Raw genomic sequence first — 60,948 nt, forward strand, 5'->3', positions numbered from 1 at the left:
TTACCATATCAGCTGTCAAAGAACAAACTAACCATTGAATCATCTGTATTTCACTGAGCCTCGTTACCAGCCGTGAAATGATGTCTTATGAAACAAATTGTTCGACACTTTCCGTCTTAGCTTGATTTTCGTTAATAAGAGGATCCCTATAAACGAAGAATTCCATAAAACCGGGCAGTGACGTCCGTGGTAAGCCTGTGCGGACTTCACACGCTAATCTACTACGACAGGTATCATGCACACATACCTTTATTTCTATTTGCTCGACTTTTTATGGCATAATATGATTCGATGTTTTTAATGTATCTATTAGAAATATTGTTATTGATCTTTTATACTAAACATACTACTTTTCTGCAACATGTGCGTGCGATTTCGATTCACAATCTATATTCTGGTAAAAACGTTCTCTGTTTACAGAATATAAATATGACCGCGGAATAGTGTGTGTGTATTTGTTGATCAGCAAGTTTATTTAGCGACCACATATTACGATAGCATGTGTTTTTTTCTATAGCTTAAAAAAAAAGATTATTAATACGCGGTTTACCGGATAAGTTATCATAGTTAAAAAAATGCTCATGATTCATTCTGAGGACAAACTCCTTATCGAAAACATAATAACAATACATAACGTCTAAGAGAATAAAAAATAAACTAAGTAATCCAAAAGACAATTAAAAAACATGAATAATGACTATGCAAATCATATATAAAGAAATATACCGACACTATCATTCGTTTGATATTAACGACATCCTCGACGCATTATATATGAGCCTTTATCATATAAACAATTGGGCTTTATGCATGTGTGTTATGTGTCGTCCCATTTTATCCTTTGTGGTCCGCAAAGGCTATTCATCGACGAAATGTTCCGCCTTATGTTAAAAAGAGACTTCCTTTAAATGAGCCTGGTTTTTCCAAAAATTAAAAAACACTTATCAAGTGGTGGCAGTATCCCTTGCTCAGAAACAGTATCACGCCAGAATGTCACAATCCAGGTACAATGCACATCATAATACAGAGTAAACGCGTTATTATTTGCATATGATATGAAGGTATGTAAACGCAACGATCTACATTTTGAGTGTGCTTGTCAGGACTGCACAAAGCAGTACTTGCAAGTTTTTGAGTAATAGGCAGCTGAGCGGCAGTCATACAAGTTCCACAATTCAATACAATTCACATAAGAGCAATACAAACAAGCATGTGCACGTTTATACGTGCATGCGACGTAACGTGTTTCGCATACACAGTTTTCAACGCTACTTGTGTATTCAGTAACGTATGCAGTAAGTCTTCCAGGTTAATTTCAATGATAAACTTTACTTGGGTATTTTCGGACGGAAAAAATAGCAAATGGTTGACAAAACTAACTTTATTTCAATTTATATTAAACAAGATTAGATCACAGTCTTAGTGTGGAACTACAAAGATAATTAATCACAATATCATTCAACAACCATCCATATACCTAACAAAGAATCAATATAAGGACTGTCGAAGATTTTGAAATGGATTGTCGGGTAATTATCACAGCTTAAATAGAAAACAAAACACAACTGTCATTAAACGCAAACGTAACACCACATGTGCATGCACTAATCGTTTTATTAATTACGAGTACAAACATTATTACAATAGTGTAATATTGTAGCGCATATACGGAATATAAAACAACCAACATTTACCTGTCAGAGTAACCTCGTTTGGCAAAAAGATGATCACATTGTTACATAATCACCACACATCTTAATATGGCAACCATAACGAGCATTAATGAGCAAGATAGGACTTCGTTTAACAGTGAAGAACCAATATGTTTATGTCAGCATCGTACATATCCTAAGGATTTTCTTATTGCAAAAATGTAACCTACAATTAATGTTGTTGACATTAACAAATCTAACATAAACAGCCTAACATACAGATCTTATGTAAGCATAGTATTTATTGAATGATTCTTAATTAAACGTAACACTAACAATTACGCGAACAAACAAAATACATGATCTATGAACAACTACCTAAGAAATCTACAAATGCTGCTAACAAAGATACTAAAGCTGCGTTAAACATCAAACTACAAATCGCAATTTAACGTCACAGTTTCTGTTGCATCGTCGCATCTCAGTTTAAGGAATTGTGATTAGAGACCATACGTAACATTTTTTCTTCCAAAGTTCGGGTATAACATAGTCGAGAGGAGTATTGTCTGAAAATATTTCCATACTTCCATACACAAATATTATATATATATACAAAACACTCAATATTCATATAGGAAAAGTATGGACATTTAAATAAACTACTGTATGTGTCCAAGCGTGTACTTTTTCTATTATAACAGCCTCATAATTAAGCAACAACATAATATATTCTGCTTTCCGGAAGTAAAAAGATGATGCAGTTGCGTAATTGTTTAACATGCTGTGCATACTAGTAAGCTATTAAAATTTAATTTAAAACTGGTGACATAGGTTTACACTAACATTTAAAGTGTTTTGGTCTGCACAGGCTTATCAGCGACAACAGTTTCTGCCTTAAATTGATTGTCGCTAATTATAGATTTCCCTTAAATGAAAAATTCTATAAAAGCGGAAAGTGTCGTCCTTCATAAGCATGTGAAACGACACTATACGCTCATTCATTAAACTCCATTTTTCCAGAGTATGTAATATGTATTAAGTATAAGTGTTTTATCAAGTATCGCATGATGGCGACCGTGTTAGGTTGGTGGCAACACATTTACAATGCTATTCCTTAGTACTCGTGGATGCCGGCTCCGAGTCGTGAGCAATTATTTTCATCAGAGACAAACATGTTCCAGTTAAATGAGCTTCTGTAACGACTCGCATTATGACGCCGTGTTATAATCGTCACGAGTCCCATAGTGCAACTACGGATGTGACAGGGTTCAAGAAACAATGTGTCTGGATGGTCGCCTCCCTATCAGACGCTGTCCTCTGCAATCATGTTCGATGGGAATGATACATTTCTATGCAGCAGTCCCAGCGTTATTTTATTCAAGGTTTCTGAAGTTTGTCGACCGTCGACCGATTCCGATATCTGTCTCCCAAGTCTGGTCGGAAGTTTGGCCGCCTGGTTGCCGGTCGTCAGATCCTGAAGTTTCAAGTTGCATGTTGAGTTGAGAGCATGAGGATGCTGCGTGGAACCGCTCCGCTGCATACCTTTCTGAGAGGGAGCGTGATGCGCATTGAAAGCTTTGTCAAACAGATTTTCCTCGGGGCTAGCACAGTTCTCTATTAGTGGAATGTTGGGATTGTAGTTCGGGAACACCGGGGAGAGGTCACGTGAGCTGTTAGTGAATCCATTGGTCCAATACAGTGGAATAATGATAGGCGCGCCAAAGGTCTCGCCCGCTGGATTGAGGTCTCCATTTGGCGTGATTTTACCGGAAAGGCGGGTGTTAGAGATGCGCCTCTGTCGGTGAGATTCGTCCTCACCCTCAAGAAAATAGGTCAGCATTTCGCCTTTACCCTGTGCGAATATCATCAAATGTATCATAAAGTGCAGAATTGATCGTCAAATGTACCATCTATAACAAACAACGAGTTAATGAAAGAAGCAAGGGCGCGTATTGACTTTTCAATAAAAGATAAGTGACTCACTAAGTTTGGCGTGCTTCGTTATCACCTTTTGCAACCTCTTACGGAAACGACCCAAGCAATGTACACAAACATGTCTAACAGCTCTGGCTTTCGACGTAATAAATCTCAATACTATTAAATCTAACGCATGTTCAAACGTTCAAACAAACAAATAAATGAATATACGTTATTTGTTCTTTCCATATGAAAAGATATCGACAGACACGTTATTCATGCCCAAACGCTTCATGTGCGGGGTGTTCTTACCTTGGCGTTGACGAGGCCTCGCTCAGTGAGTTGGTAGCCTCCCAGCTTCCTTAGCAGACACGTGATAGTCTCACTGCAGTGGATCTTCAGGGCTGAAAACAGATGCCGACCGCAAATGAACTGCTGTTTTAGGGCGGGTGAAATGTGTATCTATCGTTGGAACAATAACCTTTACGCATTAGGTGGTTGCAAATTGTATAATATAAAGAAATGAAACTCCAGTTGCTCCAGCATTATTGCATTACTATTATACACACGTTCGTGGTCCTTTATTTATGGCAAGTGACCGATTGCCAAAACAGTACAACATTGATTATAACGTACATTGGTAGTTCAGTATTTAATTTACTCATTTTAGATTTGCATAGTATGAAACTTTTAAATCATAACTTTTATTAAAACAAGATTGAGTAACAGTAACGTTATATCATATCATATCATATTGAAAAAACTTCTTTTTACAGAAAAAATATAATAATTATGTGACGCTTTGTCAGTTCATACATTAATTTATCAAGATAATTTTCAGATGAACTATCAATCCAACAGGCGAAAATGTAATTTCGAGTTTAGTCTTCTTGTTTAATTTCCTATACTCTTCCTGTTTATGATGCGCGGTACCCATGGATATGCTCTTTTTCCGTCTGGTATTTCAATCTACATTAATATATTCACATTATGTTAATATTGTTACACCAGACAGCTAGAGGGATCTTATTTTTTATTTAAAAAACAGGACTCCTGTCATGTACAGGCATCATAGATATATAAGAAAGATTGAAGTCTCTTGTTTATTCGATTATTTTACGGATCTGAAAAAAATAACAAAAATAACTCCCGGGTTGTGTCTATATTTGTTTCATCGAATTACGCAACACATTCGAAAATATATTCTGGTCACGGAACCATTAATAATTTTGCGTAGTTGTATAAATAGATAAGTAAATACATAAACATATAAATAAATAATTAAAAATAAATAAATAAGTAAATAGATTATATATATTGAAGATATAACGAGTGAAGTTGCTACTCACGAACACCCGTGGACTCCATGCGGGACGCTGTGTTCACCGTGTCACCGAACAGCGTGTAGCGCGGCATCTTCAAACCCACCACTCCGGCCACGCAAGGACCTGCAGGGGAAAGGAGGTATTATACCTGAACAGGGGAAATGAGGTATTATAATTGAACAGGAAAAAGGAAGTCATATAATAAAACAGGAAAAACTGAGGTATTAACAGCGTGTAGAGCGGAATCTTCAGTTCCACCAAACCAGCCACGCAGAGACCTGAAGGGGAAGGCATGTATTATACTTAAAAGGAGAAATAAGTTAATGAAATGGAACAGAAAAAAGAGGTAGTATAATTGAACAGGAAAAAAGAGGCATTATACTTGAACAGGGGATGTGCGTTATTAAATTTAACGGGGGGAAAGAGGTATTATCATTGAACAATAGAAAGGAGGTATCATCAGGCGGCCCATCACACAGGGCATGCAAGGTACTCCAGGACAAACGAGGTCTTATAATTGAACAAAGAAAATGAGGTTTAATAATTGAACAGCTTGTATATCGGCATATTCATGCCCACAACACCGGCTACGAAAAATATTTGCACCATATGTTAACTTTAATATTTAATGTTGTTACAAAGCTTTAAGTACAACACTTTATTTTTTGTATGTTTTAACTATAAAATTATGTTATCTTTGTTCAATTGTATTTTTCATTCATTTTAAAAATATGACGAATAATTAAACGATATGGAACTCAGCCGAATCAAAGCACACACCCGAATGAAGACCGATCCGCAACTTGAGTGTGTCGTTAGGTCTGTGACGTATCTTGAAGCGTTTTATTTGCTGGAGCATGCGCAGGGACATAGACGCTATCTCGCCCGCATGCAGGTCGTCGTTTCTCAAGGGCAGACCACTCACGACGAAATACGCGTCACCAATTGTCTCAATCTTGTAGACGTCAAAGTTCTCTACGATGGCGTCGAAGCACGTGTATAGGTCGTTTAGCATGCATACAACCTGTGGGCAATCAGGAGCACCGTTTCATAAACGTCTAACGACACATTTGATCTGTATCCGTTTGAAATAGTTTAAGATTTAACGACTAAACCAGCGATAATGACTTGTGCTTCGCTTGAGTTGTTTATTACAAACTCATTACAGTTACAAATATATTATTTGAACTGTAACAAAATATGCCAAACGTTTTGCAATTGATACAAAATAAATGATAAATATATTTAATTATGCTATGGGTTTGTAATAAAAGCAATATAAAGATAAGTGTGTACTGTTGCTTTAGTTAATTATGTGACTAGTATATAAGAATGGTTTTTGAGTATAATTTAGTCACAGTGAGCTCTACTTTCTATTATTGACAATTTCTATCAGAGACCGACCGCCGCCCTACCATTCCAAGTGTGTAAATGGTGAATGAATCTGATTTCATCAATATCTCAAATATATTCTTTAAAGGCAAACATGCAATGTGTTATCTATCGAGTAGAACTTGAGGTTTCTTTCATTTTTCGCTGGAAAAACTAGATGAAGTATAAACATTCGACTTCTTTCTTTCTTCTGGGTTACAGAATGTCTCATCGCGTGATAGTCCAAATTATCGTCGTGAGTTGGCAGTAAATTTATAGCCGCGCGGGCCACTGCGCCAATAAAAAAGTAGTGCGTGTTGTTTGGTCGTTAAGAGGTATGCGGTATAATCAGACAATATGGTTTGATGGCTGCCTACGCAAAATGTGTGGTTATTTAAGATATGCATTCAGCCATTTAATATAAGCATACTATTGTTCAATAAACATTACTAAATATCTATCCGTTGTATGTTTTTTTTCGCATTTACAGTTAACCCTCTGAATACGCAATTATGAAGATAATTTTTTTTTATAAAAATTGAGCTTACGAATAATTTGGTCTATGCATTTCAATCAAATATAAAATGTAATGCTATTGTTTTAAAATGAAGTTCGCTTGTAGCGAAAACATAAAATGTAATTGTTATGTTGAAATAACAACTTTCTTTTTACGAAGAATAATGCAAGTGTTAATGTTGTATGTTCAAAAGTTTAAGATAAAACTTCCGGACAAGTGTTGTCTAACGGACGGACAAATATATGGCCCAATAGACCGATAGAAAGATAGGATGATTTAGATACAGTTCAGTTTAAGGTATTATAACTGCAATGCGATTTTTGTTTTTCTGTTCTTTCCTTTACTCACGTGACACATATTCGAACTAGGAATATAATTAGAAAAGATACACATTCTGACGATGTTTAATCAAAAATGAGCACACAATGAGACCTGTAGAGTGATGCAGGTTAAGGAAGCACAATGACCGACGATCGACGCCGTACGTAGACTTATCACAATATAAACCCTTGATAACGTCGTGCTCAGGAGAGCTATAAAAATGTTTGACCCATTCATGATTTTATTTTGATGCAATCATTACAGATAAACGTGTGTTGTTTTGGCTTCCATCGCAATATTTTATTATGTATTGTACTAAAGCACACAAAGAATTAACGTTTAATGTGAGGGACACACTAATAGTCTTTATTTTACTCTTCAGGAAATATAATACAACACATAAAATAAATTCGATCATGATAACTTTATAAAACTCGATTGAAATCAATATATTTATTCATTTATTTAGATATTTATTTATTTATTTATGTATTTATTTATATTTATATATATATATATATTCTTATGGACAAACATAAATTTGGATGCAACTATTAATTGTATTCGTGATGACCTCCATAGGCGTGCTCTCCGCTGACAGGGCGGTAAAGCCCACGATGTCCGAGAAGTAGATGGAGACGCTCTCGTACACTTCCGGCACCACTGGCTCACCTTTCTTCAGCCGCTCAGCAACGAACCTGATGATTGAAAAATAAATGTATTTGTGCTTTATGCATTGGAATTGTTCAGCCGCGGTCAATCGTTTTATTTTCCTTATTCATGTTAGTCTAAAAACTAAATTATTTATATTTTGACGCATTTACAAACATATTAAATTTAGTTATAAATAAAACTGAGAAAATTTGTTTAGACTACATGCATGAGGCCGTGCACACTTGATACATGTGTAATGTCAACACAACTGTACAATCAAAATCGTTAAAACGATGTAAAATACGATCAATGCAATTCATATCAAGTTGCAAAATCATAACAAAAAGTTTCTTCAAGAATATAACTAAGTGTTGTATTGTAGATTACCGGGTCCACAAATTCAATCATATGCAAAATCAGTCTAGTCAGGCGGCATTTTATCGATGTTCAAAAATATCACATGGAAATCTAATATTCTTTTTGGAAAATGCATCATGTAGAAATATAATGTAATAAACTAAAGGTCATCGTTTTTCTTAAGCGAGGCTAACATGTGCATGTGTATTACCAGTGATGAAACAAATAAGTAACTAAATTAAGGACAGAATATCAAACGACTATCAATATTGTCAAACACTTTTGTATTGTTTATCATTAAATGAATGGAGAGGGAAGTTACACATTTAACTCGGAGTTAAAGTGGACATGAGTTTTTGAGATTTTTTTCTCTTTATCTGCACTTTACTGGCTATACGCATACCATTTTCAGGTGATCCAGGTGGATTACGTTTGCAACATCTTGAGCAGCAGATTCTAGGTTACCTTGGCAAAACCCTGAGCAGCAGGTTCTATGTTACCTTGACAACATCAAGAGCAGCAGGTTCTCTGTTACCTTGGCAACATTCTGAGTAGCCTTTTCTATGTTACCTTGGCAACATACTAAGTAGCAAGTTCTCTGTTACCTTGGCAACATCCTAAGCAGCAGGTTCTCTGTCATCTTTTTCTCCTCGAACAGCAACTCTGTGCGGTCAGCGACCAGACTCTCCAGATTATTGGAGTATAGCTCCATCATCCACAGCATGTTGTCCAATATGTTAGACTTGCTGAAACCAGGCATATAATGTCAGACTTGCTGAAATAATGTACACGTGTTTTCCAATATGTTGGACGTTTGAGCAGAAGTAAAAAACGTGAGTTTTGATGATACGTTTATTAACACATGCTTAAAAGTTGCCGAAACTTAAAGACATAATTTAGTGATTGTGAAATCGTAAAATGTAATATACTTACAACATTTATAAAATAAAAAAAAAATAATAATAATAGTTATTGTTATTATAATGGCTATTGTTGTTATAACTTTCACAATACTAATAATAGTAAGTACAATATTCGTTCGTGGGTGAAATGTTTTTATTCTAAGTCAGTTACATTCCCTGTAACATCGGCTTCAGTTTCACGCGGATGTCCTTGAATGATGGTCTCATATCCGGATCCTCCGCCCAGCAGTCCCGGATGCAGCCGCTTATGTATGGCTCGCACGCCAGGCTTGCCATCTCCGGTCTAATCGAGGGACTCTCGCTCCGTAGTAGCTCAATCATTTCTAAATTAAACAAGGCAATCGTGCCTTTCTATTACATGTCATACGGTATTTGAAGATTTCAAGCATCAGGACTATTTCTAAGAAACAAGTTCAATAACAGCCGCCGTCTGTGTAAGGGTTAAGGTTAATTTGAATTAATTATCATCCATGGTTTAAACAAGCTTGGCTACCTTTGCTGGAATACTCGGTGTCTCCCCACGGTCCCTTCCGGCCTATCAGCGCGTACAGGATGAGCGAGAACGCGTACACATCAGCCTTCTGCGTGCCCACAGCCTCTCGGCTTGTGCTTCTGAGTACTTCCGGTGCGCGCCACAATAAAGCTGAGTTTGTATTAAAATAACTCTATTGGCATAATTATATTTGAAACGTTTCTAATGGCATTATAGTTTGCACGAAGGCCATAACAAAGCGATAAGATGGTCATATGAATTCAAAAGTTCGTATAAAAGAAATACAAATATTTTTATTTTGAATTTAAATCGAATTATCAATTTCGCCCCTTACCCAAGTTGTTTTGCCAAAACAGATCATGCTACTCAATCGCTGCATTTAACAAAAAAACACCTTTGTTTTTCCTCAAGTAGCTCTGGATATGAATGTTACAGATATGTGTGTATTTGATTTCGTTCAGTGGCCAAAGCTCCTCAATTTAATAGTGTCTGATCTGTTTAACTACTGTGGTCCTATCAAATGAACTGAATATAGTGGCTGTGTCTGGTCGGTTCAGATTGTTGAAGGTACGTCTTTAGTTATTGACGCATGCTGAATGAATGTACCGGTGTAGAAACTACGTACATTGCCCTTAAGACAATTCATTGACAAAAACCTGAGCTAAATTGTTTCAAAAGTTCATGGATGGAACTATACTTAAAATGTGTTTTGAAGATATGTTATATTCATATGAATGACATATCACAGATGGAATTTAGAGGTTTTTGATTCCCTCGCTTAGTCCGAATTGTTGGGCCGAAATCCTCCAAGCAATTGATGAATTTGTTGTGACGTAAGTTATTTTTTAAAATATAGGCGTGTATAATAATGTTATTCGAGCAAACAGCAGTAAAATACGTGCGCTCTAAAAATATGCAATCCTGATGATGGACTCCATGGTCAATACAACTCTAAATCTTCACTAAACAAAGAAGATTATAGTGACATTACCTAACTCTGCCGAAAAGTAATTGCAAAATTAAATAGTCTGAGTATTGCGAACCATGCGCAACGCAAGATTTACATGTCTTCTATCATTTTAAGCAATTTCCATTCGATGCCGTGTTCCTAGTAATGTTCACGACAAAGCATTTCTATCATTTGGTTAAAATCAGTTAATCATGTCCACAAAACGAACATTCATCCTTGTTTTATCATTAAGACAATTGAGAACTAATTATGTCAGATTTATCTGGTAATATGACGATGTTTTCAGGTATAAAAAAAACTTCTAGGTGTGATGTAACACCCCAAACAAAAGTAGCCCTGAATGTATTTACGCGTAAAGAGATACGACAGTTTGAAATTTGAACTCAAGGGGACGAAATACATAAAAATACCTCGTTCATACAAACTCAGAATAGGGTTGTTTTGATTAATTTTTAGATAAAACTTATTTGAGAGTATTCAAATATACTGGGGATGGCAAACCGCAACTCATTTAAGTTTTTCATGAGACATGAGATAAATCCACATCTTAAATCACATAACAATTAGAACTATATAGGCCCTAAACTAAAAATGCATGAGTGTAATGTATGCGAGCTGATATTTCAGAAAATTTTCGCAGAAACGACTGCTTAATGAGGTCGTTTATTAGCATCGTGACCTATTATAAGGTAATTGCATTTCCGAATTAATTGTGGGCGAAACATTTTTCCTATATCATGTAAGCAGTATGTAAATACGAATGAATAAATAACGTAACCATTTATTTTCTTAACCGGTGTAATGTCTAACCATACATCAGCAGGAGGTAAACCGTTGGGTAGCATGTTTTCACATAATTATGGCAAGTCACCAATCGCTTAACCGTTATTTAGCGATAATTAGGATGTTTCACATAATACAAATCTATTCGTATGCTAACAATTCGTGATAAGACAAAACTACCTACAAACTTGAAATATCTTTCTGTAATTGGTGACTCACTACAAATACGTATTTGATTCCTTAATGTGTTCGTATTATGTCGATCTTAAAAATGTAAAAATATATCATAACTACACACACGTCTGGGTAAGGTTGTTACACTTTCAATATCTTTAATATGGCCTTGTTAAATTGTATAGCGAGCTTAATGGAGCTTTCTGAATTATTTCAATATAATATACATTAGAAATTTAAACAAAGTCATCTAATCTAAGAGTGTGCATAAACAATTCAACAATAAGAAGTTACTACACACAGTAGTGTTGGAGAAATATATTTCCATAGTTTACCGGAATTTTATTTCTTTGATCTGAATCAGTGTTAATATGACGTAAGTTCGTTTATTTAATAAGATTCAATACGTTCATAGTAGTTTTGTGGGGAGGGCGACTTACTTTCGTAATAGTTCTGTGGGTCCGGGGAGCTGCTAGCGCGCCCGTCCCCTAGCCTGTGTATTCCGAAGTCCGTAACCATGAGAACCCAATGTGCGTCCACTAGGCAGTTGCTGGTCTTCAGGTTGCCATGGTAATGGATCTCGCTGTCGTGGATGAACGTCATACCCTGCACGCGGAAGAGGAATTATGTGTACACATACTAAATAACGTAACAATTATGAAATTTTATCTTGAACAAGGAAAATGCATTTGGTATTTTTATTTACTAAATAAATCAACAATAACGAAGTAATATATAAACAGGGAAGGAATCAAGTAAACGCAAACTTAATAACGTTAACATTATGAAGTTCAACAGAGTGAAGACATACATAATACACACATAAAAGCGCAATATTAACGACGTTAAACTTTGCACGCGGAAAATGCATACTTTATTGACGACAAAACAACTCAACAATAACGAAATTGTATCCTGCACACTGAGTATGAATACGGATTGCGCCACTAAATTACGCAACATATCCCTAAGTTCTACTTTTCACACAGTAAAAGCAAAACGTGTACGCACACTTAACAACGCAAAAATTACGAATTGCTACCCTATACACCGAGAAGGCATAAGGTATACGCAAACTAAATTACGCAACAACTAAGAAGTGCTACCATACACACATAGAAGGCATAAGGTGTACCCACACTATAAAACGCAAAAATGACAAATTGTTACCTTGTACACAGGGGAGGAATACGACAAAAGCCGAAAAAGCGCTTGATTTAGTTTTTTAATCAATTTAGAAATAACATATAATTATCATCTAATGTTGATCATCTTCAAACTTTTCTAAGAAACTTACTTTGATAAGGTCGGACACCAGAGAGGATACGAACATATCATCCAGACTGAAATCTTCATTATTCAGAATGTCCTGAAGAAGAAAAAGATTGGAAGTTGGCAATTGTAAGCATTGATTGCATGTTTCGTAAATAGTTCATGGACAGAGCATTTTTTTATATGTTTCACATTGCTTGTAATGCGTAAAAATCAAAGATCACAACCTATTTGCAAACGTCTCTTGACAGTTTTGTAAACTTATTTACATTATAAGTATGATAATAAGGACTCGCTTATTGCAGATTAGTTTATAAGAAAGAGTCGACTTATAGGCTTGCCACATAAGAAATAGCATACGTTCTATTATGTGAAACAGGTGAATGTATGCGGATTAAGCGCTAGTGTATGCGCCGGCAAATATCGTCGAATCCCTCGACTATCTTTCGTGAGAACAAGTCGCGAAGGAATTTATTTTATAACGCAGCTAGATTTATCACAGGAAATAGCTTAAACTGTTTGGGGAAATTGTTCACAAATTAAGCATAAAACTGTTTAATGACAAGATTAGATTTATATTGGTATTGACAAAATAAAATGCAATCTCATTTCCGAATAGACGTTTTTCGGAGTGTGCTATATAAATTGGGAAAAACACTAATTTGGGGCGTATAATGCTTATTAAATTTCACACTTCATGCATCATGGGTAGTCTCTTTCCTAAACCTGATATGTTGTTTGATTTTGAAAAAAAAATAGATTTTTGTTAAGAGGAAACTTCCTTTATACAAAATAATACTGATGCGTAATTCGGTGAAACAAAGACGAAACAAAAGACTCGAAGATTATTTGTTTATACTTTATGTAGTCGTTAACACAAAGCTTTTAAAGGGGCCTGTTCACGTTTGGGTAAATTGACAAAATTGAAAAAAGTTTACTCAGATTCGCAAATTTTCGTTTTAGTTATGATATTTGTGAGAAAACAGTAATACCGAACATTTACCATGCTCTAAAATAGCCATTATATGCATCTTTTGACGTTTTAAAAACCCGAAAATTATAAAGCGTTGCAACGCGAAACGAATTAATAATTCGGAGAGTTCTGTTGTTGTCGGTATATTTTGTGAAACTACGAGGATTGGTTACATGAAGTATAAAATACACATGTAATTGTATTCGGAAGAATGGTCGAGTGGTCTAGGTAGGAGACTTTTTACTCCCGGACTCTTGGGGTCAGTGGTTCGAGCATTGCTAATGTTTTTTTTTTCTTTTTAAATTTTATTCTTGATTTTTACTGGAGCTTTTTATATCCAATGTTAATATTTATCAATATAAAGCATTTAATGACAAACTTCAAAACATGCCAAAATCTGTGAAAAGGCCCCTTTAAGTGCATAAAAGTTCCGTTAATGCACGAATTGTGACAGCGTTCTTTGAAACGACGAAAAGCAATTAAAAAAATGCGAGATCGCATCACAAATATTTTTATACTTAGCAAAACTATTACTGCGAACGTTTCGAGATTACGTTATCCCCGCATCACATCATGTTGTCTGCTGACTTACTTGTAAGCTGCCTCTCTGACAGAACTGGGTCAGGATGTACACATGCGGGGACTCCACGCATGCGCCGATGAAGCGAGCCACGTTGTCATGGTTGAGCTCCTTGCGAAGCTGCAACTGCTTCTTGAGATCTCGGTCGATCTCAACGTGGGGCTTCGAGATGTGCTTTATGGACACCACGGTGCCTTTGTAGCAGCCGATGAGGCAGCGTTGGGCCCTGGCGCTGCTGAACGAGCTGTCTCGCTTGACTTCCTCACCAAGCAGCGTGGTTCGCTCCGACTCGTTATCGTAGGAAAATATGAACTTGAACGGATGGCTCTTGGACCGTTTCCTCTGCAACCATACCGAACGTTGTGTTATTGTATAGGCCTCATTATGAGAAAACTGTGATAAATGCATGTGCGTAAAGTGTCGTCTGCACTGATTAATATGGGCGACAATTTCCGCCCAATCGCGATTTTCGCTTAAAAGACACTTTATGTAAACGAAAAATGCCATTTGATCGGAAAGTTTCGTCGCTGATTAGCCTGGTAGAATACTTAACGCACGTGACTTAAGCCCTATTCTCATATAACAAAGCCCATGTTGTTTAAATATTATATTTGTACATACATTTATATGCATTATATATTATATTTATGAAACAAATATCATTTATAACGATTGGAAGAAATATTGCAGACATAATCAATGAACAATAGAATAGTATTGCATATAATAATCGATCGATCAATTATTCATTAGGCATAGGATGTTAAAATAATTTTAAACGAAACAAAACAACGAGGGCTTTCATTTCTAAGAATGAATACAGTTGCACATCGAAGGTTTACATATCACGCAACAATAAACATATTCGAACACGAACTTCTTATATGCAATCTGGACCAACATTTAACGCACACCCATATAGCCACGTTTTTCAATCTGGACCAACATTTAACGCACACCCATATAGCCACGTTTTTCAATCTGGACCAACATTTAACGCACACCCATATAGCCACGTTTTTCAATCTGGACCAACATTTAACGCACACCCATATAGCCACGTTTTTCAATCTGGACCAACATTTAACGCACACCCATATAGCCACGTTTTTCAATCTGGACCAACATTTAACGCACACCCATATAGCCACGTTTTTCAATCTGGACCAACATTTAACGCACACCCATATAGCCACGTTTATCAATCTGGACCAACATTTAACGCACACCCATATAGCCACGTTTTTCAATCTGGACCAACATTTAACGCACACCCATATAGCCACGTTTATCAATCTGGACCAACATTTAACGCACACCCATATAGCCACGTTTATCAATCTGGACCAACATTTAACGCACACCCATATAGCCACGTTTTTCAATCTGGACCAACATTTAACGCACACCCATATAGCCACGTTTTTCAATCTGGACCAACATTTAACGCACACCCATATAGCCACTTTTTTTTTAATCTGGACCAACATTTAACGCACACCCATATAGCCACGTTTTTCAATCTGGACCAACATTTAACGCACACCCATATAGCCACGTTTTTCAATCTGGACCAACATTTAACGCACACCCATATAGCCACGTTTTTCAATCTGGACCAACATTTAACGCACACCCATATAGCCACGTTTTTCAATCTGGACCAACATTTAACGCACACCCATATAGCCACGTTTTTCAATCTGGATCAACATTTAACGCACACCCATATAGCCACGTTTTTCAATCTGGACCAACATTTAACGCACACCCATATAGCCACGTTTTTCAATCTGGACCAACATTTAACGCACACCCATATAGCCACGTTTTTCAATCTGGACCAACATTTAACGCACACCCATATAGCCACGTTTATCAATCTGGACCAACATTTAACGCACACCCATATAGCCACGTTTTTCAATCTGGACCAACATTTAACGCACACCCATATAGCCACGTTTATCAATCTGGACCAACATTTAACGCACACCCATATAGCCACGTTTATCAATCTGGACCAACATTTAACGCACACCCATATAGCCACGTTTTTCAATCTGGACCAACATTTAACGCACACCCATATAGCCACGTTTTTCAATCTGGACCAACATTTAACGCACACCCATATAGCCACGTTTTTCAATCTGGACCAACATTTAACGCACACCCATATAGCCACGTTTTTCAATCTGGACCAACATTTAACGCACACCCATATAGCCACGTTTTTCAATCTGGACCAACATTTAACGCACACCCATATAGCCACGTTTTTCAATCTGGACCAACATTTAACGCACACCCATATAGCCACGTTTTTCAATCTGGACCAACATTTAACGCACACCCATATAGCCACGTTTTTCAATCTGGACCAACATTTAACGCACACCCATATAGCCACGTTTATCAATCTGGACCAACATTAACGCACACCCATATAGCCACGTTTATCAATCTGGACCAACATTTAACGCACACCCATATAGCCACGTTTATCAATCTGGACCAACATTTAACGCACACCCATATAGCCACGTTTTTCAATCTGGACCAACATTTAACGCACACCCATATAGCCACGTTTTTCAATCTGGACCAACATTTAACGCACACCCATATAGCCACGTTTTTCAATCTGGACCAACATTTAACGCACACCCATATAGCCACGTTTTTCAATCTGGACCAACATTTAACGCACACCCATATAGCCACGTTTTTCAATCTGGACCAACATTTAACGCACACCCATATAGCCACGTTTATCAATCTGGACCAACATTTAACGCACACCCATATAGCCACGTTTTTCAATCTGGACCAACATTTAACGCACACCCATATAGCCACGTTTTTCAATCTGGACCAACATTTAACGCACACCCATATAGCCACGTTTTTCAATCTGGACCAACATTTAACGCACACCCATATAGCCACGTTTATCAATCTGGACCAACATTTAACGCACACCCATATAGCCACGTTTATCAATCTGGACCAACATTTAACGCACACCCATATAGCCACGTTTATCAATCTGGACCAACATTTAACGCACACCCATATAGCCACGTTTATCAATCTGGACCAACATTTAACGCACACCCATATAGCCACGTTTATCAATCTGGACCAACATTTAACGCACACCCATATAGCCACGTTTATCAATCTGGACCAACATTTAACGCACACCCATATAGCCACGTTTATCAATCTGGACCAACATTTAACGCACACCCATATAGCCACGTTTATCAATCTGGACCAACATTTAACGCACACCCATATAGCCACGTTTATCAATCTGGACCAACATTTAACGCACACCCATATAGCCACGTTTATCAATCTGGACCAACATTTAACGCACACCCATATAGCCACGTTTTTCAATCTGGACCAACATTTAACGCACACCCATATAGCCACGTTTATCAATCTGGACCAACATTTAACGCACACCCATATAGCCACGTTTATCAATCTGGACCAACATTTAACGCACACCCATATAGCCACGTTTTTCAATCTGGACCAACATTTAACGCACACCCATATAGCCACGTTTTTCAATCTGGACCAACATTTAACGCACACCCATATAGCCACGTTTTTCAATCTGGACCAACATTTAACGCACACCCATATAGCCACGTTTTTCAATCTGGACCAACATTTAACGCACACCCATATAGCCACGTTTTTCAATCTGGACCAACATTTAACGCACACCCATATAGCCACGTTTTTCAATCTGGACCAACATTTAACGCACACCCATATAGCCACGTTTTTCAATCTGGACCAACATTTAACGCACACCCATATAGCCACGTTTTTCAATCTGGACCAACATTTAACGCACACCCATATAGCCACGTTTATCAATCTGGACCAACATTTAACGCACACCCATATAGCCACGTTTATCAATCTGGACCAACATTTAACGCACACCCATATAGCCACGTTTTTCAATCTGGACCAACATTTAACGCACACCCATATAGCCACGTTTTTCAATCTGGACCAACATTTAACGCACACCCATATAGCCACGTTTTTCAATCTGGACCAACATTTAACGCACACCCATATAGCCACGTTTTTCAATCTGGACCAACATTTAACGCACACCCATATAGCCACGTTTTTCAATCTGGACCAACATTTAACGCACACCCATATAGCCACGTTTATCAATCTGGACCAACATTTAACGCACACCCATATAGCCACGTTTTTCAATCTGGACCAACATTTAACGCACACCCATATAGCCACGTTTTTCAATCTGGACCAACATTTAACGCACACCCATATAGCCACGTTTTTCAATCTGGACCAACATTTAACGCACACCCATATAGCCACGTTTATCAATCTGGACCAACATTTAACGCACACCCATATAGCCACGTTTATCAATCTGGACCAACATTTAACGCACACCCATATAGCCACGTTTATCAATCTGGACCAACATTTAACGCACACCCATATAGCCACGTTTATCAATCTGGACCAACATTTAACGCACACCCATATAGCCACGTTTATCAATCTGGACCAACATTTAACGCACACCCATATAGCCACGTTTATCAATCTGGACCAACATTTAACGCACACCCATATAGCCACGTTTATCAATCTGGACCAACATTTAACGCACACCCATATAGCCACGTTTATCAATCTGGACCAACATTTAACGCACACCCATATAGCCACGTTTATCAATCTGGACCAACATTTAACGCACACCCATATAGCCACGTTTATCAATCTGGACCAACATTTAACGCACACCCATATAGCCACGTCCAGACTTAGGATAATCTTCATAGAATGTTTAATTAGATTTGTATGCTCACTTGTTATGTGGACTCATAGTGATCGCAGTTCCGTCTGTCTGTCTGTCTGTCCGTCTGTCTGTCCGTCACACTTTGCGTTTAGGTTTCGAAAAATGCTCATAACTTCTATGTCGCTTCAGATGTAACCTTCATATTTGGTGTGCATGTGTATATGGACAAGGCCTTTTCATACGCACGCACATTTTGACCCCTTTGACCTTGACCTTGAACGTAGGATCTGCGTTTAGATTTCGAAAAAGCGTTTTTTTGGGGGCATATGTCATCCTATGGTGACAGCTCTTGTTTTGCAGTTACCTTCTGATAAATAACATAATTTTTCCCTGAGCACGAACAAACACCAATAACTAACTCGACAGTGAATTTAATATTAAAGTATTCAATTTTACACTTCGATTTCAACCTTTCTTTTTTAATATAGCCGGACGGCACATGCTTATCTATGACGACATTTTACACTTTGCATTAAACCGCATTATTTTGTCAGATTGCGGCTCATATAATAGATTGTGGTCTATTAATTTTGGCAAGGAACCCTTGTATTTAAAATGCATATATGCGTTTGGACTTTTAATATGTTGATACTCGTATGTTATGAATGTTAATTTGTAAATCATTTGCAAATCAAATCTAAGTACAAATGGCAAAAGGGTCTTATTGAGGGTTCCGCATTGTTATATATATATATGATTTTCCTTCCCGTTTTTACAGTTAAAGCTTTTTTTACATACAAATCCGTCCCTTTCAGTTTATTTTAAACCATAGTTGAATTGTAACAGTACCTTCTGCATGTTAGGTGGTAAGAGGTTCTCATCCACGGAATGCACGAGCGGGGCGATGTCTTTGAAGTCAACCTTCCACAACAGACGGGCCAGCTTCTGCTCGTACATGAAGTGTCTGAAATAGGACATAAAGTGTTTAAAATAGTACAGGTAGTGTCTGATATAAGACAGGCAGTGTCTGAAATAGGACAGGTAGTGTCTGGAATAGTACAGTAAGCGTCTGAAGTAGGACAGGTAATGTCTGAAATAGGACAGGTAGCGTCTGAAGTAGGACAGGTAATGTCTGAAATAGGACAGGTATCGTCTGAAATAGGACAGGTAATGTCTGAAATAGGACAGGTATCGTCTGAAATAGGACAGGTAGTGTCTGAAATAGGACAGGTAGTGTCAGGAATAGTACAGGTAGCGTCTGAAGTAGGACAGGTAATGTCTGAAATAGGACAGGTAGTGTCTGAAATAGGACAGGTAGTGTCTGAAATAGGACAGGTATCGTCTGAAATAGGACAGGTAGTGTCTGAAATAGGACAGGTAATGTCTGAAATAGGACAGGTAGCGTCTGAAGTAGGACAGGTAATGTCTGAAATAGGACAGGTATCGTCTGAAATAGGACAGGTAGTGTCTGAAATAGGACAGGTTATGTCTGAAATAGGACAGGTAGTGTCTGAAGTAGGACAGGTAATGTCTGAAATAGGACAGGTATCGTCTGAAATAGGACAGGTAGTGTCTGAAATAGGACAGGTAATGTCTGAAATAGGACAGGTAGCGTCTGAAGTAGGACAGGAAATGTCTGAAATAGGACAGGTATCGTCTGAAATAGGACAGGTAGTGTCTGAAATAGGACAGGTAGTGTCTGATATAGGACAGACATTGTCTGAAATATGACAGGTGGTGTCTGAAATATGACAGGTAGTGTCTGGAATAGTACAAGTAGCTTCTAAAGTAAGACAGATAATGTCTGAAGTAGGATATGTATCATCTGACATAGGACAGGTAGTGTCTGAAATAGGACAGGTCGTGTCTGGAATAGTACAAGTAGCGTCTGATGTAGGAAATCTTGTGTCTGAAATAGTATATCTTGTGTCTGCAACAGGGACACAAAGAAATGATAAATGATATGAGATATGTACATATAGTTGCACAGGAAGTGTCTGAAATGAGCTGAACAAACACAGGGCGTTAACAAAGGAAATGATTGAATGGTTTTATTGTTGAAAATAAACTTTCCATAGCACGATATTGTTTTCACGTTAATAAAGCTATTTGAACCCGGTGATCTATGTCCAGAATTATTGCTAATAGAAAATTGATTTAAGTTATCAGCCGTTTATAGCCTCCTCGCGTGATCTCTCGGGACTCTAAATCTCAATTACCTCACACCAAAGTCGGCTGCTATCCCGACAATGACCGCAATTGCTATGACAACGGACAGAATCGTCCAAAGTGCTGAAACAGACAGAAAATCCACATGTGAACAGGGCTAGTTTAAATGGACTCGTTCACAGTTTGAGGCTGCTTTTTAAGTGTGTCAGTAAATACCTTAAATAGCTAGATGTTTAATAATACAATTAAAGACCTAAATAATTTTTCAAAGAATAGAATTTAACACAGAAAATAGTTTGTACCCAGCGGCACTTGAGCGATTGTCGTTTGGATAAAAACGCTAATTCGATACAATGTTATCAGATTTTATTCACAAAATATATCACGTTGATGATAAAAACTAGAATAAATGTTTAGAAGAAGTAGTACTAGAGAATAAACGAACGAAGAGTTTTATTTCATGACAAATGTGTCTGCTGGGCAGGAGAAATCTCGTTAATGTAAACAATGCATCAGATTCTGTACAGGTTCGTTCATACGACACACATAAACACAATTTAAGCTGTGCAACAAATAAGAGTAATCGTGTCGGTATCGGCGTAAGCATGGTCTTTATAAATTGAAGAAACAATATTTGATTTTGTAAACCTATTTATTTTAGCTCGATTGCATAAAAAGCCTTATGCTTATTTGCAACGCTCTCGGTTCCGTTTCCTGGGAATAGAATCGGTACTAGGTGTCTCTTGGGGAGATCTAAAGAACGCTCCCACTATGGGTATCGAACCCGTGACCTCCAGTTCGCTCGGCTAACACCATATCAACAACGTCACGTCGCTTTTATTATATTTGATTGATGGTATCATAAAAAGATTGTTCCTTAATTTTAAAGAATCCCGGAAATATTTAAATGTTAGTTTAAGATTGCGAGAACATAATGTCGATGCTTAAATTTTAAATACTCGCTTTAAAGTTTCAGATATTTATAGTATATTAGTGATCAACCTTCTGTATTTGTTTATGAAATAACACAACCATTCCGAATTATTCTATCGTTTCGCGTTTGAAACGGTTTATAATTTTCACAATTTAAAATTATCATAATTCATAAGCGAAGCTGTATCGCATAGAATTATTAAAAGCATACCGGTATTACATGTACATATACAGACAGGAAACTCAAACATTTTGCGTTGAAATCAATGGCACAAACTCACGTGACTTGTGTTCGCACTTCTCTCCGTGGAAGCCGCACTTTGGCTCGTCTCGAGGCGGACCGCCGTTCCTCCACTTAATATCCCGGAACAGGTTCAACTCCTACACGAAAGACAATGTGGTAATCACATCATATGACATGGCAGCAAAAAACAGCTTTAGCTCTTACACGAAAGACAAGGCGGCAATCACATTATATGACATGGCAGTGAAGGAATAGGTTCAACTCCTACAGATATGAGAGGATGAGGGTGACATCATATGGCATGGGTGTGAAAAAATAGAATTACGAGGTGGGAGCTACACAAACCTGATTAACCTTTCGCAAGAAAGAATGGACCAAATTTAATTCATAATGCTTGACATGAAACTCCAAAATACGAACAGTCGGAAAAAACCTTTTAAATTTACGCCTTGAAAATCTCTCCTTTACAGACCTGGTGAATTATTGATTATTGTTCAATTAAAGCGATTTATTCACTAATTACTTTTCCTGTGTGTTTATATCTTAATGAACGATCAGCTGATATCAATCGCATTTATATCAATAAAACATGTATCAACAACACGTATATCATGTGTAGATATAATTGGAACTACAAAATATTCAAATGTCTAAAAAGCCGGATTTGAATTATATGTTACCATAATTGTTTCATGTCGTGTCCAATCGAAATTACATGACCTTTTGATAATTCCTAGCGGAAATTATCTCAAGTCGCGCAAAAAAGGTGTCGATTGCTTCATTTTGTGTTATATCGAACTTACATTACCTTCCAATTATACGTTTCGGAAATGACCTTTAATCGCTCGATTACGGCGTAAGATGCAACGACTGACAAAACTGAGGCAAATGGAAACGGATACTACATTATAAGGTAATACAATGTAATACCAAACAATATCTGCATTTTCCGGGTAATGGCCACTGCGAAAGTAAACATGTTTAAGAGCAAACAACAAAAACAACAATCATTTATGACACTGCAATTTGCAACATATTGAATCCTGTACTTTAAAAAAAAAGAAAGAAAGAAACTCCTTTAAGGTTTGTGACAGAAAATAGACATAGAGATTCTCCATGCGTGTGTAAAGGCTTGGGGTTGTCATGTTTACATACTGGTATGCCGACGCCACCTTGGGTCATCCGGAAGTTGCCAACCGGAATTAGCTCTACCTTGGAGTCAGGTTGGTGGACGTCGAAAGTGAGGAGCGTGTAGTTGCCCTCTGCGTCCCCCTGGCGGTCGATGTAGACGTCGTAACCTAGGATACCTGCATTCATCACAGGATAAGAGCGCTTTTCATGATTGTGTTGTCAGATAAATACAAAAGTAATAATCAAGTTTGACAAAAAGACAGTAAAAAGAAAAGAACAAATGTAATTACTTACATCGATATATACATGTTGTTGTAAAATGAGAGTCATTATATTCCCGATTTTATACGAACAGTTTTCTAAATCAGTGATATATACAAGCTAAATCTTAGAAAGGATTAACATCGAATTTTTGTTCCGTAAAATTTCAACACATCTTTTATTTAAACTTTAACGGCCTGACCTTCACATAAAGTTACTATGTTAACTTTGTATGATAACGCAATATTCTCTTAAGCGAATACCAAATTTACTATCACATCTATCAGACCAGCTTTACTTGTATGTGGTATTGCCGACATAACTTGTATATAAGGTATATAAGGTATTGCGGATGTGAGCTTTGAACATTACTAATATATGTTGTATTTCGGATGTGAGATATGAACCTTACTTGTATATGTGGTATTGCGGACTTAACTTGTATATGCGGTATTTCGGCCGTGAGCTATGAACATTACTTGTATATGTGGTATTGCGGATATGAGCTATAAACATTACTTGTATATGTGGTATTGCGGATGTGAGCTATGAGCGCCTTGCCGTTGCGCATATCGCCCCCGGATGTGAGCGTCTCGTGCAGGGCTAGTGCGTACGTGTGCAAGGCGTCGTACAGGAAGGCGGCGTAGATTGGAACCTTGATCTGTAGAACGGACAGACAGGTTGTTTAAATATAAAAGCACCACTTAAATAAGAAGTTAATCTAATAAGGGACCAGGCTCATCAAAAAAGCCTTTTCGCTTGCACTGGATTTTAGTTTAAAGGGACATATATATAACGAAAAATTTCGTAACAATTAAAGTATCGTCCCTGATAAGCCTGTGCGAACTGCACAGGCTAATCGGGGACGAAACATTGCGCACATTCTTTATGTCAAGTTTTCCAATCTTCCATTAAGCCAATAACATTAGTTGAAAGCTAAAATTAATAAATGTTCCAAGGTTTTTGACAAGTTCTTACAATTAAATTGCCGTTTTGAAGTTTTCATCATTTTATTCATCAATTTATAAAGTCACTTCAGGACCAGAAACAAAGAAATAAATTGGTAGTATAAACAAACTAGTATGAAACTAACACGTCTACAGATCTTTATTCATGAGGTAAATAACTAGTTTACATACAAAACGATGCACAACTTTCTATGAATGGTAGTTGAGAACGTTATTGATCTTTAAGTGGTTTAAGAACTGACCAGATAATTACTGTCATTTGAGACATAACAGCTATAGCTAAAGAAATTTATTGACGCTTTACTAATGGGAGCGGACTTGCTATACAAGCTGGCAGCCTTGTATTTTCTTCTGACAAATTAGCTCGGATTATTTATTATACAATATTACTGGCAAAAACTCGAATCAAAAACCTCGCTATTTCGTGCCGTAACAAATGACAAATCCTACGGGACATTCAGTCAATTATATCCCAATGTATTTGATCACGCGTTCTTAAATGTTTAACTCAAATTGGTACCAAGGCTTATACAAGCTATACGAAGACTGCTAAAGAGAATATTAATAAAACAAGACACATAATATCACACAGTTATCTCCTTTCTTTTTGCGATATCCAATTTAATTGATAAATTAAAGCGAAGCAGATGAACATAAATTTTAAAGACAAACAATTTAGCAAATATATAAGTCAGAGAACCCCTTAAAACTATTTCCCAACGATTTGACACAGCGAGAATAAAATGAAACCTCATTCTGGGATAACTGGACTTAATGCATTTTCGTAAATTTTCGTTATATATATGTCCGTGCAGGCTTTAAAACCGGATTTTCTTTGAGAAGAAACTTCCTTTAAACGAACAATTTCATAAAACATGAAATCTCCGTCTATGATAATCTTGTGCGGACTGCACATGCTTATATAGGACGACACTTAACGAATATACATGACGCCCAACTTTTCCAATAGAATGTGCTTTATTTTGCTATTAATTGGAGGCATGCAAACTCGAACATCATAAATGTAACAATGTTTTGCGCGATTAAAAAAAACACAAACATTAATAAATTTGACTACATAAAATCTTTGAAAACTAGTTTTGGACAAAACAGCATACATCTAAATATTTAAATCATCGTCAAGCTATTGCAAGAGGAAGCCGAAAGTTTGAGCGCCCGAGTTTCATTAATAAGTTTAAGTGTTTGTCATGTGTTTTGTCTCATGTATAATGCGATTTCAGTTGGTTACTTAGCTTAAATTCCATTCCAAGATCAGTAAGGCCATGCCACCTGGTCCCTGACGTCATTTTGGCTAGCACGCCAAGTAGAAAATTGTAAACATTGCCTCTGTGGTAGAGACCGGTTTGACTTGCCCGTTCTGACCCAGATTGAAGTGACTGCTGGGATAGTCTCCAGTACAAAGACGTATTACGATCTCCTTGGAAAGCCAAGAATATCCTGGGTGAATCTGAGCGCAAGTGACCCAAGACAGCGACGAAACGTAAGTACAGACATTATTATATTGTCTAGTCTACAATAAATGGCGCTGCGAGTATAAAATCCTTTCGTATTTTCAATTTCTAATTGGCCATTGTTTACAAAATAATTTGGCACCCATCTTGAATTTTATTTCTTGACATTCCTGTTTGTCTGTTATTTTAAGCAATTATTAAGTAACTTTAGGTCATACAGTCCTCATTTACAGTAATATGTTACTAGTATTAAGCCTTTTTCCGGAACTCAGGCTCATTACTATATTTTTAAGTGTGTTACATATTTCGTCGACAAGCGTACTATCGAACCGTTTAATTGTTTCTAAATTTAGTCTTTCTGTAAATAGTTATCTCCCTGTTGTTGAATTGTATTTTCATTTGGTTTCCCACTAACGTTATCGTATTTCAGGCAACTGCCAGTCCCTATCAACTGTATTACATTATAGTTTGGGAACTTTCACTTTCGTTTTCTTAAACGGAAATACTGGAGGCTACACTACAGTAAACATATTAAGTAATATATTTTTTCTTCTCAGTTAATTTTACTGAAACTGCTGTTTGTGCTTCGGTACTTTGTCCGCTGGTCACTTGCTGTATTTTATTCACTCTGTGAATTTTGGTTCACTTGGTGAATTTTGTTTCACTGCGTGATATTGTCGCTCGGTGATATTTTCACTCAGTGATATCTTTTTCATTTAGTGATTTTATTCACTGAATGATATTTTGATTATTTTTTCGTTTGTTTCACTGCGTGATGTTTTCACTCGGTGATATTTTCACTGAGTGATATCTTTTTCATTTAGTGATTGTATTCACTAAGTGATATTTTCATTATTTTTTTGTTTCACTTGGTGATATTTTCATTTGGTGATTTTTTTACTTGGTGATTGTTCTTTTCACCTGGTGATATTTTGTTTCACTGCGTGATTTGTTTCACACGGTGAATTTTGTTCAATACATGACACTTTGATTATTTTTTGTTTCATTCGGTGATATTTTCACTTTGTGATATCTTCACGCGGTGATATCTTTTTCATTGAGTGATTCGTTTCACTAAATGGCATTTTGATTTTTTTGTTTCACCCGGTGATATAGCCTTCATTGCGCGATATTTTCACTCGGTGATATATATTTTTTCATTTAGTGATTGATTTCACTAAACGGCATGTTGATTTTTTTGTTTCACTCGGTGATATTGGCATCGAGTGTAGGAATAAAATAAAGTAACAAAGAACACATTTTGAGTTTGTTTTTATTCCTGACTATGGCCACATATAGTCCTTCGGTCGATACAGACCCGGGTAGGGAGAGCAAGGTGCAAAGTGGGGGGCAGTCGTACTCTGGGTACCCCATGCCAATGTATTCGGGAATGGACCCTGGTCGTTGGCAGCCAGGCCATCCTTACCCTTATGCTTGGATGGGAGGGCCAATATACCCACCAATGCTGCAAGGGTATGGGGCTACGCCACAGGTTGTGCCAGAAAGGGCACAATGGAGTGATACGCACTTTAGGCCTGAGGCTAGCGAAGGGGCACGGGGCGCTCGTAGAAATATTTTGCTCCGGAAATGGGGGGAAATATGGGGGTGGCAGAAGTGGGGCAACAAATAGCGAGGCTCCAATCTTTGCCAAAAGCGATCCAATCTTTGCCAAAGGCATTATCATTCGATGGCAAAGGGAGCTGGCAGGCTTTCCTGACAAGGTTCTTGAACTTTGCCTCAACCTTTGAATGGACTGAGGAGGAGAAGAGAGATTATCTCTGTTTGTGTCCGACGGATAAAGCCAGCGAGTGCTACGCACTTACTTCGGATAGGCATGTAGAGATGACCTATGAGGAAGTGGTAGAAAAGCTGGAGAAGCAGTTTGGTTACCCTACAATGCCAGAGACAGCAATGATAACGTTTTATAGTTCTTGCCAAGGGGAGGAAGAGTCTTTAAATGACTGAGCAGACCGTATAGTAACTCTTGCTGGCAATGCTTTTCTGGATTTGCCAGATGAGTTCAAAGCCCAGCAAGCAATGATGCGGTTCTGATTTGGGGCAATGGAAAAAGAAGCGGGAGAGCAGGTGGTTTATCAGCGGCCGCAGTCTATAAAGCAGGCTAAATAAAAGGTGAAGTGGGCCATTCATACACGTGGCTTGATGTATGGGCCATGAGCCGTACGCAAGGTCGGCTACACGGAAGAGAATAAGGTCAGTAAAGATAGTCTTTGTGAAAAGTGTGAGGCGTTTGGGGCCAGGGTTGAGAGGCTGGAGGAAAAAATAGATGAAATTATGGGAAAGCTTGATGAGCTCCTAACAAGGCAGAACAAGACCATGGTCTTATCTCCAGGCCAGCTGTGTGTTGGCTGCAACAAAACGCTAAAAGTGGGAGATTAAAGTCTCAAGTCATATGACCAGACACAGTGGTCAGTCAGCACTGATAGTGTGTGTTGTGAGGAGATAGTGCCTAGCGGAGGGAGATGTCAAACTTCCACAGATCTTGGTGTCGAGGACACAAGATTGGTTATGCAAGAAGACTGCAAGAAAACACTACAGCTGGGAGATGACAGTCTCAGGTCATATGACCAGACACAGTGGTCAGTCAGCACTGATAGTGTTTGTAGTGAGGAGATTATGCCTGGCGGAGGGAGATGTGAAACTGCTGCCATAGATCTTGATGTCGAGGACACGAGATTGGTTATGCAGGAAGACTGTCAGAACACACTACAGTTGGGAGATGACAGTCCCAAGTCATATGACCAGACACAGTGGTCAGTCAGCACTGATAGTGTTTGTAGTGAGGAGGTTATGCCTGGCGAAGGGAGATGTCTAACTGCTGCCATAGATCTTGGTGTCGAGGACATGGGATTGGTTATGCAGGCGAAAGTGGTTGATTTAAACGACTAGGGGTCAGTATAGGCGGCTCTGAACTGACCCCTATAATGGAGGGCCAAACGTTGTTAGCGGGAAAAGTAGAGCGCCTGGCGGTGCAGTCAAAGGTTAAGGGACCCTTGGACAGGGCTGGTAAGGCGAGTGAGATGGCCATAATAGGTCGCTTCAGATTACTGGAGCAACCGGCTTATGATTATGATTTCTGTTTTACACAGAAGTGACTGATGCTTGGAATTGAGCCACCTGATGTGAGCTCGTCTTGGTGGTCCAGTGTGCATGTACTTAATGAGATGGTAGCGACGGTGTGAAGAGCGGTCAATTGCAGTGACCGGTTGAATAACACACCCAATGGTGGTTTAGCCGTGAGATGCAATCAGTAGGTTGCACAATGTAAATGTGGTAGGCTGTGTAGGTAGAATCAGAAGGTTCCTTTTGGGGCTAAATCTTTTTGTTGGTAGAGGAGGTGTTAGTGCATGTATCGGGTTAAGTTCCGAAAACCAGGCGTGGAGGAGGTCCCGTCTATGCCTAAAGGTATAGGAAATGGCGGTGGTGATTGTGTGGAGAATGCCGTTTTCATCTGATTGACAGGTGAAGGCAGAGCTCAGTTTGATGGTTCACTCAAACCTAGTTAAGCTGGGGGGAGAAAATAGTTTCCGGTTTGGGAGAAGTAGAAATTATTTAAATGAATGGCTAGACTTATTTGCATGTTCGGTTGAATGGTCTCTATATTGTTGACAGTTTGCAGTGAGTATGAAGAGATTGTATGTTGATGGATTGGCAACAACTTTTTGAAACAAAAGAATCTCTCTTGAATTACAATAATCCTTCAGTTACTTTGCAGTCTATTATGTGTCGGACAATATTGATATTAAATACAAGAGTAAATATCCTATACAAACTTCATTTTTCGAAAAGTACCCACAAGTTGAAAAGGCGAAGTATGGTTTTAGAAATACTGTCAATTGTTATGATGTCCTTAATAATGGACCATGATTGCTGAGTGGTAATTGGTGAAGGCGTGATTACACATTTAGCTTTCAGAACAACTGTGAACCATACCTGAACAATTATTGACTCCTATATTTGTATAAAGTTGTGGTTTGTAAATGGTGTGGAATATGGGTTTAAGTTTGCAGGTTGTTTATCATTATGTAATAAAAAATCTGCCTAATTGTCGGCACTAAACGTCAATATAGGATGTAATAGTGATATGAACCGGGATTCAGATGTTAAATTGATAGTGTGTGCGAATGCTTGATGGGTATAAATGTGGTTATCTTAGTGACGGTTTTGGTATTGATGCTTTATGGAATGTAGTGTGGAATGCAAGGAGGTTAGGGTGACGTGGGAGTTGGCTCCAACCGGAGAGGACACGAGTCTCAGTCTCTCAGAGATGAAGGTGGATATTCCGGTTGGAGAAGACCCTGGTCCGTCTTCAGTTGTGGTGGAGACTGTGGCTGAGGTATTGGTGGAGTGGAAAGGAGAGGCGGTTTGGTGGAATGCGTGCTCGGATTGGTGGGAGGAGGATGTAGTCCGAGAGTGGGAGTAGCCTATGAATGCAGCGCCGTCTGCATTTGGCTGTCACTTCCACTGGAGCCACAAAGTGGGTGCTTGGATTGGTGGGAGGAGGATGTGGTCCGGGAGTGGGAGTGGCCTAGGAATGCAGCGCTGCCCGCATTTGGCTGTCACTTCCACTGGAGCCACAGAGTGGGTGCTTGGATTGGTGGGAGGATGATGTGGTCCGAGAGTGGGAGTGGCCTAGGAATGCAGCGCCGTCCGCATTTGGTTGTCACTTCCACTGGAGCCACACAGTGCGTGCTTGGATTGGTGGGAAGATGATGTGGTCCGAGAGTGGGAGTGGCCTAGGAATTCAGCGCGGTCCGCATTTAGTTGTCACTTCCACTGGAGCCACAAATTAAGTAGTCGGTCATTCGAACCCAGTGGGCTCGTACACCGGCTGGGGGAAAATAAAGTGGTGTATAGATTAGTGTGGTCTTGACCTGATTTCTGGTGGGTTATGTGGGATGAAGAGACATTGGCTGGGTGGTGTAGGATATGGTGTAACTTGGGGACAGGCAGCTCATATCGGGTGGGAAAAGATAATTTTTAGAATCTACTTGGGCCTTAAATACCCAAGATTTTGGTTGGGTTTTACACAATTGGATATTTAGCCTTAGCTGGGGATTGCATAGCTTAATTTGGCTAGGAAGGGGGGCTTGTTAGAACAGGGAGGAGTGTGGTAGAGACCGGTTTGACTTGCCCGTTCTGACCCAGAATGCAGTGACTGCTGGGATAGTCTCCAGTTCCGGTTCTGCTGTTCCTTGTACAAAGACGTATTACGATTTCATTGGAAAGCCAAGAATATCCTGGGTGAATCTGAGCGCAAGTGACCCAAGCCAGCGACGAAACGTAAGTACAGACATTATTCTATTGTCTAGTCTACAATACCTCCGCTAAGAAACTTCCAATCCACGAAAGTATCTTATTATTTACTCTATTTTGACGAAATGAAGCGCAGGCTATGGGTAAAGTTGAGCACTATTCTCGGTTATATAAATATTTGACACCAGATAAGTAGTTTAGTTTATCATTCGAGGCAAATTCCTAGTGTTTACGTTACAATGTACGCATACACGACAAGCACATTTAAAATCTAACAAAATATCTATTTTATATTCCTTTTTGCAGTGCACTTAAATATTCAGACGTGAATAATACCATATAAAATGTGTGTTGTCCGGAAAACAAATACCTTAAAACACAATCTAATGACATTTCCAATGAACACCAACAATTTGGCTTACACGACAGGCAACGAAATTCAAGGCAAGCACGACAAGTCAATATTCGGCTAGAACGACTAGTATTTATAAGTGTAGAATTGGTCACTTCTATGTTGTCAAATAATATATCTCAATTAATTTAAATATGTGTGTCCCTTGAATAGTTCGTGTCTATTTACTTTCTTGTGAGATTCTGTGCCCTGTCCTGTGTGCGTTCAGCCATGTATAATGTATATAAAGAAACTTGTTTAAGATTTTAAAATAAAACAAATGAACACAATCTGCACTTATAAATGACTACTGAATCGAAATTCAGACATTATGTTACCATAACTAAGACTTTTCGCCCATGAGGGGTGAAGGGTCATGAATTTAATATTTATTTTACCGAGAACGGTTTTTGTTATAACGTATAAACAAGTATGCGTTCATATGGAACATATTTGTGCGGTCAACAAAAATGCGTTTTATAGTTTTAAAGTTTATATTTACTTTATGACGATATACTACACTGCATTTGTCGTGAAGATCACGAGTTTGTTGTTTTAAGACTACTCCATTGTTATTGTTTTATAATCTTTCCGGAGTTTAGGTTCTGTTTCCGGAGTATATTTGTTATATTGCCGGAGTTTTTTCCCGCCAAGAATGATATTCATGTAATTAGCATGCTTTTCTTGAGTTTTCAATGTATAAATACGAGGACATATGTTGTTCAAGTTTAGATAGGATTTGATACTTTTTTGAATTGTAAGAATTTATATTTATGTATTTAGGCAATATAACATCACCAAATTAAATGGAAATTATTACTTGTAGTGTATTAATAAAAGGAAATCGTGAAATTAGAAAGTGTTGTGTTTCTCTTTGGATTTAAAATTAAAATATTCGATGTGGCAATAAGGTTAATAATTCAGTCTAATTAAACGGTTGCTTCTATCCAAATGATCAGTTTGCCACATTGTTTGGTGCCGGAACCCGGGAAACAAAGAATAAATTTATGGATTTAAATGGAATTATTGGGCTAAAATCAGGTATGACATTTTGCTTACTAGTAAAGAAGCGGTCATGTGTGCTTCGTGAAAAGGGTTTTTAAAAGCGTAAGAATAAATTAAGTAACTATGAAAGTTGTGTAACTACCGTCTAATGCTATGGAATTATCTATTCTGAAAAGTGTACGTTTTCTTTTGTGAATGAGGATATGTACGCGCTTTCAATAGTAAAAGTGGAGTCGTACCTATACAGTGTGATTTGTTTAAAGTTCTTCTAAAAGAATGTGATGGTCACCTGGAGTATATATTATTCAAAGGATATAGTGTAAACAAATTGGAAAAAGTACATAAGGCAAATACACACTTCATATCAAAGTTGTATGGTAGCATAAAAAGTACTTCAAATGAAATAAAAGATAAAGTGTTAAAGTTAAAAGTGAATTAAAGTTAGTCTCCGTACTTATTTGAAGTGTGTATTCCAATTTTCGTTTCAACACAATGTCTGGAGTAAATCTAAAATATATTAAAGGTGTTCGAACTAGATTTTTCAATGCATTGGAAAAGGAAGTGTGTGACGGTGGGAAAATTCTTGATGTAGATATATCGGCTTTATCACTTGAAGAGTATAGTTATATCAGAAAGCAAATAAATGAATGTAAAGGAAAGATTGATGTTTACATTGAAAAACTGTCCAACCAATCTAAAAAGTTAGCAGAGGCACTAGGTGATACTGATGAAGAACTTACTAATAAAATACTCCAAGAAGATAGTACTTTGTCAGAGAAAGCGTTGTCAGTTTCGTATAAGCTAAATTGCTTAGGTGAAGATTTAAAAGAAAGTGAAATGTTTCAACAAAAGAAAGAAAAAGAAGATAAAGAAAGTGATCATCTACACAAGTTTTGTGATTTTCAAATGGATTTACAGCATAAGTTCTTTGCTGAACAACAAGAAAGGAGTGAAAACCAATGGAGGTTACAACAGGAGTATAATGAAAAACTAAAGGAGGAGAGAAGTGTATTGTCTACATCAGTGAAATTGCCAAAACTAGATATTGCTTCATTTAATGGCAATAAACTTCTCTGGGTAGAGTTTTGGGACTCATTCCAAAGTGCTGTGCACAATAATAAGAAATTATCAGATATCGATAAATTCAATTACTTAAAGGGCAAAATAACTAGTGAAGCCAAGAGTTCTATTGCTGGCCTTTCACTCTCAAATGAAAATTATAGTGTTGCTATTGGAATATTAAAAGAAAGGTTTGGTGACAAGCAAGAAATCATTGATTTGCACTAAAAAAGATTGCTTAATCTTGCACCAGCTAGAAATACTACCGAAAGTTTACGGTTTTTCATGGACAAAGCTGAGAAGCATCTACGTAGCTTAGAAGTACTTCATGAGAATACAGACCAACATGTATTCGTGTCAATGTTACGCAGTAAAATACCAATTGATATTCTATTACAACTTGAGTTGTTAAAAGATGCCGGTAAAATGTGGAATGTTCAAATGTTGAGGGATGTATTACGACAATATATTGTGTAAAGGGAAAAAGCTGAAAAGTCTAAACCGAATGATAATTCAAACCAAAGGTTAGGACATAAACAACATTATCCATATAGCAAACCAATGGGGCAGGCAAATAGAAACCAAGAACATTCAGGTAGTGCACTTATGTCAACAGAAAGGAATGCTCCTCTAAAACAGCCTTCAAAGAGGTGTACATTCTGTGATAAGGGACATTGGAGCGATGAATGTCATCAGTTTAAAACAGCTGAAGAAAGAAAGAGACGAATAAAAGGAAGTTGCTTTCGATGCCTTAAAGATAATCATTTAGCAAATGAGTGCAAAAGTTCAAAGATATGTGTCTATTGTAGAGCTAAAGATGTTCATCACAGAAGCTTGTGCGACAAAAAGTTTTCAAAGAGTGTAAAGAAGGAAAATGAAAGTGCACATATATCTCAAGAAGTTGAGGAAACAGATGGCGCTTGTGATGAAAGTGGTCTTCTGTCTTGTGATGAGACTGTATTCATGCAAACTGCAACAGCTAAAGTAACTGGAAATTACAGTGATAAAAGTGAACGTGTGCGTTTGTTACTTGACTTATATTTCAAAGGAGCTTACTGACCGTTTAGGTTTGAAAGAGGAAAGTGAACAAGAAATAAATGTTGTGACGTTTGGAAGCGAACGGTCTAAAACCATTAAAACAAAATCAACCACATTAAAAGTGATGCTTAAAGATGGCAGTTATATGACCATGACAGCCAATATAGTACCAAAGATTAGTGGGATGTTACATCGTAGTGCTGTGAATTCAAATCAATTAGAAAAGCTGTCTCATTTGACTAGAAATCTACATTTAGCTGATACAATTCCCACAGAAAAGGAAATACATTCATTGGATCTACTTGTAGGTAATGACTTTTACCTAGATATAGTTGATTCCGAAAAAATTCAAGTGTGTTCTGGATTATACTTACTTTCATCAAAGTTAGGTTGGATTCTGTCCGGGAGAGCAGGATTTGTAAGTGATCAGTTTGCCACAGCAAGTTTTTTTCATATGCAGAAAAAATGTTGACTATATATTTGGAACAATCGCAAAAGTGTCAAATTAAAATATGCCGACCAGCCTATCTTTTTTTTGATGTAAATAAAAAAGATAAAACATTAAATAAACAAAAGAAAAATGAATATTCTTAGCACATTCACATTTGAACTACATGTATAATAAGAGTTTAATTGTTTTGTTTTCGTACAATATTTATTTTTCCTTTGTAGGAATCATGAGACCAAAAACCAACACTCAAACTCGGAAAGCGAAGCAAGCGTACCCAGACGAGACGTCAGCAACACGAATGTCCAACGTGGATGTAATCTTGGATCAAAACCAAAGATTAAATATTCAATTAAGTGAAATATGAATACAAAAACACATAATGTTTACTCATCACACAGTCCCAGTCGAAATACTGTTATTAGGTGAACATTAGGAGCATGGTGGGATAGTGCGAGAAGAAGCGAGAACAAGTTGCTACCTACTTATAGACTTGGACTTGACATGAAAGATTTTTAATCAGATACCCCCTTTCTGTAGAATTCCTCGTTTTAGAGGGATTGCAATCATATAGCTTGACTTGATATAAAATAGACATTTAAATATATATTAATTATTGTGCATAATGTGTGCTTTAATGTTTCCAATATTTAATATAATGGACGTGCTGAATATTTACTTCAGTCAAATAATGTTAATGTTATGTGTTTCTTGGCGCTTTTGTAAATCCGATCACAATTGCTTGCGAAGATGATACGAATGATTTCCTAATAATGCAACTAAGGTTTCATTGGTTGTATGTTTGTGATTAATGCCTTGACGGTGTGTACTGTGAAGTCCTTACCGCGGATCCTTTGTAGACCTGTGCGAACCCGTTGATTGGCGGCTGTGTGTTTCGGCGTCTGACGTCATCCAGGAAGTGGTCCCAGTCGTCATTGAGGGGCGGACGAGGGACCAGCAATAGTACCGTTTCGAACGACTGTACTTGATACGTGTTTAAATCGTCTTTGGATTCGAACGGGGCTGAACAGTAAATAATATATATTGTTATATATATGATAATTACTTGGTAAACGAGTACTTGAATGGTACTTTATTTGTATCCTACGCATATTTCTTTTCTATATATTTCTATTAATTTATCTAAGTATTATGATTTTTGTCAACTTACAACAAGCAATAAATATAACAAAAGAACAATTATTAAACAAATGTAATTTCTCTGGATAATAATTTCAAGCTTTTATGCAATAAACGTGAAGATAAACGTCGATCGCACTGTATTTCTGTTTGTCCAATGTTGTTGTTTAACAATTAAAATAAAAAAACATATAGTTGAATCGGATTATGCAAAATTGTGTTATTACATTACGTTATCACTAAAAAGCGGCTCACTGTGAAAAAGCGGTTTAATGCGTATGCGAGAATAGTCGTCCAAGATTAGCCTGTGCATTCCGCTTAGACTAGATGTAGTATTGAGACTTCATCTTAACAAAATATTATATAAGAGCGACCCTGATTACCCTGAGCGTATTGTACAGGCTAATGTAGAACGCCACTTTACGAACACGCATTAAGTCCCGTTTCCCCACCACCAGACTTTTGACATACGAATCTACTACCTTCAAGTAAACTCAGACTACTTGAGCAGCGTTTAATGTTTAGGTGTTCTTTAAGCGATATGTTGTACAGTGATCATTGCGTACTTTTGAGGAGGTATGAGTGCGGGTCCTCTGTGTACAGGCGTTCGTACACGGCGATGACAACGTACTCGGATATCCGGTCCTCCACGTGCGCCTTCAGCAGACGACTGAAGTCAATCAGGCCGTGGTGGTCACCCAGAAACACGTATACTGGAAACAAGAAACACGTAGACTTGAAACAAGAAACACTTAGAATGGAATCAAGAAACACGTAGACTGGAAAAAAAACGAAAATTGGAAACAGGAAACACGTGGACTGGAAACAAGAAACACTAAGATTGGAAGCTAGAATCACATAGAAATGAAACGAGAAACACGTAGATTGGAATCAAGAATCACGTAGACTCGAAATATGAGAACGAAGACTGGAAATAAAAAACACGTGGACTGGAAACAAGAAACAAGTGTACTGGAAACAAAAACACGTAGACTGGAAACTAGAAACACGTTAAGTGTCTTAATGCATGCAGAGTGTAATCAAGACGTACGTATATTGACGTAATGAAAATGGCTGACGTTATCCCCTCACAGACAAAACGTTTCACTGTAAAAAGAGGATATTTGTTGGGGTCAGTTGATCATCGATTTAAATTCACAAGTGAACAGAGAATTAATATTTTCTGTGATCACAGCTAGAAAAAAGTCAATCAGCTACCGAAAACATCACAATTTCTTGTTATTGAATTTTTTACCTACGATTAAAAACATTTCAATGTAAAAGCTTTTACAAGAATAATAATGCCACCATGTAAAAAATGACATCATTTAACATTAAAACAGTGAGTTTTATCGATAAGTCTGATAGTTGTCTTTCCCTGATGAGGTGACTATAAACAATATATAATCATACAATACACATATTTCAGCCAAGTCATTTGTACGGCAGCATAAAGGGGATGTAGGACATATGTTATTAGGAGGTCTTAATTACTTTCTCACGCGAGAGCTATTACGTGCGCACACAGTAATTCAATATTGTAACAGTGTTGAACTGTTAACCAGTGTGTTATGACTGTACTGAGAAAATGCATCCAATTGTTCGATAATGACTGACATGATACGCATTCTCGTTGGTCAGCTATCTTATACGCAAGAAATAGAGACCGCTAAATATCATATTTCGAAATTCCCCTATATGCATACGTTCATTTGATCTTTTATCTTAAAATTCTATAAATTATTTTGCAACTGCCACTGCATGGCGGCTGCAGCATCTAGTCATCACACGGTTCAATCGACTCCAGCGACGACCGTGGATCATGCAACGATTGAGATACTGTATACATATCAGTGGAAGGCGTAGTGTATTTTCCATATTCTTTATATTTTACGTATTGGATAGAGCAGGTTTGAGTGTTTTCTTTGATAAAAAGCCTTAGTAAACATGACTTTGTAAACGTAATCCCTACCTTCCCAGCTGCTAACTTTTCATGATATCCGTTATAATAATGTCAAAAAGAAAACAAAATTCACCACTTTCTCATTCAAACTCTAATTACACAGGATTAAGACCAAAGATAAATATGAACAAAACGCCTCAGGATAACGACCGTGAATTATTATTAAATGGTCATGAAAACGGCAACGAAAAAACAATTTTGCTCATGCATTCGGCTGAGACATTGGAAAATGACATGATAGGATTTTCATATGTATTTGAAACAAGATAAGTATTGATGCAAAGCATCAAAGGGCGTCGGGAATTTTAGGTTAAAAGGCACTCAATGAAGTTACATGGAACGATTTTTTTCTACGGTAAATATTAATATATTGGCCGATTATTTTAAACAAAATAGAAAAAGATACTGGTATAACCATTATCTATGATTTTGTGTTATAACCCCCAAATAACCATTATCTATGATGTTGTGTTATAACACCCTAATGACCATTATCTATGATTTTGTGTTGTAACCCCCAAATATTTCATAGTTCATTTTATTTACATTGGTTTCCTTTTTTTACTGGCATCCGTGTGCAGTTTTCATTAATGGAACAGAACTGTGTAGGTTTTAAAAACTCTGCTTCATCTTGTAAGCGTTATTTCATATTTTTCTCCACATCAAGGGGAGATCATTCTGAACTAATTCTTACGTTGCTCATTTACGATAGGGGTTGAGTACTAGTTTATATGAAAACACTGTAAAAGTTTTAATGTGTTTACGACCCCTCCCCCCCCCCACCCTCTCACACATATATTTCATGGGCAAAATAAAAACAAAAATTGGTTAAAATAAAACAGCATATTTATTTAAACTAAAATGTCTACATCAAAACAAAAAGTTAACATAGAACACAAATAAAATAATTTGATTCTACTGGGGCTCGAACCTTGGGCCTCTCATATGTGAAACGAGCGTGTAACCACTACACTACGGAACCGCTTGAAAAATCACCTTCTAACTAAGATATTAATAAGATTTTATTAATAGTCGGTTTAAATGTAAACTGTGAAGTGTTAACGCTGGATAGTGAGCGGGGTTAGAGGTCCATACAAAAGGGTCCATACCACTGGCAAGATACGGGTCAGGCCTGCGGCCTTCTATATGTGGTTCTTAAAAAATAACCTGTATGAGGACTTGGTAGTTATGAGACTGGGGTGCTGTGATGGTGCTCCTCATTGATAAGCGGCTGCTTCCTTTATCAAGACTCATTATTACAATTAATAATTCGCGTCGCACTTCGCGCTCTATAGCGCCTTTATTAGTAACTAGGTGGTTGCTAGGATAGTGGAACAAAGAAGTTTTGTTTGTATACAAAACCAGAAAGTTTCACCGGTTCGCGTATTTGCCCAGTCCCTGTGATCTTTTATTATTGGCCAGTCCCTGTGATCAGTTATTAATTAAAAGAATTAGCTTTGCATTATTGGCAATAAATGTTGTAGTAAATGTAATAGACACAAATGCAGTACTTATTTACACTAATTTACACAAAAAATCACCACTATGCAAGATATTCTGGCAACAAAAATATATACATTGACCCGTAAAATGACTTCTCCTCCCATAAGCGAAAAAAAAACGTATTACATACGAGTCGCCGCACTTCAGTGCGACGCCAATAAAATGGGATGAGTGAGTGGATTTCTGTTTTAATAATTCTTACTTTGACATTATTGAAACAAGTCATTTAAACGCAACATGTCTCCACATCATGTAGAGTACAGTTGACTCTCATTATGCCGAGGTCGGATATATCGAACTAATGGAAATGAAAATACAAGTTAATGATTGGCATGTAAATACCGAAATACACACAATAAACCGAATTTCGAAGGATTTTACAGAAAAACATATTAAATAACGGAAACTCCTGTGACATATCGCATTTAATCCGTTATTCATGTTGTAATTTAATACATGATTCAACTAAAAGCAACACGAAGTTGCAAATATTCACTACTGATAGAGATTATTTCGGATGTGCGTATGAATCATCTTCATCACTATACCTGTTATACAACTATCTTATCGTATTCCAAAGGGAACTCAAAAATAATTACAAGTCAAGCATTTCCGTGTTTTACTGTTCCTCTTGACACAGGGTGACATTAAAATAAAATAAAGATGAGAAAAACATGAAGCCATGCCATGACTCGGATCCTGAATACATGCATACATTACAAATGATCTACCATTGCTATCCGGCCCGCTTACACCTGTCGTCTACGTCGTAAACCAGGGAACCAGATAGGGGGGGGGGACAATTGTCTTTACAATAACATTGTTACTTAAATTCTATGTCTTAGTGCTCATTAGAATCGTTACGTCCAGACGATTCTAATCAGCATTCACAACATAGGATTTTGGTAACTATTAAGACAGTTTTCTGTGGAAATACACCTCTTATCTAGATAAACCATTCCTTCTTAACAGATGCAAACACCGATATATTCCATTTATTTATGCTTTTAACTTCTCTGTGTAAGAAGATCATTTTTGAAAGTGTTTTAAGTTAATACAAAACAGAAAATCTTTGGACTGGATCTATGATACAAATTAATATGAATAAAATCCTGACTTACCGCTGTGGTTGTATAATAGGGTGCAGTGCACCCGGAAAATAAGGGAAGTAACTCACAGAGTAAATCAGCGCGATATTGCAATCGCACATTCTCGGCCCTTTCCGTCAAACATCGGAGGCAATAGTATGAATACACATTTCGGAAGCGGTATTGCGATCCTACCTACGCGCGTCAAAATGTAAGCAAAATGTGTAAACAAAGCGATAGCCTTTCAGAAATGTTTGAATTAACGAAGACAATCTTGTATTGATGTAAGTTTATTGAAGAAATGTACAGAATATGTTTTAAATAAGCAATGGCGATCTTTTTCTCAGCCACATAATTGTCAATATTTTTATGATAATGAATATCGCAAAATGAAAGTGAAAGTAGAACTTTCAGAAATGACAACCTGTCAACGTGTTGTTTTTGCTGGAACGATAGGGCGATTACACTCAATGTTTTATCTTTTTTAGCATAGGCTTTGTCAATGACCTTTATAGTATGGGTGGCTGTGTTATGATTTATTGCTATCATGTAACTGCATGATTGTGTATATGTTTACAATACAAAAAGCATAAATAATGATATAAATATACTGAATGAGCGTATAATAATCTGATTACTATAGCCGGGTCAATTAAGGACTTAAAATACAATTTTGTGTCCTGATTGCATGAAGACTTTAGATATTTATGCACATAGAGTATCAAGATATGGGGTGATCCACACAAAAAGTATGTTTGATCTGTGTTGTGCAGGTTCTTTTCCATTACTGTGAAAGTAAAAATTCCATGTGAAAAGAATGTCTTTTTTTCTGAAGTATTTCATTCAACCATTGCATATAATGAACTGTTTTGCGTATAATTTTCCATTTTAATGGGTGTTTGTTATTAGGTGATCAACAGGAGATGACCAGGGTGCCAGAGAAAAGGGATATACCGGACTCCATATAAAAGTGGTTAAATGGTATACATTTTATATTTGGCCAGTGCTCAAGAGAAAATGGGTATACATTTCAGAAAATTTTACAATTTAAAAAATGTTTAAATATCCCTTGACTAAGGATCCTAATTAATCTAGCATGAACATGTGTACTATATCTTGTTTACACTCACAACATTTCATGTACACATTTAATCTACCGATGTGTACAGATACTACTTACCATATATTTGACTGTATTGAATGTAGGAATTAGCTAAAATATCCATTAGAAAAAAATCAGGGTTGAATTTTCATTGCCTGAAGCTCTGACCCTGGAACTATGTTTATATATTTTAAAGCACACTGATTGAAGAAGTAAACCAATACATCGATACAACAGAGGGAATATCATCCCCTCTAAACAACATGATACATAATTATGTATAATATTTTTGGATCTGGATCTGGATCTGGATCTGGATCTGGATAGGTACACAGCAGGACCTTTCCGTATGCGCGCTGCGAGAGAGAGATGGGAGTGATTTTCATTTTAGATTTAATTTAATTCACTGAAATTTAACATAGAAGTTACCTTATGATCTCATATGATATAGATGTACATGATTGTATCAAGCAACATCAGATAATAAATAAATATCAGTATAAGTTACTGTTATGAATTCATTTAAGTCAATTTTATCATTCATATACATTAATTTTGTAAATATTATCAATATAAGTATACTTGATTGAAACCCTATTTGAAATAATACAGTTTGATATACTGTCTATAATGTAACTACACATCCAAGCAGTCCATCAAACCATTGCATCCGAGCCAACTGGTGTGCTAACGCACGAGCACAAAAGTCAAATGCCTTCTGACTTAGTGCATGTTACTATTTACAACAGCTATATTAGTTACAGATACATGCAATCTTTAATGACATCATCTGACCATGCATGTCCTAGATTTCATAATCAATGCCTTGGTCTGACACATTGGTAACATTAACGTGAAACTGTTACCAGGCTTCTGAAATAAGTTTTTATTGATTTTTATAAGGAAATCTAAATCAGGCACTTATTTTTCTTGTTTTAAACAGTCATAGATCAGTTGTGGCCTCTCGGTAATGATCCATTTTTGCTTACTTGTCATACCCTTAAAACTTACCACACTTCTACAATACCAAATCTGGATTTAGGTGATCTTCAATGGTACATTTACACTTAAGCTCTGTCACAAGAGTGCTGGTAAAGTCAAGACACATATTTAAATCTAGGCCATGTCATACTCAAAGTGTCAAAGACAAAATGAAAGATGCGTTCATTAATTATTGTCCCATTGTTTAATACTACTGTGAGATTTTATATAAAATAACTTATGACCATCATGTGAGAGAAAATTTACATTATCTTAGTAAATCAAGTTTAGCAGCCTTTTAGATAGAAAGTTGACTAGTTTTCAATGTCGCTTCTGGGGATCAAACCCGCAGCGCAACCTCCTGCAATCAAAGTCGACACTCTACAACTAGGCTTTTAGGAAGATTCTGAAAATGTTCGATCCCTCAAGAGCAACCAAACCAAAAATTAAGTCGAATGTTGCCGACTCGGTTTAATGGAGTCGGTTTATGAGAGATAATGGAAGGTGCAACATCTCTCACGCCCCTAGCAGCGCCTTTAACGGTATTCAATTCTCAACACGAAAGTGCTGGAATCATTGATCCCGAGGGACCAGAAGAAAAATACTTGATTAATGCTCGAAATAAAATCATTTGATTAATGACAATTCTTTTATTTGAGCCAGGTCACTTGAAAAGCACAGTCTAATCTGTATCCAATTAAACTATTTGATATTGCCAGAAAACCGCTTTTAAGCAAACAGCTGTCAAGCGACCGCAGGCTGATCTGGATCCAAACTGGCCACAATCGCCTTAATGTCTCTTTTGCTGTGACACAGTTCATTTAACTTTAAAATGATATCAAGTACTGAAATAGAAAGAAAAAATAATACAAACCAGTCAAGAGTTTGTAATCAATGTGGAAATTTGGGACAGATTGGTGATCTGCATATCCCATATATCATAGTCATTCAATAAGTCATAAAATGCTCGAATACAATTGATAAAGCAAAATGTGACTTAAATTGATAACTTAAAATACCAGTATGCCAGTTTTGCCGTGTCAAGCTGCCAAGATCCAGAAAGTCCTTCATTCACATCGAATATATTCTTCGAATTCCATCCATTGTTATCATTGGCGTAGATTTAGTGTATAAATAACTCATATATCCTAAATAACAGTTTCTAAATAGTCAAACAAGCCGATTTATGATCTAAAAAAGGTTTAACACGGATGTCATCTTTCTCTCATGGGCGCGGCTATTGCTGTTTACATGTTGGTATCACGTGGGCGGTTTACTTCCAACCCGTACTTCCCCCGAGTCGATTATTGATAATCTGCGAGGGGTACCGAATGCGCGATATTGCTCACTTTTGTATATACTATCAAATGTTTTTTTTTAGACACAATCTTTGACACAAAGTATAGACACAATCTTTGGATAGCGTTAAGTCTATATATAAAGAGTTAAAATTACCCATTTAACAGTTCTGAGGAGGGAATGACGTCCTCATCTCATCCTGCTATTTTCCATAGTCTCAGCCGAATGCATGAGCATAATTTTAGTTTCGTTGCCGTTTCCATGAACATTTTATAATTAGTCACGGTCGTTATCATCAGGCGTTTTTCAAAATCCACTCGAATTTAATCGTTGATAAAACTATTGTTTGTTTATGTGGGATGATGTAATTTGGAATAACCGAAGACAAATTACTAAAGATGTTAATTAAATGTAGCTCATATATTTATCTTTGGTGTAAATCCTGTGTAATTAGAGTTTGACTGAGAGAGTGGTGAATTCTGTTAGATTTTTTTGCATATTCTAACGGATTTCTTGAATAGTAAGCAGCTACGAAGGTAGGGATTACGTTCACAAAGTCCTTCTTACTAAGGCTATAAAAGAATTCGCTCAAACCTGCTCAACCAGTACTTTACATATAAAAAAAGGGAAATACACTCCGCTTTCCACCGACATGTATCTCAGTCGTCGCATGATCCACAGTCGTCGCTGAAGTCGATCGAACGGTGCGTTCATGGACTGTTTTCGGGGGGGGGGGGGGGTTGCGCAAGGTCAGAAAATGTTCGCAAATATAATATTGTGTTTTCGGAGATGTCATATCCCATGGACACTTTTATTAACACTTTATATGCTGATGGTATTAAACCAATAAACACCAAAGAAATAAATACTCTTCGTAATCACCAGTCGACAAAAAGTGTGCCGTTAATTCATATAGAAAATGCTTTCACTATACACTGCCTATATGTAATTTCATTATTTCATTAGACTATGTGCATGTAACGTTAACGGAACATAACAAACGCGTTCCCTTTGTGCGATTTGCCATAAATAGCAACTCGCTCTAACGTGCAAAATTTTATAACTTCCCATCCTTGTAATGCCTCATCAGACGTGGTGTTTTCCAGTCAGTCTTATTTTCTACATTGAAATCAGGGATGGGCATTTTTATATTCGAATATTCGGATATTAATATCCGGCAAAATAATAAATATAAAAATTCCTATTTTGATATTCGACTGTAATAGAAAATAACAATATTCGAGATAAAAACAGCTGTTTGTAGGACAACAAAAGTCACATTTAACTGTGTGTGCGCACAAGCTAATCAGTGACGACACTTTCCGCTTAAACTGGATTTTCGCTACAAACGTACTAACTTTTAACAAAAACTCCAATTAAAGCCAGAACCGTTTCCCTGATTAGCCTGTGCGGACAGTACAGGTTTATCTGAGACGTCACTTTTAGCACATGCTATAAGCACGGTTGTTTCTGAGCGCGGTTCAAATGGTTTTATGGAAATATGATAATGCAAACGGCATATTAAGCTAGTCAATTGTTCCATGCGTTTGTATCAGTCGAGTGGCTTGTTTGATGACGTATCTCACGAGAGGCGGAGCCTCGAGTGTGATAGGAAATAGCGCAAGCCACGAGACTGATCCAAACATTTGTAAAAATTGACTTGCGTAATATTCCTTTTTTCTTTCATACCTTATGATAAAATATTACAGTTCTGCAGTGAAATAACAGCAGTGAAAATAAACAAATTGTTATTTTCACCGATGAAAATAACAAATTTTCGGAACTACTTTTTCTCTTTTAAGATTATCATATCAAGATTGTTATGATCACGAGTGAATTAAAATCGGTATTCCACCGAATCCAGCATATTTTCTTTATATTTTATGCTTTTTTTTCACCGTTTATTTACATTGTAAAAGATTTTAACTGGAGAATTTCGCTGGAATAGTGACGTCATTTCGTCGAAAAACATGACGTCATTTTGGGTATTTAAATGTATTGAGGCACACCACGGGAGAAAGGGTAACTTTTCAGCGAAAGGGAAACAGCTGTTAATTATGTTTTTGAAAAAGGGCATAAAAGAAACAGAAAATGTGTTCATGTCAGTGTAAGATCGCTTGTTATTTAAGTCGTGATCATAGAAAAATATATTTTCTATGATCACGAGTGAAATAACAAACTATCTTACACTGACATGAACAAATACCCTCTATATAATATACATTTTTGAATTATTTAAGTAAAAAAAAATGAGTTAAAGCGTTCATAATTAACCAAAAATGCTCTTATAATTGTCTGCATTCAAAGTGACGTCATTAAAAGTAGTCCGGTAATACGGAATTGGAAACCAAGCGAGTAGCATGGGGAATTATTTATGCGCAGTTGTATTTTACCGATTGATACAACTTGTATTGTTTGGTAACATAAAGCAGGTATATACTAAATGTATATTACGCTCGTTTTTCAATTCCAAACGTCTTTCAAGGAGTGTCGCCCTACTTACTGCGCGTCACTCGGTACGACTTTTCAACAATTGGATACATTATGTCCTCGCCGGAGGCGTACGGTTCCGGGAAATATATGGCGTCATGCAACCGGATGTTGTGGTCCTTCATAAGCGTCTTCAGGCTCTCGGCTGTCTCGTTCCAGATAGAGCTTGCACCTACCACCATGGTCACCCTAGGAAAAACAACGTTTGTTTAATACATTCATACATTATACCATATCGGTCGAAAAATAATTACAATGTGCTAATTGTAGCCTGAAAATCAGCTTTTGTAATCGACACATAGTCAGTTTTTATAATATCTTAAGGTTTAGCTGATATATACTTAGTTTGTCCTAACATTTTAGGTTTTGTTGATGAACTTAGTTGTTCATAACTGATTTAGGTTAAGTTGATATATACTTCGTTTTTCATAAAATCCTTAAGTTTAGTTGGTATATGCTTAGCATTTCATAACATACTTAGATTTAATTCATATATACTTATTTTTTCACATAATCTTTAAGTTTAGAATATATAACAACTGAGTTTGTCATAAAATGTTTTTGTTAAGTTAATGTATACTTAGTTAAAAAAAAGTTTCAAAACATTTTTCATTTGATGTTTTTGTTCATGGAAACATATAACGTGTTTAATGTTTTGCTTATGAAATAAACAATTCTACTATTGTTATAATAAAATGTATTGTTAGTTTTATGGAAATGTATAAGTACTCGAAAGACAATGTAGGTTTCTTACGTTTAAAAAGAGATGAACTGATACCTTACAGAGTTACGAATCAGCACTTACGTATGCCGGACCAACGCTTCACTAAAGGCAGTGTAAATAGCACAACATGGAAGATTCTTATGCAACATGCTTAATACAAGCTTTCTATATAAAAATAGACGTTCTGAATCCATTTGTCTCGAAGAAATTAAGATTAATTCCACGCATCTTTCATTAAACCAATGTAGATCAAGAGGAAGTGAAGAGTTTTTAAATTAGCACGTGTGTTTATCGTGACTGATGTAATAGTTGTGTTTGCCTGTAGCAATAGAAAGTCGAGTTTTCAGCCTTGATAACCATACTTCTGTTTATCTGAGAACCTTCTGTGTTAAGCATCGTTCAAACATTTCTGATAAATGGTATACCCTTCGTCGAAAGATCTGATAACCCTATCCCTGTCTGTCATTAAAACATGGGAAACACAATTTATTTTTTGGAGCATTATTGCACACGATATGTTTTATGCTTATATCTATATAAATGATAACATTCTTAATTCTTGCTAACGATGTTTATACATAATCTTTCAGAAGGGTTGTGGCTCGTCGTTCTCTCTTCGAAAACAGCTCATTTTGAAATACAGAAGCCAGTGGATTAGTCTCGCTCTAAGACAAAATTGGGCTTAATGCATGTGCGTAAAGTGTCGTCCCAAATAAGCATGTGAAGTCCTCACAGGCTAATCAAGGTTTACAGTTTCCGTCTCGACTGGATTTTTCCCTAAGAACAGACCTAATTTTAACAAAAAATACCATAACATTGGAAAGTGTCGTCCTTGATAAGCCTGCGCGAACTGCACAGGCTAATATGGAGCGACACTTAACGCACACGCATTACGCCCGGTTTTCTCGGCACGAAGCTCATTGTTAAATGCTAGTTTTCAATGGAATAAATATTGTTTTAATATTAAAATTCTACAGCGCGGTTTTCGTAATTATGAAAAATACTACTAGGTAATAAAAGATATTTACTCAAAGCGAATTCGACTTAATACACGGCCTTTGTGTGTATCGCATCGAGCCATTCAGATATCTCGATAAGATAGAACAAATGATCACCTTAATACATACAAAATCATAAATGAAATCGAAACAACACATCAAAAATTCCCTGATTATGTATCTCAATACTGTTCGTTGTTTCATTAGCGATTATAGAATTGGGCCTACCTTTTCCATTGGTAATACTGCAAGATGGCGAGCATAGACTCGGACACCCTGGCTGTGATTGCGTGATATCACGTGATAGCGTGCATGCCCGTTCCATTGGTAGTACTGGAGGACAGCGATTATATACGTGGACCAACCTGTTCCATTGGTACAACTGCAGGATGGCTAGTAATGACTGTGACACCTTGCCGATGATAACGTGATATCACGTGATATCATGCCTACCTGCTCCATTGGTAGTACTGCAGGATGGCGAGTATAGACTTGGACACCTTGGCCGTGGAAGGCTGGGTTGTTGCGAATGTCCGCCGTGTCTGCATGTCTTCTTCACTCCAGCTCTTGGAGTCGTGGCATTTCTGAAAACATGAAAACATACTTTTAATAACTGACATTTTCAGAAAAGTTAACGATTGAATGAATCTATATTTTTCTATTTTTGTTCAAAAAGGCATGATGTGCAGTAAACTTAAAATGAATACGTGGACGCTTATGTACAATTTTAGTAGACACTGTGTGCTGTTGTTGTTTTTTGTTTAAGCATATACGCCTTAGAATGAAATGAAATATTTTCTTTCTACTTATTATTTATAATCAACATCGTTTAAAATAAAGATGCTATTAAAAATTATAACACAATAAATACATTGGAACTGGTAAAACTTGCACCGTGACATTGACTTATTATATGTATTTATGTTATTATTCGAAACAAGTGACACTATTGAACGCCAGTACTATAAAACAAACTATTCGCAATAAATGAGGTCAAACACACTAACAAAAGTGATAGTTTTCGGCGGTAACTTTTCATTTTGCTGTATACAATGCTTTTTTACAATATTATTGCTGCCAAATTGCAGCAGGTAGGTTATCTCAAAAGACGCATTTATGTATGCCAAAAATACAAGTAAGTTAATGATCGCTATTCACAAATAAAATACCGCCATGCATTTTGTCTACATGTTTTACCTGACAACACAGTTGTCCTTGTCTTGGTTATAACTAGTCACCATTATGCCATATAAAGTAGTTTTTATTTAGTACCAACCTATTTAAACTGCTCGAAATCATTTACATAATAATGGCTTACAATATTTAATCAACTGACAAAAACAGTTTTAAACCATAATGTGTCACACAACAAAGGAGTTAACGGCAACTTATTTAACATATATTGCAACATATGTTTTATTGTTTCCGTTCTCTACAAAAACATGTTTAATGTAGTGTTTTATTTATTGTCTTATATTGAATCAGCCATTCGCCTTAAATAAAAGACTAATAGACAGTGATTTGTCTTCTGATAATGTTTCTGGTGTTTCATTTTTCTAAATATTTCAACATAAATTGTCGTTCAATATCATATGTTAATGTATTTTCTGTAGGAACCGTTCTCAGCCGTCATAGAACTCATTGAACGTATGCATTATGCAGCATAAAAACAAAACGGAGACCTTCTAATGTGCCTTGTTAACAGCAAACAACAAACACATACACAGGCCCAGTTAAAGCGGAAAATACACTATACCTGTCTAAGTGCAACACTTAAATGAAATTTAAGAATGTAAAAAGAATGGCATGTCAATTGTTAGAACAAAAGACTCAGGCTTTGGTATCTGTTTATTTAATCAACAGCTGGTTTTTGTTCTTTTTGTTAACATTAGTTCTTACGTAGATGCAAAACATATGCATTTGATTTGACAACGGGCACTGATTTTTTTAACGTAACTTCATATATCCACAATGGTTTTTTAGCATTATGAATATATTAATATATATATGACATGATCATATTGACCCGGCTGATACGAATATTTGCCCGCACGAGACGTCAATTTGTAAGTTTATACATAAGCGTAACGTTCATATATCAGCTTAATCCTTTCTTGTTAACAAGACTTCAGAGCGTAGCGACGTATATGTACACAATAATTTGATACTAGTGCATATAACAAATAATACAACATCGTGGATCTAAATCAATCATAAAATGACAGCAGCATAATTATTATTTTCCTTGTGGTTTTTCCGGAGTTGCATTTTGTGAATACTTTGTAATACTTAGTGTTACAAGCTCTCTCTTAGAAATATAAAAAATAAAAAACTGGTTTCTTTTCATTAAAAGTAGTTTTCATTTAAACATTTTTTGCAGATCATTTGCAAATACAGAATAATGGAATAAATAAAATGCGTTCTATTTAAAGTTTTTTAAAACGACCTTACGCTATAATCTTTAACAGAAAACATGCAGGCCTATTCAGTGTGTTTTTGAAGCTTAAGTCAATTATACAAACACTGACGTGTTTTTTAACAAGCACACTACTTCCTACGCACCTTTTTAAGGTTTCTGGTGAACAGACAAACAAGTGTTACACTGATTTTTATTGTTTGTACAATGGAATACAACAAAACAAAGCTGACAGAAATATTGCTGTTTCAGATGATTAAATTATTCACTTAAAATGCATTCAACGCATTTTGTCATACGAGGATAAAACAATAAGTGCGTCTATTTTTACAACAACTCACATATTTGTGTGCTTTTTCATTGACAAACTTAACAATAAAAGTATTTTGCTAGCGTCATGATGTGGCTGTGTATGGAGTCTTCCCAATCCAGAGACAATCCCATGATAATTAATTGCGTGCGGAAATGTGCTTGATCGGATATAAATTAATATATATATGAATACATTATTTGTGAATACTCTATATTTCTATAAGTCAGGCATCAAACGACCGATATATTACAAGTTGTTCTTGTAGATCAATGTCCATATACAATCTTCATGGTGGTAAATATAGTTTATTATCATACCACCGAATTGATATCTGCCTGATATAACGTTGCTTGAAATATTTTTTTATATCATGGTCAACAGGAAGTTCTTATATCAGTCATGTGTGGAGGATGGTCAAATTATTCGGAATCAACTATAACGTAATCATTTTAAGTAAAATCGAATCAGATTAAACAAAACAAACAATTGATACCAAGACGTAATATATTTGAAACACAAAATGCAATACAAACAGCAAAACACATTGTTTTACAAATATTTAGCGCGCATGCTCATGACGTCATTATTTGACGTCATTATAGCGATTTTTTCATTATTACTTTAAAATCGGGGACGTAGAGGTATGATAAACAGAAAAAACAGGTTACTGCTGTAATATATCAGGCTCGGCACGAATAGAATATTCTAAGCCTTGCCTGATATATTACAAAAAGATCAGGCAGTAACCTGTTATTCTCTATTTATCATACCACCGCATATCTGCCTGATATAACGTTGCCTGATATATTTTTTATATCATGGTCAACAGGAAGTTGTTATATCAGTCAATGTTTGGAGTTACGTGGGATTTGCAATAAAGTCAACAATTTCTATCAACATGAATCAGGTTCAACAAAACAAACAATTTGATACCAAGAACTAACATATTTTATTCTTGTGTTTTTTTTATCACCACAGTACGCACTACAGAAGTTAAATGACGTCATCAATCGGACAATAAATCTTAAATATCGATATAGTCATTGCACTCGCAAGTGTTGCACAGAAAATCAAGAAAAATGATAACTGTATGCTAATCCTCAACTATTTAAACAAACGATTTCACACGCGTATGTCAATATTGACACCATCATCAAAATGTCAATTTCAATACACATCTCAAAAATGGCATCTCCAAACTATTCGGTGAAGTGTGTTCTTCGATTAAATTTGACGCTGCAGTCCATTCCTGATCTCCAATTCAAGACGTTTATAATAAAAGCGGGTGTACTCTTCCCATTCGTAGTGAAAACAACTTTTGTTCTCTATGCGATGTTCAAATTAAGCGATTATTCGTGTCGTCTGTTCGAACGCCGTTGCTACATGTATGTCAACGTGTAAAAGCCGGATCAGCAAAATCAGCAGCGATCCGCACATTTTAAAATATATAAAAAAAATGGATAGTTTCTCAGATTTATAGGAAAATGAGGTATGATAAACAGAAAAAACAGGTTACTGTCTCATCGTTTTGTAATATATCAGGCTCGGCACGAATAAAATAACGGCTCGGCAAGCCTCGCCGTTATATTATTCTAAGCCTCGCCTGATATATTACAAAACGATGGGACAGTAACCTGTTATTCTCTATTTAGCAATACACACACAGCTTCGTATTGTACGATAGTATGAGTCTCGTTCGTGGAAAACTGAGCTTCGTACATGTGCGCAAAGCGGCGTCCCCGATTAGCCTGAGCAGTCCGCACTGGCTAATTAGGGAAGACAAATTTGCGCCTTAACTGGATTTTCGTTCAGATGTCTTCTTTTAAACGAACAATACAATAAAAGCGGAAAGTGTCGTGCCTGATAAGCCTCTGTGAAATGCACAGGCTACTCTGTAACGACACTGAACGAATCTGCATAAGGCAAATTTTTAGCACAAAGTGACTCTTACTATGATCAGGAAGCTTTTTGGGTTATTATTTAATTAAAGTTATGGAGTGCGCCCTGACAAACTTACGCAAGAAGCAGAAAATTCAATAAACAAAGAATATAAACGCGTGTAGTATGTTTGCGAAACACGGTTGGAGTATTTTAAATTTCCTGACAAACGATTAACACATTATTCGTTTTAACAGAACATTTCAATATTTATTAAATAATTCTACGGAATTTGTTTCTTTGAATATGATTTTATTCCTACGGATATTGAAGCAAATACATTGGGCATTCAATTTATATATTACAACACGCCCATCATCAAAGCAAGAGAAAAGTGAAAAGCTTTAAAAAGAAGGTAAAGATATATATCTTATTTTCGAAAATAATTAGGAAAAGTATTTTCAATAATTATCTTTAAGAGAGACATGCGTATATCGGCTAGTCTTTTATTATTAGCGAGTGACCAATTAACTAGACATTACGACACAAAATTCAATAATACATCTCTTTCAAGTTTTAAATACATGGAAATTATCGAAGAAACACTTATTGATGTGATAAAACAGTGCAAGTAACTTGTCATAGACTAATAGTTAATGAACCGCTTATAATTCAAAAAAAGCTTGTTTGACTACATCAAACATTGTGTGACAATGTAAAGCAAAATAATAATGCAATTAAAACACTGTGTTTTTGCGACAGATGTCATTGATATCTTTCTATTTGCGGTTTGCTCAACGATCTCACAAACTTACACAATTTTGAAGGGTATGTCTATTGACTTAGTGCATTTCAATTTTACAAACTATTTTTGTGTACGTTTTAAGACATATTTTCAAGAAAAATAGGACCCGCTGGCGACCTCATTTGTAACTATCTATATTAGCGATATGTTGTTATGCTATGAACAAATGCCATGAGTCGCTATGGACTCTTAACGAGATTACAGTTGTATGATCAATTATTGTGTGCGACATAAATTTAGAGTAGTTTAATGATCCATTATTGTGTGCGACATAAATTTAGAGTAGTAAATTCACATGTTATGCGTATTATTTTGGTTTATCACAGTAATCACAGTTAATGCCCGGCGTTTAAGACCTTGCCCGAACATTATAAATATAATACTAATAATAATCAGGCTGCTGTCATAGATTTACAGTTGTCAGTATTTTCCTCTATTCAAAAATAAAATGTGTTTACTTGGATTTCCGCTTCCAGTTATCAATAATAACCGATCTAGTAATATTATAATATCAAGATATCGAAATGGACCAATAAACTCGAATTCGTCAGCGAGAAAATATTGACACATTCGTATCTGTACGTTCACACTTCCCTTTAATTGTTATTCTGTTTTAATAAAGAGTAAGAAATAACAGCAACAAACTATTTTGCTCATGCACTGTCTCTTTCAATTCCTGAAATCTAGAAGAGGCAGTTATCTTATCTTGTTTCTCACGATCGAATTCTTCTCAGATATAGAAAGTCGACCCGGTCCGATACATTGTAGTCGCCCGACAGATACGAACAGCGGCCCGCTCGTAAATTTATAACTTTTTATAATAAAAATATTTATTGTAACGTTATTATTTGATAAATATTTACCGGAAACAGGTTATTTGTTTTGTAACTTCTTGTCAGATATATATCCATAGGAGCGTCCATAAATCATTTTAAGAATATTTTGATCGAAACCGGTTGATTGTTTACCACGGACGTGGAAGTCAATACGTGCAAACTAGTTCTCTTATATGCGCGTAACGATTAAGAATCATATACGCTGTCAAATATTTATTTTCTAGTTATATTTGATTTTATTTAAGAGAGATAGAGATAGATATCAAATTGTACATTTAAAATATAAATAGCCATGAACCATGTTACGTATTATCAAGAGTATAATTCACAACCAGCGGTAAAGAGCTTGAGAAATATATAACTTTCAAATCAATTATACTGGGTATTCTAGCCAGTCTTCAATAGTCAAATGAGAGAAATCGTGAAGCGGAATATTTTTACAAAGTAAATGATATTAAGGAGATCATAATGTATGCAATGCTAGTTTGATTTAACATAGAATTAAGAAGTAATATTTTTAGATTCATAAAAACAGCTTTTGTAGTTTTGAAGTTTAACAATTGGGCCATGTTATGAGAACACTGGGCATAATGCATGTGCGTAAAGTGTAGTCCCAATTTGCTTAGGCAGTCCGCACAGGCTGATCAGGGACGACACTTTCCGCTTTTATGGTATTTTTAGTTTCAAGGAAGTCCCTCCTTAACGAAAATCAAGTATAGGCGGAAAGTGTCGTCCCTGATTAGCCTGTGCGGACTGCACATGTAATCTGGGATGACACTTTACGCACATGCAATAAGCCCAGTTTTCTCAGAACAAGTCTCAATTAACCCGAAGACGTCAGCGCTCTTTGTTTGAGCGTCGCATAAGAATGACAAAGAATGGTTCATGCATTGGCAGATAAATCTTAACAATGCATACATGTTGTTGATTGTTACAGGACATTATAAATATGTTCGTAAGTGAAACGAGAAATACATCTGAATATTACCGGTCGGGTTGTTTGTCGTATGTGGAGCTTAATGTCGGACTGTCAACGTGCGATGTGTCACAAACCGAAAGTCAGGCACTGTATGTGAAAATGTTATTTTTTTAATGTGAACTAATTTATTATTGACTTACAAAGATTCATATCTTTTTGTTAAAATTAAATTGACTGACAAAAACATTTCACATACATATTATGTACTTTCAATGGCATCGAAAACTCTTTTGTAACTGTCCTTTATCAACACAACATTTACGTGTATCGGACATTTACCGATAGAGATGTCAAAATTCGGTAATTTTGTCTTCAATGCCAGACATTTTGTAATAATATTCGTCGGACACGATCAAGTTAATATACGTGTTAGTTTATTGAACTTATAGAGAATACTAGGTCGGTGCCGAATAAAGCAAAGTTTATTTTGCGAGGCTTAGAAAATCTGAACCACGAGCCTTGGCGAGTGGTTCAGAGTTTCGTGCCGAGCAAGATAAACTTTGCTTTATTCGGCACCGACCTAGTATTCGATTTATCCCATCAATTTTCTTAGTCGTAAATTATTTCTTTAAACATAGAATAGGAAAATCGAACTAGACGGAAAATTCCCAATGATATTTTAAGCAAACATTGTTTCATTATTTTAATCGTGTCGAGCCTAATACATTACAAAAAGATCAGTAACCAACCTGTTTTTTCGTTTATTATACCTCCAGGTCCCCGATTTTAAAGAAATAATGAAAAAAACAGACACTAAACAACAGCATCTTTAGCGTGAAACTACATGCATTGTGTCGTATGACGTATTAATAATGACGTCACGAGTACGCGCACTTAATATTTGTAAATAATGTTTATTTGCTTTTTGAGTTGCATTATGTGATAAAACTATATTACATATTGGTATCAAATTGTTTGTTTTGTTGAATCTGATTCGATTTTACTAAAAATGATTACTTTATAGTTGATTCCGAGTAATATGAACATTCTTCGCCGCGCGTGACAGCTATATTTCAGCACTGCTGAAATAAAGGTAAATTTATTCCACAGTGGTTTATTTCGACAATGCACGTCTGATGATGGGATAAAAAGCGATGAAGCCACCCTATGGGATGGTGGCGAATTAATTTAAAAAACGTCCGATTATAATATGTAAAATATTATTTAGGACTTAAATGTGCGCCAATGTCAAGTAATTGGCTTCACGTCAAGCAGAGTGAATCGTTATTTATATTTTTAAAATCATTCATTTCGCTAAATAAAACCAAACATATAAGATATATCGGACGAAGAGCATACTTGTTGTTAAAGAGATGAATGACCTGTCAGACATAATGGTGTCATTTGTAATCTCTCTTTGTGTTTTAAAAACTCATAGAATCTCTTTCGTGGACGCTAAGGAGTGGTATTGTCGTCAGTAATGTATTTCCAATGACGGTCACCATACAGTCGCTTGACGAGTTATTTGCAGACAGTTCAATCTATTCATAAATTGAACTTTCAAATTTAAAATAGCTAAAGTAGTATTTAGAAGGATAAATACGATTTGATAATCATAAAGACTAGTTTTCGCGGATCTAAGAAATAAAGCAGGCACAAGACATAACGTTTATTATTCAATATTTTTCACCAATAATGTTTTAATTAAAAACCCCTAATATTATCCCATACAACCTTAATTGTCAAAATTTTCAAAAACAATTTCCTAGCAGTTAAAATAAATCTAATCAATAATGCACCGCGTGTAAGGACCATATAACATTTATCAAAGGTTATTAGCGAATGGCATGTATTTCGGTTTACGTATGTTCTAAAGACATCTATTTAGTAGCAGTATTGCTAATTTTTCGAATGTAAAAAATTTAAAATACGAAATGAATATTTTTTAACTTGGTAAATCTCATTTACTTTCCTTGAAGTAATCGTAAGAACGTTCATTTACACGTTAACACTCTATGCTTATATATATGGTACATAACTTTAAATGAAAGTGTTCACATATTTTCTTAATGTCAAAAACTAACTTCAAATAAATTCATTCATAAACATATAATGATTGAACTAGTCCTTTACACCTATAAATATTAGTGCAAACCATGGATTATTTTTTTGACTTTTTTTCAGAAATCGAACTCAGCACCTCTGAAATCAATATCTGCCTTCCACTAAGTAATGGCAGGCTCTCTGAAAAGTTGTAAGTGTATTTTTAAACGATATTTCAGAAGCTCATGTATTTTTCTGATTGTCGATGAAAACCGTTACAAAAAAAATTATATGTTATTGATTTCGATTGATGACTATCCACAAATAGACCGATACCTTTATAAACAATCTTAGTCAGGAATGTTATTTTGCATTTTTAACAATAATGCATGCATTCGTTTTTTCATATTTGACAAGTTTGGAAAAAAAGTTTTCGTCAAAAGTTGAACCAGTCCATTAAGACCAACATATTTTAATTGTCGTATCGTGTTAATATGTGTATATATCCACTATTGTGATGTTTCTTATTATAATAAATTCAAATCAGTACTCTATGGAGAATGTATTGGATTGTAAGAGCTTATAGCTTATTAGATATTTATACGTAAACGCAAATGTATTTATCAATTGCAGGTATTACCTACACGTTTTTCTTGTAATGAAAACCTTAGAGTAAAAAGACTTTAGGACGTAATGAAAGGCGGTTGTCGATAAATGAATTTGACAATATTTGCGACATAAATTTAATAACGCATAGATTATGTATACTAGTGATTGTTTAAGTATTTTATGGGTGTAAATGAAGTTATATTACTCTCAAAATTTCAGTAACAAAAAAGCACCTAAACTTTTAAATGATGCGAAAAACGACGAGAGGGAAAATGTTTTTCCTTATGTTTGTATGTACTTGAATATAATAGATAAATTAAAGGTTTGTATTAAATAAAAGGTGACCGGTTTCCGAACAAAGTAATCTGAGTAAAATCGTAAAACTTAAACTAATTCTTTACATCGTAATAATAATAAGTATTCTTCCCCAAAGAGACCAAGAAACGTTTCATTAAGCCATAGGCTTTCGATGCCATCGAGCAAAATAAATAGGTTTAAACTCAATTTAAATAATAAATTTTTTCGTGTACTAAATTGGTAGACCGGTATTTGTTCATTTTGAAATTGTGCAACTAATTTAGAATGCCGCTTTGATTTTCTCCTGAGACCGACCATTAGGACGAATTTAAATACAAAATATAAATATGCTTTATGTATAATGAGCTTGATAATATAAATCGATACATCATAAAAAAGGAACATGATGTCAAGCAGACGACTTACGTATCCGATCATGGGAAGGTTCCATGCCGCCGCCACCGTCGACTCACAGTGACACGACTCGTCAGGCCCGATGAACGCGATAATCTCGTTCCCGTAGTGTGACGTCATCGCGTTTATTGCGTTCAGGGAGCTGCGGTCTGTGTCGTTAAAAAGGCATTCCAGTCGATATCCGGGCAGCAGCGACTTGTTCTGGTTCACAATGTCCAGGGCACTGAAGAATGCTCCGGCGAATGTTTTGGATCCTTGAAGATCGCCGGAGGAGGTGAGGAAGGAGATTTTCAGCGGGACACGAGTATCCTCCACCGCCGACGCCGACCAGCTCAGTGCAGCCAGACTTACAGACCAAAATGTCAAAGTTCGCCAGGTGACGCAACTCGGTGTCTGAAAATCTCGCATGTTCGTGTAGTTTGTTTACATTTTATATAAACACAATTATGCCTACACTAATAGGTATTTTTAACACATTTATTTCAATGACTGTTGCGCTTTGGTTACTCGCAAGGGTTAACTGTCAAACATGTCGTGCAGATTGTTCAGGATTATGTGGATTTGAATCAGTCCCTCTGGAATGTTTACACGTGTGTGTAAAATGCCAATTCCTATAGTTCTTTCAAACAGTTAAGTGTTATCATTAACTTCATTCAATGTATTTATATTTAAAAAAAAAAACAAATTTAACGTAAAACGAGTTGTTCGATATTTTATTTACTAATATTATATTTATATGGTTATAAATATCACTTTCACTGAAATTTGAAACTCAGTGTTTATCTCTTCGATCCGACAAAAAAAACGTAAATTCCTATTTAGTGAGGATGTGAGCCGCCTGTTTTTAATAATATCGTACAGTTTAATATCCACCGATAAGACGTGCAAAACGAAATGTTCCTTTGTCGGGTTAAACAAATAATCTGAAATAAAATTTAATTTAATTTGTATTTGTATGTATCACGCTGAAAAATCCGACAAAAATAAAGTGATTACGTTTTAAATATAATATAAATATTGACACGTTCCTTGTAAACTCCGCGGACCGTATAACGAAATGGTATACATAAGACTATATATAGAAATTTGATATAGTTTACGTTCTCAACTCATTCATTGCGACGTGTTGAACTAATGAGGAAAACAGTTTTCAATCTTAATTATACAAATCACAGTATTGAATATTTGTATTCTCTCGCTCAGCGAGTTTAAGTCAAACATAGTTAAAGCACTTAAGTAAAAGTTCAAATCCGAAAGCAAACATATCCCGGTGTTTCGAGTGGAAGTCCGCGTGATTAACTGTACCGGTAGCGGCGAAGCGCTGTTCGCTCTCACTGCCAGCTGACGGCTGCTAACCGCTACTGAACCAATACCAGCCGCGCACCGATACTCGCAGTAAGCAAATACCAGTGCCTTATCGGATCCATTTCGGATCCATTTCGTGATTCGCAAATATAAAATAAAAGTACAATAAACTGTTATGTACTATAAATATCTGACTTGAATATTCATTTTAAAATCTTAACTCTTTCAGTGCGGGAACCGAATTTTGAAGGCCTGTGCAAACAGTTTGGATCCAGATGAGACGCCACAAAACGTGGCGTCTCATCAGGATCCAAACGGTTTGCTA

The 60,948-nt window shown here is 36.3% G+C and overlaps 1 protein-coding gene across 1 annotated transcript; it reads right to left on the reverse strand.

Annotated features, from left to right (window-relative positions):
* Positions 1 to 1,430: 1,430 nt before the first annotated feature.
* On the reverse strand, positions 1,431 to 60,443 carry LOC127871189 (guanylate cyclase 32E-like). Its single transcript, XM_052413931.1, has 21 exons — positions 59,331 to 60,443; positions 49,242 to 49,372; positions 47,080 to 47,255; positions 37,207 to 37,353; positions 36,345 to 36,523; positions 24,365 to 24,506; positions 23,609 to 23,760; positions 22,491 to 22,590; positions 21,327 to 21,399; positions 19,957 to 20,071; positions 14,295 to 14,624; positions 12,755 to 12,826; positions 11,898 to 12,063; positions 9,531 to 9,680; positions 9,189 to 9,360; positions 8,720 to 8,860; positions 7,678 to 7,801; positions 5,675 to 5,918; positions 4,919 to 5,017; positions 3,882 to 3,973; positions 1,431 to 3,504 (listed from the first exon to the last, which is right to left on the reverse strand). The coding sequence occupies exons 1-21, from the start codon at positions 59,724 to 59,726 to the stop codon at positions 2,956 to 2,958; spliced, it is 3,750 nt and encodes a 1,249-aa protein (XP_052269891.1). The 5' UTR covers positions 59,727 to 60,443; the 3' UTR covers positions 1,431 to 2,955.
* Between the last annotated feature and the right edge of the window lie 505 nt (positions 60,444 to 60,948).

Source organism: Dreissena polymorpha, chromosome 3 (genome assembly GCF_020536995.1).
Source record: "Dreissena polymorpha isolate Duluth1 chromosome 3, UMN_Dpol_1.0, whole genome shotgun sequence".
Taxonomy (NCBI): domain Eukaryota; kingdom Metazoa; phylum Mollusca; class Bivalvia; order Myida; family Dreissenidae; genus Dreissena; species Dreissena polymorpha.

Excerpts from the sequence above, each read along its gene's own strand:
- LOC127871189 (XM_052413931.1), bottom strand. The coding sequence starts at position 59,726 with ATGCGAGATTTTCAGACACCGAGTTGCGTCACCTGGCGAACTTTGACA. Across the intron at positions 22,591-23,608 it reads AAGGTGGCGTCGGCATACCA|GAGTTGAACCTGTTCCGGGA; the intron begins GTATGTAAACAT and ends TCTTTCGTGTAG. Across the intron at positions 12,827-14,294 it reads GTCAGAGAGGCAGCTTACAA|GACATTCTGAATAATGAAGA; the intron begins GTAAGTCAGCAG and ends TTTCTTCTTCAG.